The sequence below is a fragment of the Thalia democratica genome, chromosome 6 (genome assembly GCF_965202585.1).
Source record: "Thalia democratica chromosome 6, ktThaDemo2.hap1.1, whole genome shotgun sequence".
Classification (NCBI taxonomy): domain Eukaryota; kingdom Metazoa; phylum Chordata; class Thaliacea; order Salpida; family Salpidae; genus Thalia; species Thalia democratica.
The window spans coordinates 62212960-62285048 of NC_139170.1; the positions used below are offsets into that span (position 1 = coordinate 62212960).

The 72089-nt window shown below is 24.4% G+C and overlaps 1 protein-coding gene and 1 pseudogene across 1 annotated transcript; both read right to left on the reverse strand.

Moving 5' to 3' along the window:
- Window positions 1-16974: 16974 nt before the first annotated feature.
- On the reverse strand, window positions 16975-46591 carry LOC145839289 (uncharacterized; annotated as a pseudogene).
- Window positions 46592-53835: 7244 nt separating this feature from the next.
- Window positions 53836-56219, reverse strand: LOC145839290 (uncharacterized). Its single transcript, XM_082946886.1, has 3 exons — window positions 55722-56219; window positions 54811-55648; window positions 53836-53927 (listed from the first exon to the last, which is right to left on the reverse strand). The coding sequence occupies exons 1-3, from the start codon at window positions 56217-56219 to the stop codon at window positions 53836-53838; spliced, it is 1428 nt and encodes a 475-aa protein (XP_082803012.1).
- Between the last annotated feature and the right edge of the window lie 15870 nt (window positions 56220-72089).

The window sequence follows — 72089 nt, forward strand, 5'->3', positions numbered from 1 at the left end:
AAGATAAATTTAACCTAGTTTATACCTTACACCAGGTAATCATAAACAATGCTTCTTTGTATTTTACATTTCAGCTCTGGCTGCTGTACTTTATACAGTTCCTTATGATAAGTACGTATATGATAATTTCGCCCCGAAGCTTGAGTATACCATTTCCACATTCCGCACAACCATATAGTTTTACTCCTAATTGTATTCTAAAGTTTGTTACTAAATACCCTATTAGTGAAAACTTCTTTTTACAAATACTACATTCATGATCTTTTTCTTTTGTGTGAGTCAACGTGTGTCTTTTCAAATGATGTTTTAAATAATTTTCTTCCCACAATCATCACATTTGAAACATTTTGATCTAGTATGAATTAACATATGTCTCTTTGCATTGCCTTTTCTAGTAAAAATTTTATCACACAATTCACATTTAAATAATTTTTCTTTGTTGTGAGTAACTAAGTGAGGCTTTAGTTGACCTTTCTGTCAAAAATAACTTATGACAAACAAAACATTACAATTCTTTCTAACCAGTGTGTACTAGAATATGCTTTTTTTAAAACACTTATACATACATAACTTTTATCACAAACTCATCACTTAAACGGTTTTTCTCAAGTATGTATTTTTTTGTGAATTTTTAGTTCTGATTTCGTTTTAAAACTTCTTCACAAAAATGAAAACCTAAAGCTGTAGCAATAAAACTGCTTTTATTGTTTATAGAAGCATTCATTTAAAAAAACTGAAAAAAAAATCGTATAAAATTCTCTTTTAATTAACAATTGTAATTTTTTATCAACGAGTAAAACGATCTAAACTTAAAACATTTCTAATTAACTTTTTAATAGCATACGGTTCGAATAAAAAAAGAATATTTTAGTACCGTTCATGCTCATTGTCAAATTATAAAGTCCTTATAAATAAGTTTCTAATATTTAACATTTTAGAATTCAGCTAAATAGTTGGTTATTAATAAAAAATCAAAGATAATAATTTAAGTTTTGGAAAAACAATTATTATTTCTAAAGTAGCGTATACTTTGTTTCAATATAGTTGAAGTATTCCATATCATCATAATTATTTGTTCAATAAGTAAAGACGCATGGCTTATTATTTAATAGACGCAAATAAAACAAAAGAATAAATTCATGAAAGAAAAGAAAAGTAATCTTATTAGTTTGAAAAAAATACTATAAAATAGTATTAATAATTGTAAATTTAAAATTATAAAAACAAATCTTATTGTAACAAAAATATAAGTTAATTTTATTTAATCTGAAAAAGTAATTATAAAGAAAGAAAATAAAAACGATAATAAATTTCAATAACTTTTCAGTTACTGGTTTTATTTCGACGTTGTTTTTTAAAACTCCATTTGTTCTAAAGGTGAATAATGAAAATTAGCTTATAGAACTTTCAATTTGATTATTTATACTTTAAAAGTGTTGTTAGTTTTAATGAACATTTTTCACTATTTTTAACCACTATACTACAAAGATTAACAAAAGCAGATTGACAGAAATTTTTTTGAAATTCGTTCTACTTAGACTAGTTGGATTAATTAATAATTTCATAAGCTAACTATTAAATATGTAAATTTTTAAATAAGCTCCAGTTAATAAATTCTTGACTTTAAAATGTTTCAGGTTTAAAAAAAAAAGAATAATCTGTACTAACTGAAAAAATAGTTATGATGCTTTTGAACACTTATATCGAAACTAAGTTTACGTTGTTACAAGTAATATTATTTTAAAAAATTCTATATTTATATGTTTGATTTTTGATAAATAACCAAGCATTGAGCTGAATAATAAAAGGTTAAATAGTAAAAGCCTATTTAATACATGCTTTTTAATTTAGTAATTAGCATTGAAAACATATAAAAATATTGTTTTGAATTGTTATGTATATTAGTAATGGATACTGTAAACAAAGTTAATTAGAAATATTGAAACATTTTATGTTTGTATAGTCACTAGTGAACAATCTTTCTTGGTTCTTCACTATAAGTTATTTGTATACGTTATTAGTTTAGCTCGTTGTATTAGTTTAATAAAACATTATTATTATTAATTAAAAGTAAATTTTATAGGATTATACGTCAGTTTATTTTTAATATGAATGCTTGTACAAATATTGTAATAATGAGGTTATTTTCCGTGCTTAAAAAAGCTTCGTAACAACTACTTGTTTTTTCTATAGTTGATGTTATACTTAATGATGAAATGTACTTAACTAGTATGTAAAAAATGAAAGAATCTAGTTTGATTTAACAGAAAAAAAAAACCTTAAAGACAAACTTTGATCAGTAATTTACATTAAACCCTACATATTAATAATATGTTTTCCCTTTTAACAAATCTATTCTTTAGTTTTTATTTGTGATAACCAAATATTAAATCAAGCGTATTTACTAATTGAACATATAATTATGATGCTTTTGAACACTTATATCGAAACTAAGTTTACGTTATTACAAATAGTATTATTTTTTTAAATTCTATATTTTTATGTTTGATTTTGATAATTAACCAAGCATTGAGCTGAACAATAAAAGGTTAAATAGTAAAACCTTTTTAATACATGCTTTTTTAATTTAATAATTAGCATAAAATATAAATAATAGTATTGTTTTGATTTTTTATGTTTATTAGTAATGTATACTGTAAACAAAGTTAATAAGAAAATTTTTAAATACGTATAAAAACACCTTTAATAGGTTGATTTTAAAACTTTATATTTGTATGGTCATTAGTGAACAATCTTTCGTGGTTCTGCAAAAAAAGTTTTTTGTAAACGTTATTAGTTTAGCTCGTTATATTCGTTTTATAAAATATTATTATAATTAATTATAAGTAAATTTTATAGGATTATACGCCAGTTTTATTTTAAAATGAATGCTTGTACAAATAATAAAAGCAGTATTAGTGCTAAATCTCTAATTTGTCATTTTTGTGAAAAAATTTTAAAAAGAAATCACACTTAAAAATTCACGAAAGAATTCATACTGGAGAAAAAACCGTTTAAATGTGAAGTTTGTGATAAATGTTTTGCACAAAAACATAATCTTAAACAGCATATGCTAGTACATAGTGGTAAAAAAGGATTTCAATGTTTTGTTTGTCATAAAAAATTTTCACGGAAAAGTCATTTAAAACCTCATCTAGTTACTCACACTAAAGGTAAGCTTTTCAAATGTGATTTATGTGACAAAAGTTTCACTGAAAATAGCAGTGTAAAGACACATATGTTACTTCATACTGGATCAAAAGAATTTAAATGTAAAGTTTGCGACAAAAAGTTTTTCAGAAAAAGTTGTTTAAATCGTCATACGTTGACCCACACTAAAGAAAAAGTTCATGAATGTAGTATATGTAAGAAGATGTTTTCTCAGAAAAGTCATTTGGTCACACACTTTAAAATTCATCTCGGAGAAAAACCATATGGTTGTGCAGAATGTGGAAAATGGTATACTCAAGCTTCTAATCGAAATACTCATACACGAACTCATCATAGAAAGATGAATCATGATGAGCAATTAAAACTGAAAAGTAAAATCCAAAGAAGCATTGTTTATGACTACCTGGTGTGAGATATAAACTTGTGAAATTTATTTTATTATCATTCTTTGAGCATGTAGTTAACATACAGAGGATTTAATATTGTTTATATACATTTTTGACAAAGTTTTATGTCATAAGTATAAGTTTATAGTTTAGTTTTAATACCAATCGCGACTAACATATAAAAACTCATAATAAGTAATCAAGTACAAAGCATCAACAAAAACTGAATTATAAAATGCAAAGAAGTATTGTTCACGAATAGGTGGTCTAGTCGAATAACTTGTGCTCTACCTTTGACTGTATAACGTAAATGTATAATTATTGTTTTTAAATTACTTAAGTTTTTAATTGTATTTTTTATACTAGGTAATGCAAAACTTTGGAAGTTTTCTATAGTTTACTTTAAATAAGTTTAATTTTTTGTTTTTAAGTATAACTTGTGATGGAAATGTTAATAAGTTGTAAGTAGGTTTAATAAAATTATTGTCAAAATATTTTTCACGAAGTAAGTCTTATCCACTAAAACTTGTTAATATTATAATATACGCAAGAAGCAGTAAAAACCTTTTACTTTTTAAATTAAAGTTTAAAAAAAATATTTATTAAAATCAAAAGAAGCTAACTGAAGATAATTTTTTTTTATTAATAGTTAATTTTTTGTTTTTATTAAACACTCTAAAAATGAACTTTGAAATATACTGTAATTTTGTATTATAACTTTGAAAAAAATGCTTTATCACAAAACAATAAATTAAAAAAGGAATCAATTAGTTTTTTTTACCATAGCGTACTATTTCAAGTATGTTTTAATTATTTCATAAAAACAAAAATATAAGACTTTCATATTTAATTTAATTCTCATCCACATATTTCAAAACGAAAAGTAATAGCACACGCATTTGATATTTGAAAAAAAGTAAAAGTAATTAAAGTAAAGACAAAAACATTTGTTCAATATTTATTATAATATATTAGTCTGCAATACGATTTCTGATAAAAATCAGTTAAAATGTATTAAACATTGGTAAAAAGAAACATTTAAACTTAAATTTAATAATTTTTTTTATTGTTTTTCGATAAAAAACAAGAACATACTATATGTATAAAAAATATATAGTAAGTTAATATATGACCTTATGTGCTTTAAATAATGTTATTAGAAACTTCTAAACTAATGTAGGTACTAGTAGACGTTTTCTTTTTTCATAGATACATAGGTTAACAAAAATCAATACAATGCTATAATCCTATAATAAGATATAAAAGATCTTTAGTTGCTAAAAGATTATAAAAAAAGTGTTTGCATGATATCGTAAATAAGATTAAAACAAAATAAATGTTTTTTTATAAAAAAATGTTAACGTTAAAATTTATTAATTTGAGTACTAATTTTAGTCATAACTAAATTGTTATGGATTTTCTACAAAACTAATTGTAAGTTTTAAAAGAGATCATGCATATTAAAATTATTTATGTACCAACGTTAATTTATTTTTGTTAAACTTTTCATAAAGCTGATAAACTTACCTTCAATGTTAAACTTATGTAATAAAACGTTAATATAACTGCTATATTTTGCGACCCTTGCCAATTTTAACGAAATTTTACTATATTTTCCAAACTTTACTTAGTTTAGTTGTTTATGTTGTAGTTAAAATGTTTTTGCAATATTTTACAGTGTTTTTTCAAAATTGCCATATTTTGCAATAACTTTACAAAACTTTACAATATTTGTTAAATTTTTTTAAGTTTTGCCATTTTTACTACAGTTGTAAAAACTTGGCAAAGTAGCCAATTTTTGCATCGTTTTATCAATTTTGAAATTTTTTGCTATATTTGCCCTATTTTGCCACATTTTGCTATATTTTCCATATCTGCCAAATAATTATACTAGTAATAGTTACAATTCTAATAAATAATATTTATTACCTCTAAAATTTGAATGTTTGATGTTGATAATATAATCAAAATTAACTAGTTATAAGTTTACAGTTTTGTCTCTGATATGACAGTTTAAATTTAATATCTAAAGTAGGTGCTTTTTTGCAGAATTACATTAACTCTATTATTTATAAGTTTACTTTTAATTTTGTTGAAAAGTTCATTTTCATTAGCTCACCCACTAAATTATAAAAAAATTAAGTTTTTGCGAAAATGACTTTCACTAAAAAACAATTAAAATCAAATACAAATAAAAAAAAATTGAAAAATGCTGTTGAAAAAATATTGAACCAATACAAAATTGTTGAATTAAAAAACTTAAGCAAAAATTTTTATAATTAATAAACTTTTTGCAAAATAGTGAAAGGAAATGGTTGGGGTGGGTAAAACATTTAATTATTTTTAAAATTATTCACTTATTAATAAACTTTTTCAAAAGAACTTTTTAAATATAACCGGTCAAAGTCACAGAGTACAACAGGTTTATATAAAACGGAGCAAACTCAAATAGCAAAACAAAAATTAATTATTTAAAATTTTTCAGCTTAATCTTTAAAAGATTTCTTTTTTTTTTGAGGGAGATTTAAATTTTAAGCATAAAAAAAAATTATCACTTTTGTCAGAACTTTTATTCCTAGTTTTTAAAGATCTATTTTAGAAAAATGTTTAAATCACAAAACAAATATCTAAAGACTTTGGTATCTAACATACAAACAAAAATTATAATTTTAGTTTTCAGTTTTAATATTGGTTTTTTTATACTTTCCAACTTTAAATTGATAAGTCTCAAAAATAAATATGAACTTTTTAATTGAGTAAAAGAAACCTTGTAGCTAAAAAAAAATTTATTAAATAAGTTTAGCTAAAATATTCTAAAATAGATGTTAAAAAAACTTTATCTTAAAGTATAGCAAAAGTTAAGTTACTTTTAAACTTGATGGTAAATGCCAAAATTTTTAAAAACATCTTAATATCCATTAACTTCAAGATAAAACATAAAATCTTTGTTTTAAACATTATTTTGAACAACTTATGAGCTCTACTCAATAATGCCACAAACTCAGGGTACTCCGGAAAACTCAGGGCATTTTTTATTTTTTTTATAAATCTCAGGACAGTTTAAAAAAATAATAAATAAGATTTAGTATATTGAGTTTTAATATTTTGCGTTGTTAAAACAAATATTATTAAGTAACTTAATTTTTATTAGTATTAAAATTTTTTCAATATTATAAATATCTCAGGGTGACTCACGGCGGTTTTTCGACTCTAAGAGTGGCAACCTTATAAATTTTGAAATATATTACTTTTTTGATATTTAGAATTATTTGTTTGTTTAACCTGTATAGTTGAAGTAATTTTTTGTTGGAAATGTGATTTCTCTACCTTTGAAAGAGTTTATAATTTAGTTATATTTAAATTTTGTTTTACTTATGGTTTTAACTTTAGAGCCTTCATAAAATAATTACAAGTAAGTAAGCTAACATTTTGAGTCTTTTAACTTCCTCAAAATAATTTCTTATTTTAATCTTTTATTTACTTTTGGTTTTAGTTTTGACTTATTCTTTTAAAAGTTTTTATCTTCAATAAATTTTTTTGAGTTATTATTTTTTAAACAAGATTTCGTAGGTTGCATAAGCAATTGTATGTTTTTGTAATAGAAAAAGTCATTATCTAACAAAAATAGATTTAAAATAATCATTTTTTTTGCTCCACCTAAGAAAAATATTGAGCGACACTATTGGTTACTGGTCAGTGATATCTATTTATCATTCATAATATATTCAGTTTCACAGTATTTCATAATTTTACAGTTTAAATATGAATCAAGTGAATGTCGTGCATCAACAAATATCACCTGACAAGAATCCATATAAAAAGTATAAAACAAAAAAACGAAAAATCCAAAATTATTGTGAAAATCATCGTAAACAAAACTTCTGTTTTGTCTTCCAATGCAGAAAAATGTTCAGAAAAAAAACGAATTTGATCGGAAAAGGTTAAATTAATTTTGTTTATACTGTCAGTTTTATTATAAAGTAGCAACAATTAAAAAACAAAGTTATAAATTATCGATAAATAAAAATTATTCTAAATGAGTAAACTTAAACTTTAAACCATGCCTAAAATTATTCTAATAAGACTTTTAATTTCTTACTAAAAACAAATTTTGAAATTATTAAAAAAATAATTGTTTTTTTCTTTGTCGAGTAGGTAATCAATTTTTAAAAAGTACCTTTAACAAAAGGTCATTTAAAAAAATTGTTTTATTGATTTATAAAAAAAACTGAAAGGTAAATATTTTATGTATTATATTTATTTTTTAAATTTAACTGTTTTTAAGTTTTGATAAAAATCATAAGACCTACAATTGTTTTATACCAAACTAAAAATTTTGAAGAAGCTTGCTCAACTTAAAGAAAAACAGTTTATTTAATTAAATTTCGTCTACTTTTTTAGTTTTAAATTCACATCCATTGGAGAAAAATTGCGCTGACCTTGATTTATCTTATTGAGTGGGGTGATTATGATAAAACTTTTTACATGTACATGTCAAAATTATATCGAAAGTTTTTAAAATTTTTTTAAGTTTACTAAACTGATGGCAAAAAAAAAAACGTTTTACAACTCAAAAAAGTTTTATAAAACTACTAATTAAACGTTAAACATTTTAAACTAAAATTCATAAGAAATGTATTAAATAAAGATACAAAAAATAAATTAGTTCTACACTTTAAATGGTTTTAACATTATTGTTTAATAAATTACAAAATACTCATCTAAAACATTTAATACTGCCTTAAGAAAACCGTGAAATTTTCAAAGTTAGCTGTATCTAGAGACGTGGTTTAAAACAATAAATATGCTAGATCCTTAACCAGAGTTGTGAAAATGCTAATGGTTGTTATGCAAATTGAGCACTGAAACTTATAATCTTTTGAAAGTATAAGTTAGTAATTTTATGGTTAGTGAACTAAACAATAAATTTTCCTAAGTTAGGTCTTGACTTTTTAGTAACTAAATCTAAAAAATATTTTTTTTTCATTTTTGCAAGTTGAGTGTTGTCAAACTACGTGTAATTTTAACATTGTCAAATGTTGTTAAATACATCGAGATATTACAACATATTTTTTACAACTGAAACTTAAGAAAAAAAAAACAGGATTATTTGTACTTCTGTGTATAGAAAAAAACTACTTTTTTAAGAAATCAAGTTAAAAAAAAAGTCATATTTGTATGATCGTTTGAAGCAATGAAAGTTTACTCAGCTAACTTTTCCAAAAAGTATATCTATAACATAAAAATCGATAAAAACGAATTTAACATAACTAAGGCTAGTTCTTTCGATATTTTTAATGAGATGTACAAAATAATACATACACAGCTATCATATTTGCTTAAACTTTTTTATATGCTGATAATAGTGTTTGACATCTAAAATATTGTCTTATCAAAAAAAACTTTAGGATGCCTGAAATGTGAAAAGCACAAATCTTTGTCAATTTTGAAGATTAGCAAAATTTTGCTAAGCGAAGACTTAAAAAACGAGTTTCACTTCAAAGAAAAAACCAACAGCAGCAACGCAGCAGCAGTTTACTTCTTGTCGCGGCTTTACCACCTCCCACAGTTGTTGGAACTGTCGATGAGTTTTATAGAACACCGCTTCTCTTCAATCGCCCATTCGCGAGAATTTCGAGAACTGGACTTTCTGTCTGTCGTCAAAATTTTTTCCAGCGATCGCTTGAACATCGATTCGGAGCTGCAAGTGGCAAGCGCAGCAAACAGTTGGCTGTGTTACAAGCTCAGCAAAAGAATAAAATACGCAAAACGTCTTTTGTTCACAGTCCGTTGTTCCTTGTTATCCGTTCATGCGTTGAGCAGTTTTTTGAGTAAATATTTTTGCTTTGCTTTAAACGATGAGTGTGCTTCTACTATTAGCAAACTCATGACTGAAAAAAGCAGCTTGAAAAATTACTCGTCTACCAGCAGGTACTGCGACCGAAACGAATTTGACATTATTGTTGGTGTTGATGTCAAAGATCGTGTTTTCAGCGAAGTGCACAGGATCAATCCAACGAACTTGAACGAACCAACCGCCATGCCACAGATGAAAGAGGGTCGAAATAATTTCGAAGTGGTTTGCGTCGACCAAGAACTTTTTGTGTTTGGTGGCCACGATGAAGACGGCAAAACGGTTCTTGCAGTTGAAAGATTTTTGTTCAGAGGAGCGGGAAAGTGGGAAAAAGTGGGTGAAATGCCCGACGATCGCTTTGATTTCTGCGCCTGCGCTTTCATGGGCGACATTTACGTCGTCGGCGGGTGGCACAGAAGGAGGTGCTGGAAATTTTACACGAGGTACTTGAGGTGGAAGTGCGTTGCGCAGATGAGGCGAGCCAGGCCGCGCTCTGCGTGCTGCGCGTTCGAAGGAAAGGTGGTTGTGAGCGGCGGATGCAATGGTGCGCGGGAAGCGCATAGCTCCGTTGAGGTTTACGACCACGCGGCCGACGCCTGGTCGCCGATGCCTGGCATGGTCGAACCGAGGTGCGGTCACAAGTCTGTTGCAGCGAGGAACAAGCTGTTTGTGGTCGGAGGGCGGAGCAGCGAAGTGTTTGATTCAAACTGTGGCAAGTTTGTTTTGCTAAAAGCGCCACAAGAGAGGTTCAACAACTTGCTGCTGCCTTACGGAGCCGTATTGATTGGCAGCAAACTGATCGTGCTATGCAGTTGTTCGAGTAAATTGTTCTTTTATGACGTTGTAAATGAAAGATGGGCGTCGGAGTCGTGCGAACTGACAAAGTCGAGCTTGTTGTTCGGTTGCGCTAAAATTTCCCAGTTGAAGTGAACTTTGTGAGAAAGCACTTTTTTCAATTGTTTAGCAAAATGTCTATATTTAACTGTTATATACTACTTAAATGTACTAATCTAATAATGTGTACATTTTATAAGAAATTTTTATAATTAAAATTATTGATAGCTTTGTATGATGTCGTTTTATAAAACTTTTTTGCTAAAAACTTAAGACATGGTAAGATATGTTCCTACACTAATTTGTTATCGTTGTTTTATTTTACTAAGTTTATAAACGTATGTACTTTAGATTAAAAATAGTATCTTGACAAAGAGTTTTTTTTTTAATAAACCTTACTGACTTGTATTAAAAAAGATAAACTGTAATAACTTAATAACTTTAATGTCTGATGTGCTTTAAAAATAACAAATATACGAAATTTGTAATTTCCTTTTTCTTACTTCTACAAGCTTTTAGTTGGCATATTTATTTAAACTTTTTATTTTTATAAATTATAGCTACTTCAAGTAGCAAATATTATTCTGATTCGTTATTGCTATGCTGTGCAAAATACCTACACGTTAAAGTATATGTTCTAAGATTGCTTGAAATTGGGCACGCTATAAGGTTTACAGTTTTACAAATGTAACCTCTAAAAGGCACCCATACAAATTCTAGAACCAATAACAACAGTTAACTATAGCTTGTAAAAAGTTGTGAAACCGTTACTAAATCTAAAGACTACCAAAATAAATAATTAGGTTTGAAGTTAAAAGAATATCATGGGGTTGCTATACTCATTGAAATTGTCATGAAGGACACACTTCACGCAACTTAAGGGTTTATAAATAAAATTTTGTCATATTAAACATTTATATTAGTCGGATTAAATCTGGATACGAATAAAACTAAAGATTTAAAATTGTTAACTTAAAATTTGAATTTGAAGTTATTCTTATTAAATATTTATTACCTATAAAACGTAAGAAAAACTTTATTAGTGGATGAGCAAGATTGAACAGAATAGCCCAAACTTACTTAAAAAAAACTTAGCTACAGTTTTAGAAATATTAAAATTATTTTCTAAAAAAATAATTAAATATTAATTAAAGTAAACAAATTTAAAGTAACTTAATGCTTTTAAAGTTAAAAGTCATTATGAGGAACTAAGCTAAGGAAATAGTTTTATTATAAAAAAGGTTCTCCAAAATCATTTCTATGACCCGCCCTATCGTTAAAAACCCCAGTATATCTAAAGTAAATATTACATCTTCCTTAAACTGTACGTAAACTCTTCAGTCTTGAATAAAAAACCTAGATTATTTTTTGTAAGTTAATTGTCGCCTTTTTAGTAGTTGTTGCCCTGTTTCGATATAGAGTTAACGTTGAAGAAGTAATTGAAATTACTGTAGATTCGCTATATTTTTAAGGATAAATAGTAAATGTAGAAGTTTAATAAGTTATAAGTCTAAAAACTTTCAAACTTGATAGAATTTTTATCTCGATGAATTATAATATAGTAAGACGTATTTAGTAAAAAAATTGTGAAATTATACCAATACACAGAGACAAAAAAAAAAAACAAAAAATGTAAAGTATAGTAGTTTTCTGAATAAATGCATATAATCTCAATAAAGACAATTTTCAAATTGAGAGTTTTTATTCTACACAATGTTTCATGCGTAGTGCAATAATAACGAACTAAAACTCTCATCTTATAATTTTATGCAACGACTAATTTTAGCTATTTAGATTTGATTTCCTTGTTTTATATAAACTTTTTTTTTAAAATAACTGTGTTTTGCTTATTAATAAATAATCTCTTTTATTTAGTTTATTATCATTTACGGTGTTTTTGAACAGAAAAAAGTAATTTTTTTGTTATTGATAAACTACTTAAAATTTTAGTCTTATTTAGTCAGTTTGAATTATTATTTATTTATAAATAAGGCTAACATTATAACTTTTGTTTATTTAACTTAAAAAAATTGCATACTATAGATTATACAATAATATCAAGCAAAAATTTTAACCCTAGAACTTTTATTGGAAGAAAAAATTTAAAACTATAATGCTAATAAAAAAAAATATTAATTTAGCTTAAAACTTTTTTATTTCATCAGTAGTACATTAACTTATTTATCGTTAGTAATTTTAATACTAGTAAGGAGCTTTTTTAAACCTTAAGGTAAATATTGAAGTTGTAAAACTAGAAATTCTGTAAGTAAAAAAGTTAGTTTTACTAACTTTTATATATTCCAGTGTTTTTCTTTAAAATGGATACTAGTAAAACTAACACAAAAGCTTTTAATTGTGATGTTTGTAAAAAAAACCTTTAAATGAAAATCATACTTGAATGTCCATAAACGAATTCATACAGGTATCAGGCCATTTAAATGTGATGTTCGTGACAAGAATTTCATTCAGAAAAGTCATTTGACTCAACATATGTTAGTGCATACTGGTAAAAAGAACTTCAAATGTGATGTTTGTGACATAAAATTTGCACAAAAAAATGGTTTACTACAGCATAAGGTAGTACATAGTCGTACAAAAGAATTTCAGTGTTATGATTGTCACGAGTGTTTCTCACTAAAAAATAGTTTAAACCTCATCGACTTACTCACACTAAAGATAAACTATATAACTGCAATTTATGTGAAAAAACTTTTACGTTGAAAGGTAATATGAAGAAACACATGTTACTTCATACTGGAACAAAAAGTTTTCACTGTGAGATTTGTCAAAAATCATTTTTCCGAAATGGTAATTTGAAACGTCATACGTTGACCCACACGAAAGTAAAAGCACATGAATGTGATATTTGCAAGAAGAAATTTTTTGAGAAAAGTCATTAAGTCACACATTTTAGAATTCATTTAGGAGAAAAGCCTTATGGTTGTGCGGAATGTGGAAAATGGTTTACTGCTTGTTCTACACGAAATACGCATATACATACTTGTCATAAAGAACTGAGTAAGGAAGAACAATCAAAACTGAAGTGTAAAGTACAAAGAAGTATTGTTTATGATTATTTATTGTTAGATAAAAAACTAGTGAACTATATTTTAAATATAATGCTCGTTTTTGTATTTCCTTTTGAAGTATTTGAAGTTTAGTTGCTCATATATTATAATTTTACAAACTATTTATATCTATCTACAATAAACTTCTTCATTGTAAAATGTAGATATAATTCTTAAAAAAATTTGAGTATATTTTGTTTTTTTTTCTGTAAAAAAAATATGTAGTTAATAAAATTATTTTTCTTTTAATAAATTATATAAATTTCTAAGTTATCAGATATAACCTACGGTCCTTTTAGTGCCTAACACATTCTACATTGACTGCGAAACCGTTGTTTTTAATTTTTACCATCATTTTTTTCGTGCGACTTCGATTTTAGCTTCTTAGCATTTATTATTACTAGAACACTTCTACTCGTCTAAAGTGACTTTACTACGCGGTACCTTGCTCACTACTTCGTTAACAAACGTAGAAGACAGACTTTTTTGAACTAATTTTGACGTAATAGCTATGTATGACGTCAGCATGCCGGTGTTTGGCGGAAAAACAACTTGTTATCTTTTTTTGGTCACCATCTACTTAACGTAGAAGTAATAAATGAAAATAGCTATGTGTACAATGCCGGCTGTAACTAACTCTAACATGGAAACTGACAGCTAGCTGAAGTACGATATATTTAAGACGTAATTATTACTTATCGGCTTTCAGTTTATTTGGTAGGTATATTTAGAAACGTAAGTTTAAACTAAGTTAAAAATTTACAACTTTTCTTTAATCCTTATTCAGAAAACTACTAAATAAGCTTGTAGAAGGAGCGTACATGATAGTGAAAATAGAAATTTAAGGAGAGACGATGTTGTGCTCTTGGTAGACTTAGCCAATATTGGCAGAAATGGTTATTAAAAACAGTGCACACTTATCTTTTCTTTTTAAAAAGACTTTATTTTGAGTTAATCTAAATAATACTTTCAAAAAACTATCAATAATGATATTGATTTTTCATTGATCTTAATTTTCTTTTTTATGGTTTTAATAAAAACTGCTCAAATGTCGTTAAATTTATTGTGTGATATATGGTCGATGACGGAAAAATCTTTCTCCACACCAATCCATTGACTATAGTTGTGAGAGTTCACATTTTTCTTTCTTTGATATTTAGTGCTTAGTTAAACTGTAGACTTTTAACAGTAATTGAATGTTTGTTTCTGTTTCAGTTAGTATTAGTGTAATACAGATTATTTTTTTTTTAATAGTATGAAACTACGAACTATCTGTTTCTAATTAACCGTGTTTAAACCAGAGTGTTTCGTTAAATGCATGAAGCTTTTAAAAATTTTGCATAAAATACTGAAAGTATTTAATGATAATCATAAAATTTTTAACACTTTTGCATACTGTGCGAAAAAAATAGTTATGTAAGTTAAATATACTGATATCAAAGCAAGCTGTTTTTAATCATGGCTTACATTTATAAAACCTTAGTAGCTACAAAAAACCAAATGAAAATAAAAAGTTCGTTTTGTACCAAATAACAAAGCAATGACAAATATTTAACAATTTTTTTTGATTATTTCATGATTAATTTTTCAAACAAGGTAGTAAATAGTAAAAAGATGACTTTTTTATTAATTTTGACTACTTAGTGCTAATTTAATATGACGTAATTATTGTTTACTTTTGTTCAATTTAGTGCGAATCATAAAACTTTACATACCCAATCACTAAGGGATGTGACTTTTAATGATTCAGAACTAGTATTCAAAGTAGTCAAAGTCAAAGTTCTCAACTTAAATATAAGGAGAATAACCAATTATAAAGTTTATTAACAATACAATGTTTCACTCGCTTGAAACTAGTCAAACGAGATCATCAGTTAAATAAAATATGTAATTTTTTACATTAACATGCGGGAACACTAGGCTAAACTTAAAAAAATAACAATGGATTAAAACAAAAAACTAAATAAAATCTAAATAAAACTTATATTACTAATAAAGGAAAATCATAATGTTATTAGGTTAGTTTGTCTTGAATTTAAAAAATGCAAGTGACTTAATAGTGTTAAAATCTTAAAACTCAAATAAATAAATAAATAAGTACAATAACAATTAGCAGCCTTGCAAAATTTTTGAACAACTAACAAAGAAAACAACTCTTTAACTAAAGCATTGGGCTGAGTTTACTTGTTTAAAAAAAGTTTGACTATTGTTTTGTGACGGAATTATATATTAGTTTGAATATTTGCTTGTACAAGTTAAAATAGTGATGTACTTATCAAAATTTTCTTAAGTTTTAAAATAAAGATATAAAATGTACACATAAACATATTAGTTCGTTCATTTTATTTAAAGAAAAACTTAACTTTATTTTGTGTATAAGTTTAACCTTAATAAAACCAGAAGCATGATTCTACATCAATTAAAAAACAATTTTTGGAAAAAAATAGAACTTAATGTTTAAATAGGTAAAACTGTTATAAAATACACATATAGCTATATAAATTTGGAAATTATTTTGAAAAAGATGTGACAGAACACACAGAAGCTATAAAAACAAAGTTACAAAAAACATTGGGTTTACTATAAGAAACCAGCCACTTCTTAAATGAAAAAGCAGAAATTTAACATTTTATTCTTTTTTTACAGGCAATTTAAGATATGGCTCGTTGTGAAGAAGAAATTATAATTATATTTTTTTATCAAATTTTAAAACATTTTAATGAATTTCTTATTAGATAACGTACTGCAGACTAAAATTTTATAATTAATATTAAAGTGTGTTTTCGTGTTTACTTTAATCAATTTTACATTTTCAAATATCACATGCGTGTGCTTTTACTTTTCATTTTAAACTTTGTCAATGAAAATTACATTTCCCAATTGAAAGGTCATATATTTTTTGATTTTATGAAATAACTAAAACTTACTTGAAATAGTATGCTATTAAAAAAACTAATTGATTCTCGTTAATTTTTTTCATTTCCTAAAGTTGTAAAACTAAGCCTGATGTTGTTAAAAATACAAATTTGCAACATATTTTAGAGTTTATTTTACAAATAAAAGCTGAAAATACGTCTAATGTTTAGTAAAAAACAACATTAACTACTAGTAAAAAAAACATCATTAGGTGCTTAGATTTTAATAAAGATTTTTTTCAAATCCAATTTATAAAAAATAAAGTTTTTAATACTTTTTTTATATGTGTTCACATCCAAACAAATTTTCATGTTTCAAATTTATAAAACAACATGTCCATCACAAGTTATAATTAAACACTAAAAGTTAAACATTAATTCAAAGTTAATTATAGAAAAAATTTAAAGTTTTAATAGAAAAAAAAATAATTGAGTTTACATTAAAAAGTTAAAAGGTAATGCACTAGATATTTGACTAAACCAGTTAGTCATGAACAATACTTTTTTGAATTTTATAATTCAGTTTTAGTTCATGCTTTGTACTCGACTCATTATGAAGAATTTTTGTATACTGGTTGCGATTGGTACTACAAGTAAACTATTTTAAATTAAGAAAGAAAAAAAAATATTACTTATACTTTTGAAATAAAACCTTGTTAATAATGGATAAAAACTGTATTACATCCTTCGTAAAATTACGATATGCTCAAAAAAAGATAAAAACATATATTCCATTAGTTTACACCTCACACCAGGTAATCATAAACAATGCTTCTTTGTATTTTACACCAAAGTTGTGATTTTTGTTCTTTACTTAGATCTTTATGTTGAGTACGTATATGATAATTACGACCACAAGTTTGAGTATACCATTTTCCACATTCTGCACAACCATAAAGTTTCTCTCCTAAGTGAATTCTAAAGTGTTCAACTAAACTTCCTTTCAGTGAAAACTTCTTCTTGCAAATACTACATTCATGAGCTTTTACATTCGTGTGAGTCAATCTATGGGCTTTCAAACTGTATTTTCGTGAAAATTTTTTGTCACAAACTTCACATATAAAGTCTTTCAATCCAGTATGAATTCTCATGTGTGTCTTTACATTGCCTTTTTTAGTAAAACTTTTATCACACAATTCACATTTTAAAAGTTTTTCTTTTGTGTGAGTAACTAAGTGAGGCTTCAATTGACTTTTCTGCGAAAAGTTTTTATGACAAACAAAACATTGAAATTCTTTCTTACCACTATGTACTAACATATGTCGTCTTAAACTACTTTTTTGTGTAAAACTTTTATCACAAGCTCCACAATTAAACGGTTTTTCTCCAGTATGAATTCTTTCGTGAATTTTTAGCTGTGATTTGATTTTAAAACTTTTTTCACAAAAGTGACAAGTTAAAGCTTCAGCTATAATACTGCTTTTATTATTTGTAGAAGCATTCATGTTAACGGACATAAGCTCTGTTAAATTTTATTTCAATTAAAAATAATAATACTTTATAAAACGAATATAATGATCTAAACTAAAAATATATACAAAAAACTTTGTTTTTTGTAAAGTTTGTTTATTATATACTTTACGAACCTGTTTTTTATCATTATCGTATTAAAGGTAGTTTTATTTGTGTTTTTAAAGTTTGTTTAAGTAAATTTTTTTAAATAGCAAACATTACTAATGAACATAAAAATCTAAACAATATTCATTTTTTTGTTCATGCTCATTATACATTAAAAAAAACATATGATAAAAAAGTTTCTATTATTTAAACTTTTAGTGTTCATCTCAATGTTTGGCAATTAACTATATTTAAAGATAATAGTTCATAATTTGAAAAAACAAATGTTATTCGAATTATAGCGAAAGCTTAGTTTTAACATAATTGAAGTGTTCAAATGTATCATATTTTTTTGTTGAATTATTAATAAAAAAAGTAATACAGAGTCTTAATATATGTCGTGCTTCATGCGCAACGATGGCTAAACTAAGCACAATACAATATTACAAATATACATAATGTTCTTATAAAAAGAAAATCATAAAGTAGTTCTTAAATTCAAATAATGTCTTAAAGTTGGTGTGCCTTCGCACGGTCTTATGGCTTAATTGAGCACACTAGCAAAGATTGTTAAAGTTTGATGATGTGATTTGATAAACAATCGTCTAACGCCCCCTGGCGGTCATTTAAAAAACTGTAATGAAACTAATACTTTATTTAATATTATAAAGCAAGTGAATAAATATTGAATATTTTGTAACAATAAAAGCAATTTTCGTTATTCTCAAAACAAGTTTTTCCAAAACAATTTTTATAACTCACAAAACAATTTTCTTAAAACAATAAACAATATAGTTTAGTTAAAGGAGTTACATGTGTTTAAGTGCTTATAAAACGTAATTTCACTTGCATTTACTTGCAGTATCGGTTAGTGTTTGGTAAAGCTCGTAATGTTGTATTATAAAATATTCAAATTTAAGTTTGAAATGCTTCGTTTTCTTTAGTTTAAGATACTTCTTGTTACTTGTGTTCAATTGTAGCTTTAGTTAGTGTGTCGTGTGATTATTTTATATTTGTAAATAAACTTTTGTTGACTTTTAAGTATCTTAGATGTATTTATCTTATCTAACCATATCTATCTCCATTTAATTTCCCCTAACAAACTAGATTGGTTACATTAGACATCTCGTCGGGTTCTCCTATTGGGGTAAAACTACACTTATAATACTTATCTCCGAACTTAATTCTTTTGTGTTTGTTTAAGTTTAATTTACTTGAAAATTATTTTTGAAACAATTCTCATGGCCGAAACTTGCATTTGCCAAGTTGCATAAAATAATACAGCTTTTTCAGAATCAAATGCTAGTTAAACAAAAGCTAAAAACTTCATTTCTCTACAAAAAGTCAAATTAAATACGGCAACTACACTTGCTCAAAACATACGTTTACTAAACGCTTTTTTCATAAAACACATCATATATTGTAAAAATTTTTGAATCAAATACAACTTTTTCACTAAATGCTAATAATTTTATTTTTTTTTTACAAAAATATCAATGATTATGACATACTCGCTCATAATATAAAATAAATTTGACTATATACCTACCAAAACATTTTTTTCGCTTATAATTTATACCATGGTTTTTTAAATTATACCATTCTTTTATATGAGAGAGTTACTTTAAAAACAATGTAGTTTTGTTGTTGATACACTTTTGTCAAACAAGTTTTTTAAACTCTAATGACAATTATTTCCTTTCAGGTTATCGAAAGTACTTACTACTTTCCTATTAAATATATGTAGCATATTTATTTCATCTACAAGCGATTACGTGTAGTAGATAATTAACAATTGCTCAAATATTTGTTTTCTGTTTTTAGTTATTTAGGAAATGTTGTCTTGACTACAAGGAAACTTGACTAGTTAAGTGTATCATAAATTTTGTAAATTTCCAGTTTTTTTTTTTGTGAAGGTATAAGTTTATCGTCACACCAAACTCACAGTCAACTGAAACAATGATATTAATGTACTTTTCCGTTAATATTACAAGTTGTTCTATATTTACAATTGTTTCAATATGCTTTTAGTTATTCTTACTATGATGAGGAAAATATTTTAATCTTAAATTTTATGCTACATGTTTTGGTTTTAAGAAAAAAATAGAGAGATCTCAACTACTGGAGGAGAAATAATGAATTTATTCTTTTAAAAATTTATTTTACAAAATACGTTTTGGTCTAAGACCTCGTCAGTGCTTAACTTTTATGCCATAACTACAGAGTACATTTTATCAAAATAAGTAGCCTTAGCCATTAGTTTAATATTCAATCCGTTCATACACTTGAACGTTTTTGACTTGTCCATTGTTTACCAATTTCATTAGCATAGTAGACTGACTAAGGTGATATATACAATATCAGGTTTCAAATAAACATTTTGCTCATGACAATTTGATTATAAAATGTTTCGACTGGGTTTTAACAAAACAAAATAGTAAGAAAAAATTTTGTATTTATTCTTTCATATAACATCTTATTTTAGTTTTATAAAATGATAATAAAATTTTTAAACAATTTTTTTTACCTCGGCAGGCCGATCACTTTACTCACGGGCCAATCATTTTCAGCCGGATTTCATTGTAATAAAACAACTATTAGGAGTCGGTAACTTTCATTCTGCGGATAGGATTCGGCCTGCGGACCGTTCGATGCACTGCCCTAATATAAGCAACTATATGTTTATCATTATCATTTTGTTTATTATTTTAAGTTTTGGTTGTTCTTAGTCTTTTACGCTTACGTAATGCGTTTAACTTAAGAGCCTTACGTCAATAAGGTAAGGTTTTTATTATTTTTACTTTAGAGTTTTTTGAAGAATTATTCAAGTTTGTAGTAGAATTTTCTTGTGAGTCGTGAATTTCATACAACTTAAATTTATTTCAAAACCGTGAGAAAAAGAATTGATTTAATAGTAGACTTTTAATATATCTAGTCGTTAATACTGTAAGAAACAAATTATATATAACGGCTAAAGTTTAATACTTCGCCGTAGTCAAAAAAATGTTACGTAAAAAATATTCTTTAAATTTTTAATGAGATTATTGTGTATAAATATCTACAATTTATATATTTAATAATTAAGATGTTTTATTATATATCTAAAAAACTGAATATATATCAATAACAGTAGACGATAGAAAAAAAGTTTACAAAAATTCAGTATAATAAGAATTCTATAAATTTGTAAAATTTATAAACAATTTTGTGTAAAAAAATTTTTAGAAATCGATGTAGAAACTTATACTAATACACCATTCATAAAACAATATAAACAATTTTGTGTAAAAGAATATTTTAGTAGTTGATGTTGGAACTTATACTTATAAAATGATATTTTTGTTTAGACTAGAAAATATTTTTAATACACCATTTATAAAACAATTTAAACATTATTTATACACAAACTTACTTACAATGCCAACTAGATTTTATCTTATACCAAATAGTCATAAACGATACTTCTCCGTATTTTACACTTTAGTTTTGATTGTTGTTCCTTATCTAGTTCTTTATGACAATTACGTATATGATGATTTCTATTAGAAGGATGAGTATACCATTTTCCACATTCTGCGCAACCATAAGGTTTCTCACCTAAGTGAATTCTAAAATGATCAACTAAATGGCTTTTATGTAAAAACTTCTTCTTGCAAATATCACATTCATAAGCTTTTACTTTTGTGTGAGTTAACATATGAGTTTTCAAACTACCTTTTTGAGAACATTTCTTTTCACAAATTTCACAATGAAATTCTTTTATACCAGTATGAACTAACATATGATTCTTTACACTACCTTTCGTTGTAAAACGTTTGCCACATATTTCACATTTAAACAATTTTTCTTTAGTGTGAGTAATTAAATAAGGCTTTAAATGACTTTTCTGTGAAAAGTTTTATGACAAAGAAAACATTGAAAATCTTTTTTACCACTATGTACTAGCATATGTTGTTTCAAGTTGCTTTTTTGTGCAAAACTTTTATCACAAACTTCACAATTAAACGGTTTTTCTCCAGTATGAATTCTTTCGTGATCTATTAAGTGTGATTTCTTTTTAAAACTTTTTTCACAAATTTGACAACTTAAAGCTTTAGCAATAACACTGCTTTTATTATTTGTAGAAGCACTCATATTTGGAAAACTGAAAAAAATTGTATTAAATTCTCTTTTTATTAACAATTTTAATGTTTTATCAAACGAGTATAACATTCTAAACTAAAAACATATAAAACAATCTTTAGTGCTGAATCACGAAAGTTTGTTTATTATTGAATAAATAAACATAGATCAAAACTATTTTTTAGTAATATTCATGCTAACTGTCAAATTAATTATACATACATCAAATAAAATTCTACTATTTAACCTTTCAGTGTTCAGGTCAATGTTTGGTTATCAATAAAAATAATAGATAACAATTTGAAATATCAAAATCAAGTTTTATTTGTAAAATAGCGTATACTTAGTTTTGATATAATTTTAGTGTTCAAATGCAATATTTGGTAGTAACAAATAAAAAATAAACGACTAAATTTGTTGAAAGGAAAATTAACGTTTTTAATTTGAAATAAAAAGTATAAATATTTACTAATGAATAGTAATTAAAAATGGTAATTACAAATGTTAAGAGAAATATTTTAGTTAAAATTCACTAGAATTTTTACAAATTAGTTATATACACTTTTTCATTTAGTAAAACATTAAATATAGAAAAAAAATATTATAAATTTTTTTAAAAACGGAAAAAAATTAAGTAAGTTTTGAAAATTTTTTTATGTATTTTGAAGTTTTTGTCAAAATCTAGACTAATATTTTTTTTTTGAAAATAAGGATTTTTTTTAACAAAAGTAGATTATATATAAGTACTAAGTTTTATAATAAGAGCTGTAATTATTTTAAGTACTAAAGCTTTTTGTTTTGCCTTAAAATAAAATTCTTAGTTTTGTTACAAATATCAATTTAGAAAATACTATATTGACTTATTGCGTTTCGCATCACATAAATAATCATCTTTTTTGAAATCTAATATTGAAAAGTTAAACGCAAGTATTCTCCTACTTATAACTAATGATATTTTATGAGAAACTATATAAATGATTTTTAAAAAATGAATATTTTGAAATTAAAATAAGCTCTCTTGTAATTTTTTTTTGTTATATTTTATATTAAAATTACTCAACTAAGTTGTGCATCTGTCATTCATGGTTCAAAATTATTAGTTTCGCTATTTATCTTAATTTTTTACATCTCTAAGCAAAAAATAAACCTAAAACAGTGTTTTAGAAATGATTTGTACAATAAAACAACTATGTTTAACAATATATAGATTAGCTTTTTTTAAACAAGTTTATCTAGTTATTTGCTTTAACTAAAAGAATGCTTAATTTACTGGGATTAAAGAGCTTATAAAAATATTTAAACAAGTTTATTAAAGATATTTGTTTATAAAGTTGTACTTATACAATTATGAATTCGATAACGCTGTATATATATCATAAAAACTTTTCTTACAAATTTCACACTATAAATCCTTTTTACCCCTTTGCATTGGTTTTTGTTGGCTCAAGCAACTTTACAAGTGAAACTTTTGTTACAAAAATCATATTTATATGACTTTTTCCTTATTTGATTTTTTTGTCTTTATTTAAGTTAAGTTTACTTGAGGATTATTTCTAAAATAGTTGTCATAGTCGAATGTGCTTACCATATCAAGTTGCATAAGATACCACAGCTCTTTCTAAATCAATTACTAAAAAGCTAAAAAAATAAAGCTAATAAAAAATTAACGACTGCATTTAAACCTTCTGCTTGAAAAAAATACGTTTACTAAACGATTTTTTCATAAAACACAAAATTTATTGCAAACTTTTCTGAATCAAATAAGTATTTTTCAGTAAATGCTAATGGTTTAGTTTATGAGACAAAAAATTGAGTGATCATGACATACTCGCTCATAATACAAAATAATGTTTAAATATATTGTGACGTAATTATTATATGGTTAAATATTTAGAATTAATACTTCCTCATTTCATGTAAGTAGTTTATAATATGATTTTTTTTATTTTATTTTACTTTATTTTATTTAGTTTAGACTTAATAATTATAAATATTAGATAGTTCTAAAACAGACGAATTTGAAAATAAGTATTTTGTTTATTATTAACTATTAACATATAGCAATTGTTTTTATTTTTAATGGTCATATGTATATAACTACTTCAGCTTCCATTCTTTCTTTACAGTATTTTTTTTAGAACTTCGTTAAATTGTGTTAACCCTTTAAACACAGACATATGTGTTAGTGTAATAAATGAAGGATACTGTATAATTTGTTATCATTATATTTTCCAGTGAACTTGTTTCGCTAAGATCTTATGATAACAAACGCTTAAATTTTTGTTTTGAATATGTTTTTGTAAATTTTATAAATAGATTCTGTTAGTAGAAAAATAGTTTTAACAAGTATTTCTCAAGATTATGCGTGTTTAATTCAAGTATAAAAAAGTCTTACATACAAATTATCAATAAACATGAAATACATACTTAAACTAGTTCAGGAAAAAAAAAAAATAAATTTACAACTACTAGTCGTGTTCTTCCTTTTAAATTTAACTAAATTGATAATTAATCCACCTTAGGTTTAGATATACTACCGATCCTTAAATTGTATATAGCATTTTACTATATATATAAATAATTTTTTTTTTAATTAGAAAGTAAGTTCATAAACACCATAAAAAATAAGAACAGAAGGAGTTTAGAGAGGTTGATGGTATGTTCCTTGGTTATGAAACTATTATAAATGATTTTTTATTACTTAAAATTCCAAATTAATTAATTAAACCATCAAGCTTAACTCATTTTTTGAAAATGATTCAAAAACAAAACTTTTCTTAAAAAAACTGAAATTAAACATGATACAGTAAAAACTGTCAATATAAGGTTAAATTATTAAACAAAAACACTTTCACTTAAACACTTAAAAAAAAACTTATTATTTTATTTTATTAACGAGTAAAATTATAAAATTTTTAATTTTCAATGCAAACTAGTCTTTATTGATCCAGTTTTTGTTGTTTTTTTTTTTCAAAATGTTCTCTATGACTTTTATTTTTTAATAGGTAAAGTACCTTTAATTTACGTAGAACAGTTTACGATTATATATGTATAGTTTTATTGAGTACTTTCGTTTACTAGTACGCGATCAAAAAATTGGAGCAAAATATTTAATTAATTATACAATAAACAACAGTGTTTTTTCACCATTGTATCTTAGATGAAAACTTATACTACACACTATCCTCAAGATAAAATTTTCTTATTTTTGAAATAATTTTCAGAGTTTTTTACTTTTCAAATGTTATACACATTATGAGGTTGTAAAGATGTTAAAAACTTTTGTGCAAACATATATTAACATAATGTATGGTGAAACTTATAACATAATAAGAGCACACAAAATAGAAGGAAAATTTCAAAATTCAAAGATATCAAGAAGTTATTACTATTAATTACAGAAAAGAAAATAAAGTTGAATACAGAGTCATGAAACCAAGTAAATCGCCTTTCACTAAAAACTTAGAAATTAAAAAATAAAATCAATTCAACAATTCAAAATAATTCTAAACTTAAGCTATAAAAATATTACATAGCAAATTATAAGTTTGTCCGAAAAATTGATATTTAGCAATAACTACAGATTCATAAACTGTAACTGAAACTTTTTAATTAAAGCATTATAGAACCCTGTTATCTTTTATTCTAAAATAGACAAAGCAATGAATCTAATAATACATTGATGAAAAGCAATTTTCAAGTATAAAAACTATACGTTAGAAAAATTAATTCAGATCAACTATTTAAAGTTACTTAGGAATAACTTAATTGATCAAAAATGTGCTTATTTTATTTTTACTAAATGTATTTTAAAAATGCAAGCTTTTCACAGACAATGAATTTAGATTGTTGAGAGATGACGGGCTAGGGATAATAAGAAGTAAATAACCAAGATCAGCAGACTTTACTGCTAAATACCTATATAATAAGCATATTACCTTATAAAATAGTATCTAGTACATATAACGTCCATAGTACACAATCTTGTTGTATTTTGATAAAAATTTGGCATATTCTTATAATCTTACTGGTAATTTGGAATTCAAGTAAAAACAAATATTAACTGTACTAAAAAAATCATTAGTTAAAAACTAAATTATTTGAGCCCACTAAAACTAGTTACAATACTGATTTACCAAATACTATCTAAGCAAAGTAAACGTTCCTTAGCTATAGAAACACAATATTCGAAAAAGGAAAAAAATAAAATAAAAATAAATAATCATTAACGAGCCAAACAAAATTAGTTTATACAATAAAAAAAAGAAGTACAGTAGAACAATATAATTAAAATTATCTGTAGCAGTATCTGTTGTTTTATAACTTAATTTAAAGCTTAGGAATTGAGATTTGAAATAAAATAAACTTTTTTATGTAGCTTAAAAAATAAGAAAGTTATGCTATCACGGATTTGTATAAATATACAGCTTTATATATACATGACCATTGTTTTTAATTCCATGCTAAACTAGTCTTTTTCAAATTTATATATTTGGTTCAAAATTTGTATAATTAGAACTAAAAGCTTAATAAGTGTCCGCTGCATTTAAAACGTATATAAATTTTTAATACAAAAATGTTAAAAAGATGAATTTTTGGAGCTGAATGAACTATCAGCACTATGTGAATTAAGTCATAATCGTTGTTTAAAATTCATTACAACGCAAGAACATTAAGACAAATAAATAAAAGCAGGAGCGACTCGTGCAGTACTACTCGGGAGGGATACTCGAACAGGGTAAACTCAAGCAGGGTAAACTAAAGCAGAGGCAACTCGAGCAGGGGTAACTCGATCAAAGGCATATCGTAATATGGCGTAGAATCCTATAGATTTAAATAAGTAAAGCTTTTTGTAAACCAGGGGAATGTCTAGACTTTTTTCAATGGGGGTTCACAATTTTCTTTGTTCTTAATTTCCTGCTTAAGTACGCATTTCTTAGGTATGCACAGCCAGTTAAGTACGAAATATTTAGCTGAAAAGTCTGTGTTTAAAATTATTTTTCTGCTTAGAAAAAATAAAACATTTAAGTAGCAATGGAAAATTGTTATATGTTTTTTATTTGTTATACTGAATTAAATTTAGATAAATAAAAACTAAAAGAACCAGAAAAAATTATATCTATAATAAAAACATTTTTTTCAAGTAATTTAATCGATAAAAATTGAAATTTCACTGAAAAAATGATTAATTAATTAGGATAATGTCGCACCAATATCAAGCTGAAACCATAAAAAATTCGATGTTGTTTTTTACCATAATTATAGACTTAAAAATTATATTTTAAAAATACATGAATGAAACTTATTTATCATAAACCAAAAAAAAGTTATATATTTAATTGCTTTTATTTTCAAAACTAAGCAAATGAAACAATAACTTAAATACATTACAATACTATAAAATAAAATCAAAAAAGTGTTATAGTTTATAATAAATGAATTTAATTCTAACTATTTATTTATATAGCTTGTTTAAAACGAAGTATAATTTTAGATCAATCATATATGGCTTAAAATATTTATTTTAGGGCTAAAAATATGGTTTAAAACATCATTAAACACAATATAATTTCAGCTTGATATTGGTGCAATATCATCCTGTGTAAATACCAAAAGTTTTAAGATTTATACAACAAATTTAAAATATACTCTAAATTATATGGTTTGCCTGATGGTGCAGGAATTCTAATGATGATTTTGAAATCTCTTTGAAGGGAAAATTTAAAAAAATCAAGAACCAACTTTGTGGACAACAGATATACAAAAATAAAAAACTTTAAACAAAAATATCAAAATACCATTAAATGATAAAATAAAAAATTGTCAGGTGTTGTGGTTGTCTTTAGATGATTTTTAAAACTCTCTGAATTGAACTTTTAAATGTTTAAACCGAGTTGGTTGACAGATAAACAGAAAATATAAATTGTAAAGTATAAAAGCTTCAACCAACATTATTATATACAATTAACTAAGTAAAATAAAAGTTTAGTTTTATTGGATATTTTTCAAATTATTAAATATTGGACATTTTTCAACAAATTATACTTACTAGTTCAAAAACAAAACTTGATCAAAAGTTATTTACTAAAAGGGGCTGATCTAGTGTTTTTAAATATGTTTTCTTCTTTTTGTTCATAAGTGCTAGTGGTTTCGCTATTTATAAAGAACACTTTCCACCTCAGTCTGTTTATAAATTTTGATGCGGCGTCGTATAGTTTGACTGTGTACTCTTTTTTGTTGGCCAAAGGGATATCTTTTTTTATTATAGAAAATTCAAATAAAGTAATTTAATATAACTTATTTAGTATAATTTTATATATTTGGAATCTTACATTTTTGGTTTTTAAATTAATGGAAAACAAAAATAATTATTGAAATTTTCTTCTTTGGCCTATGGCCAAAGGTTTTAAAGTAAATTAGAGCTGTTTAATTGTTTTTTGATATTCTAACTAGATTAAGATAATTTTAATTAGGTAAGTTTATTTTTAAGTTTTTTTGACAATAAAATAAATAGCTTAAGACATTTAATTAATATTCTAATGTAAACTAAAGCAATATGCATTATTTATCTAATAAATTAAAAAATCCTAAAACTTTTTGTTTAAAAGTTTGTTTCAGAATTATAAGTTAAATTGCCATAAAATGTACAAAAGGTATTAATATAGTAAGCGAAGATTAAAAAATAACTATTATCGTTTTTTTTTACTTATTTAACTGTGTTAAAAACAGTTTTTGAACAACAAACTTAATGCTTAGGAGCAATTATTTTTGAAAGTTGAAAATGGATTAGAGATTTAATTTATTATATTTTTATTAAACAAATATTTACTTTAAAACGGTTTCATACGTCAATACAATTAATTATAAATAATTTTCATTCTAATCTTCATTCATAAAGTTTTAATGCTAAACTTAAAAAAATAACTAAATGTAAATATAAACTTTTTTTTTTACTTCCTATTTTAGATATACTTATTAATAGCTTGAATGAAACTAAGATTTTTTTGTTTAAATGTTTTGATTACAAAACCAAAAAACGAATAAAGCTTGAAAAGTTTGTAATTCAATTATTAGTTTACTTTAGTCGTTTAAAAATCTAACATAAAAGTTTCTAAACTATTTTTTTAAAAATATGTAAGAACATATATAATTGCCAAAGTTTTTTTTATTTGTATTCATCTTAAGTATGTACTGGTAGTTAGTTTGTTTTGTTTCATAATTTAGCTTTTGTTTTTAATTGCGTGCTGTTTTAAGTTTTTATATTTATTTCACGATATGATAAAAATATTCTAAACAAATATTTCCATTTATCGATGTTAGAAGGTATCTATAAAATTAATTATTTATAATTACAATTATTTTTGATTTAAGTGTTAAGTAAATTTCTACTTTAAACATATAAAAACTGTATAAACTTAAAAGGATATATTAAAGAACGAATCTTTATGTTATTTTATAAATTCGCACAAGCATGACTTTATTTGTGTTTAAAGATAAACTTTAACCAGTGTTCTTTTGCAGTACTATACAAGAGCAGTTTCAAAATAATTAGTCATTAAAAATTAAACTAAGTTTAAAATGTTACATATGAGTTAAATCATCTATTAAATAGAAAAATACTGGAAAATTTATAGTTTAATATTTTAAATAACGTTTTTTAATGACAGCTTATTTTTTTCTATTAAAAAGTTTATTTTTAGTTTTTTAAGCTTTTTAGAACTTTTTTTTACACAAGTTGTTTTGAATAGATAAACTCTAAAACTTTTATTTCAAAATATTTTTAATTTTTTTGGACATTGACCTTACTTATTTTTATTTTAATAAGTTTCATGCAACATATTTAACTTATTTTGAAAGTTTTAAATTTTGTATTTTTGGACTTTGACCTTAAATTATATGATAATAAACCAGCTTGTTGTATTAATAACAAATATTATGCTTTTATTTTGTGAAATTGTTGTTTGAATAAATCTAATTTTAAGATCTTAAAAAATATTGGTTTTAAATTAAGAAAACCAAGTCGTTAACTGCTAAAATTCTGGATTTTTAAACGTAAAAATAATAACAATTAAATTACAATTTTTTTAAATATTAAGTACTAAATACTAGAACTAATACGTTTTTTTCATAATGTTCAATAATTTCTTTGTGTGTTTAATTGTGTAGTTTAATGTGTAGTTTAATTGTCAACTTTATTTTAATTCTTCGTCTTAGGTAAAAAAAATTATTTTTTAAATTTTTTATAAAAACACCTAGCATTTTTAAAATGTAGCCTACTAGTTGTTTCTTAGTAAATACATGAGAAAAACTTGATTACAAATCGTTAATTAGATTGTTATCTTTTGGCAACTGTTTTTTTTTATGTTTTATTATTACGATTAACAACCGTAAGAAAAAAATACGTTGAAGCTATAGAATTGTCAAACTGTGTTAAAAACAGTTTTGAAATAACAAATTAAGCTGAAAAATGAAGACGAATTACAACTGTAAATAGAATTAGTTTTTTATAGTTTTTTATTAAATAAACGTTTACTTTAAAACGGTTTCATACGTCACTACAACTACTTTTAAATAATTTTTAATCTAATTTCATTAAAAACTTTTATGCTATAACAAACAAAATAACTTAGAATATCATAGTTAGATTCTTTTTTTACTTTCTAAAATATATTTACTTATTACTAATTGATCCAAATCAAAAGATTTTTTCTTTAAATCTTTTAATTAAAAAAAAACAGATAACAGCTATTAGTTGACAAATTTTCATAGTTATAAGTTTTTATATTTTTACAAATATCTAAGAATATTTAAAAATTTAAAGAACATCTTTAGTAGTATTTATTTTAAATATGTATTGGTAATTTATTTGTTTACTTTATATTGTAGATTCGTTTTTAATTAAGAGCTGCTTTCAGTTATTTTATTTTACAATGTTATAAAAATCTTCCGAGCAACTGTTTTCACTTTTCTATGTTACAAGGTATAAATATAACTAATTGTTTCTTACGATAGTTCTTTTTTATTCTAATAGATAATTAATTTTATAGTCAAATTATATAGTTCCTGAATAAATCTAAATGAATATATCATACAAAGAAGTTATGTATTATTTTATTGAAAACTTTCAACGTTTAATTTATGTATTAAGATAAACCTTAACCTGTGTTCTTTTGTAGTTGAAGACAATAGAAATTTCACAAAAAAAGTCTAAACAAATTAAAAACATACGTGTAAAATCATTTATTCAGCAAAATATATTAAAAGATCAATAATTTTTCTAAATAGTAGAAAAATATTTTATAAAATTATGTTAATAAAAAGCTTATTTTTTATACAAAAATATTTCTTTTATGTTAATTACTTATTTTTACTTTCTTAAGCTTCTTTAAAACTTTTTTTTTTAGTACAAGTTGTTTTTAAAAAAATAGTTTTATAGCTAGTTTTTTAATTAAATTTTTATGTATTTAAATTTAAATCTTATTTATTGCATAATTAATATGTTTCTTGAATTAGATTTAAGTTAGCTTAAAGTTTTAAATTTTGCACTTTGGACTTCAATCTTAGGCTATATGATAACAAACTAGCTTGCTGCATTAGTAAAAAATGTTTTGATTTGTTTCCTGGAATTAATGTTCGAATGATTTTAGTTTTACAAATACACAAAAACATCGGTTTTAAATTAAGAAAACTACTTCGTTTTACACTTAAACAATAAACTAAAATTAATAAAAGCTAAACCTCCAAAGGTATAAAAGCAATAAATAATAAATTGCAGTTTTTTTTTTAATTTAAAGTAATAAACTTTTAATAACTTCTTTTTTTTTTGAATAACTTTTAATAACTTCCTTAAAACTAATTTAGTTCTATTGTACAATTTATATTTATTCTTCGTCTTTAAGTTAAAGATATAGTTATTTACTAGAAAATTTTTAAGCAACACTTTATTTTTAAAACTTAAGGCTCACTAATTTATTTGTCGTTCTTACTTAATACATACTTAAAACTTGATTAAAATGCCTTATTTAAACTATTATTTTTCGTTACTGTTTTTTTTTAATTATATTTCACGATTAAGAACTGTAAGAAAATAAAATGAAAAAAGATGTTGAAATACCTTCATTTCTTAAAATTTATGAATAGTCATTATTTTTTTTTTAATGTTATAATACTAAAATACTTACTGAAAGAAACTCTTCAATAGATTATAAGCATTGTAATAGCAAATAAATATTTAATCGTAAAATTTGCTTACAACATTTACTAGTTTATATCATTACGTAAAAAAAAAAACTTTTCGGTTTAATTAGAAAGTTGACGAAATGTTTTCAAAAAATATTTGGAATTTTATTCAGTTCGGTAAAATTGTATGTAAAACTTTTGTTTTATCGAATATAAAAAAAAGACTTTATGAGTATTTACTATAATATACTAATTACTATAATACATGTATACTTTATATATAAGCTACATGGCCATTAAATTGTTTCAAACTAATTTATTTGTTCTTTAGACTTGATATATTTTAATTTTGTAATAATCAAAAAACAGTTGTAAGTTTGTATTTTTAAACTTTGTGCTTTATAAATTTTAAACTTTATTTTTAAACTTTAAAAACTACGATAAAATTAAAAGTTATTGTAAATTTTTGATGAAAAAATAAAACTAAAAAATAAAATAATGTTTTTCTACATAAAATTAACATTAAAGGTAAGTTTATCAGCATTATGAAAAGTTTAACAAAAATAAATTAACGTTGGTGCATAAATAATTTTGCAATGCTTTATCTCTTTTAAAGTTTTAACTTGTTTATATAATATCATAAATACTTAAGTTATGACTTAATTAGTATTCAAACAGGTATATTTTTTACGTTTATATTTACTTTATAAAAAGAATATTTATTTTATTTTAGCTTTATTTACGATACCTTGCAAACACACTTCACACAATCTTTTAGCAACTAAAGATCAATGTATAAATTATTAAACGATAAAAGCATTGTATTTTTTTTAATTACCTTAAAAATAGAATTTATAATATAGAAAACGTTTACTTATACCTATAGAAGTTTAAAAGCTCCAATATTATCTATTTTAAAGCATATAAAATTATAAACTAAATTATCAAGTTTTTTAAACTAAGTAGTTTTTTGTTTTTTATCAATTAGCAATAATAGATGAAAAATTATTTTCTTAAATTACAATTTCAAATGTTTACATCTGATCTTTTATCAAATGACGTACTGCAGACTAATAAACTTTCAATAATGTTAAATTGTGTTTTCGTGTTTACTTTTTTTTTTTTGTTATTTTTATAAATAATGTTTTTGTCAAATATCACATGCAAGTGCTTGTTTTTTTATTTTGAGTTTTGCGTATAATAATTTAGTTTTTATATGAATAAATCGTATACTTTTTGTTTTTTAAATTGATTAAAACATGTTTGAAGTAGTATGCTATATTAAAAAAAGTCGATTCTTGTTTACCATCTTCTTTTGTGAAAAACTATTTTCTTAACAAATATAAAAAGCTTACAAAGATGCTAATGTACAATAAAGGACAAAATATTAACTATTAGTAAAATATATAATAAAAGTTTTCAACATTGTTTTTCTGAATATATTCACATCCATACAATTATTCTTGGACAAGATTTACCTTGTAAAAAAAGTATTTGGGAAAGAAAAACTTTTATTTTATCATCAAAAACTACTTACAACTTATAAACAACTGCATTACATGCATTACTGAAACCTTACACTTATTTAAAGTAAAATATAGACATCTTTTAAAATTTTACATTACTTAATATTTACAATAAATATAAAAACTTAAATGATCCACAGTAATTGTACATTTATGTTATATAGTTAAGAAATAATGCACTAGATAGACAAGTTTCTCGACTAGACAAGTTAGTCAAGTAAAATACTTTTTAAATTTTACAATTCAATGCTAGTTAATACTTTATACTCATATCCTTAGGATAAGTTTTTATATGCTGGTTGCAATTGGTATTGTGAACTAACCATTTTAAATTAAGAAAATTAAAAAAAATCTTAATATTAAAACTAATACTTATGATATAAAACTTTGTCAACAATGGATAAAAACTGTATTACATCCTTAATAGAATAACTATGTGCTCATTGAAAGATAAAAACATAAATCCCACTAGTTTACACCTCACACCAGGTAATCATAAACAATGCTTCTTTGTATTTTACACTTCAATGCTAATTGTTGATCTTTACTTAATTCTTTATGAAGAGTTAATATATGTTGATTTCGATTAGAAGCTTGAGTATACCATTTTCCACAATCTGCACAACCATAAGGTTTTTCTCCTAAGTGAATTCTAAAGTGTTCAACTAAACTTCCTTTTCGTGAAAACTTTTTCTTACAAATACTACATTCATGAGCTTTTTCTTTTGTGTGAGTCAACGTGTGTCTTTTCAAATGATAATTGTGCATAAAAATTTTTTCACAATCTTCACATTCAAGACCTTTTGATCCAGTATGAATTAACATATGTCTTTTTACGCTATTTTTCGTAGTAAAACTTTTATCACACAATTCACATTTAAAAAGTTTTTCTTTAGTGTGAGTAACTAATTGAGGCTTTAAATAACTTTTCAGTGAAAAGTTTTTATGACAAACAAAACATTGAAATTCTTTCTTCCCACTATGTACTAACATGTGATTTTTCAAAGCATGTTTCATTCTAAAAAGTTTATCACAATTATCACATTTAAACGGCTTTATTCCTGTGTGAATACTTTTATGTCTATTCAAGCTTGATTTACTGGCGAAGTTTTTTTTACAAACATTACAAACAAAAGCTTTTGTAATCCTATTTTCAGTTTCAAGATTACTCATCCCACAAAAAAAAACTCAACTAATTCTCAAACATTAAAATTAGTTCCAAAGGTTTTAAAATAATCTTACAAACAAAGATTAAAAATCAGAGTACGTTTTTAACATATCTAACTAGTCTGTTTGTTTTTATTTAAAACTTTGGTTAGATAAACGTTTTATAATGATTTTCTAAAACTGGTAACATAATAAGTAAATAAAATTTTACTTCATAAAGATCTCTCAGAAATATTGACTTTAATTAACAATTTAAAACAAAATATTTATAATGTGTTTCATTCAGTCTAACAATTTAAACAGCTGTTGTAATAATAAAAACATATCTAATTACAAAAAATGACATTGACCAAAACAAGTCTTTATTTTTTTTGCTTAAAATACCTTTAAAATATTTGATTAAGAAAACTGGAAACTAATTCAATTAAACAATATAGAATTTTGAATATGATTCTAACAAACTAGTTAGTCAACTTAAGTTCATTAGTTTTAATTGATTATTTTAATAGATTCTAAATGATTAACCTGATTCTAAAACCAATAAAACTTATAAATAAAGCAAATGATACAATAACTTATAAACCTTTCTATACTGTAAAATAAAATTAATTAATTATTTTAGTTTATAACAAATGAATTTAATTCTAAATATGTATTTACATACATTGTTTTAAACGAAGAATAATTTTAGATCAATCATAAAAATTATCGTTCATAAAGATATTAAACACAATAAAATTTCAGCTTGATATTGGTGCGACATCATCCTAGGTAATTACTAAAAAATGTTTAGAATTTAGTTTAGACAACAAAATTAAAATATCTCTAAATTGTAATTAAATATTTGCCTGATGGTGCAGGAATTCTAATAATGATTTTGTAATTTCTCAGAGTTAAAAATTTCAATAAATCAAGAACCAACTTCGTGGCCAACAGGTATAAAAAAAAACAACTTAAATAAAAAATATCAAAATACAATTTAATGGTAAAAGAATAAATTGCAAGCAAAGTGTAGTGGTTTAAAGATCATCTGAAAATTCTCTAAACTGAACTTTTCAAGGTTTAAACCCAGTTGGTTGACACATAAACAAAACATTTAAATTTTAAAGTACAAAAGCTTAACACAACATTATTATACACAATAACTTGGTAAATTAAAACTTTAGTAATTGTAATGTACATTTTTTAAGTAAAATTGTACTTACTAGTTCAAAAACAATACTTTATCAAAATATATTTATACTAAGTAACAAATTATAGTGGAAAATAAGAGCATCTTAGTAAGAAGTTTCCTAGAAAAAAATGCTACTTTAAAGCTTTTACTTATTATGACGTCACAATTAAAATTTTATATAAATTTATTTCAGTTGGGAAAAAAGAAGCATCTTATTTTAAGGAAACTTTTTTATCTTTCAGTGTTATTAATTCAACATTTATAGTTCAAAGTATATCAAACAACCAAAGCAAAGTCAATAAACAACGTTTTTAGTGATATTTTAAGAATGTTTTTTTCTTTTTTCTTTTCTTTTTTTTCATGGGGTTCACAGGAAACAGGAAACCAGTCAAAACACGCCCCTGATATATATATAAACAAAGTTAAGAGAAACTCTTCTGATAGATACATAAACTTTATTTATTTACAAGTTAACAAAACTTATCACTACTAGTTTAGAACTTTTTAGATTTGAGACTATTTTTGATGGTTTAAATTTTCTTTGAAGATTTTTATTTTAAACTAAGTATCCGGATATTAAGAATCTTTATTTTATATCAACTCCATTGTTAAAGTAATGTTATAATAACTATAAATAATTATATAAACCAAATTTTATATTTGTTTAATAATTAATTTTTATCAAAAATGATTTGCGATTAAATATCGCTTAAAATAAACAACTCTAGACATTCAATATCACAATAAACAATGGTCACATTGTTTTTATAAATAAAAAACTTAAATAAAGTGTTTGTGTGTATACTTTAATTAGTATATTTAACGAAAATAATTTATATTAAAAAAACATATTAATCTTAAATTTTTAAGCTCTTTTTTAATTTAAATATTTTATTTTACTAAACATTACTGTAATTAACAAGTTCTAAATGTACTTATTTATTTTAAGATAAATAAATTAGGCGAATTGAAGTTTTGTTTTAGATTTATAACTTGCTTAAATAGTTATAAAGGTTTAGCTTAATGGTTTGTATTATATTATATTACTAAAAATTCTACATAAAATTTTTAAAGCAAAATTTTTTAGCTGGGGCTAATGATTAAATAGATTATCTTTGAAAAAAATGTTTTAATTTTATAATTTATTTTTTTTAACTTTTCCGGAATTGGTAAATCTGTATTTTCAATTAAGTTTTTCCTATCTATAACAGGTGTTAAGTAATAATAATTAAAACAGTAATAACATTAAGGCTTTAAGTAATAACTATTAAAAAGTAATTTTAATTGTTTTATTATAAACTAAAATAAATTTTAAAAACTGAAGAGAATATTTTCTTAATTAAAATAATTTTTCAAAACTCAACTTTACATAAATTTAAATACAATAATGTTATTTTATTTTCAATTTTGTCTTGAAATTTTAGTTTGATGTTTATACACGAAAAAGCAAATTTGGTCAAAGTGACCTTTTAATCAAAAATAAAAGATAAATTTTATAGAATTAAAAAACGGCTTAAAATGTTATTGGTAAAGTAACAAACTTGAAAACTATTGATAGAACCAAACATAATAAATAAAACTGCATACAACTACTTATAAAGATGTATAAACTTTGCTAACCTTTGAATATCACGCGTTAATCGTATAATAACAATGTACTTTTAATTATAAAACTTTTGACTTCGATAAATAACTTAAGTTTTATTTTAACATGAAAACTAATATTTCTTAATTAATATATTTTATTTATTTCATGTTAATATGGTCTACTTGATTACACATCAAGATTCAACAAAAAGTGAAACCAAATTTAATAAGTAGATTAATTTAGTTTTTTTTCAATAGAAAATAAAAGGTATACAACTCATTATGTAATATAAAATCTAATACTTAAATATTTTTTTTAGTTTTTGTGTCACTTTTTTCTATACTGGAAAAACGTTCAAAACAAGGTTATTCGGTTGTAAATATATTTTATATTTCTTTTTTTTTGTGGTATAAAAAATGTTTCCATTAAAAAATTAAACTTTTTATTAATTCCGTTTTAGCTAAAACAGTTTTTAAACTTTCGAGGCAGAACACGAAAGACAACAAGTATAATGGTAATTTATTAGAAAAAACTGTTTTTAAAATAAATTTCAAAACATAAATAAACAAAACTTGTTTTATAGTTTTTATCTAAAAAAGTTGATTGCTTGGTATAAATATAAATAAGTCAAAAGTTAACGACAACTAGCAACTGTCGTTTACAAAATTAAATTTAATTTTCTTGCACATACTATTTAAAATTTAAAAGTAATTTTTGAATAAACATTAGTTTACACTATAGTCGTTTGTGGTTTCAACTAAAAATATTTATAAAAAACATACTTAAAATTTATTTTAAGTCTTAAAACATAAACAACTAAATTCATATACGTTTTCGTTTATTATCTATTAAACTAAAATAAGTTTAACTTATATTTTTACTTCATAAGACGTTATTATATAAATAAACTCACATACTGTTACTTATTAATAGTATTTTAGTCATACGAATGTATTACACACAGTTGGCCCGCATCTCGAAATGGAAAAACATATATTTAAACTTCTTTTTTTTAATTTGAAATAGAAAACAAAGATTCTAGTAGTATCAGCCAATTTAGTATAACTATCTATAACAAACTAAATTTTTAATACATGCTAAAAGTTTTTGATTACAATTTTTTACTTTGAAGATAATAAAATTAATAATTACAACTAGATCTTCTTACATTTCTAAATCTCCAATCTAAAATTGCTAGTAGAGTTAGAAAAATGTAATATAAAAACAAAAAATTGTAAGTAGTATCTTTCTCTTTTACTACCTCTTTTATTTATAATTGTGATAAGTTTCTCCTAAAAATGTTGAAAATATAAAAAGAAAATCTATAGATAAAGATCTTTAGATAAAGAGTTTACACGACCAAAATTATAAGCAAACTAAATTTACTTTTATTAAAGCGTACCTTTAACTTTAATAAATTGTTCTTGTTACTGTTAAATGTGACCACAAAACTAAGCGGTCCAGTTTTAAATTTGATGCAATATAATGATTTCTTTAGTTTTCGTTTATCATTAAATTTATTTTAAGTATTCTAACTGTACTATGTAAATAACTTTCACTATGTCCAAAATACAGACTTATAATGATAAACATTGGTTTTAAAAAAACTAAAATACATTAAACAAAAGTAAAAATACATTATATTCAAAATAATCTATTTAAATTTTAAAGATTTTTTAAAGTCTTTGTGTAATAAAATAGCTTGCTACAATTTATACTGTATTTATAAATGTATTAAAGAATAAATTTAAGAATAAATTTACAAATAGTGCAATTTATAAGTTAAAAGAATTTTTTTATTAAAGCGGTTGAAAATTTTAATATATTAGTTTTAAATGTTTTTATGATTGTAATATGTCCATTTAGCGGAGATATTTTATTAATATAAATGTAAGAACCAAAGGTATGTAGTAATTAAGCATCAACTTTATTATAACTACACATAAAAATACTCTGATGTTATGGAACTAACAACTTTGGTGCGGTATTTAATATACCGTATAAATATATTTCTTAACAAAAAATACATGATGTATTATTCTTAAATAACTTTAAATAACTAATTTTTTTAGTAATATTAAAAGGTTGTAAAAATAAGCACGTTTTTAGACTTTGTCGTGAAATCAATTGTCGAAAAAAAAATTAGTTTAATAATAAAAAATAGTTTTGGTTCAAACAAAAAAATATTATTAAACAATTTTTTTTTTTTTAATTTAGTAAAAATTCTAAAAAACTAAATAAACGTGAAATAATTTTTTTATGGATATATACCATTTTTTAAACTTTTAAGTAATTTTTATTTAACAAATGCTCAAAAATTTTACAGTTCATGATTTACTATTTATGTTTTAAGTTTATTTCAAAGCGACTAAAAGTTATAAACTAAACTAAAAATAGCTAAAAAAAAACTTTAATAAACAATAGTTTTTGAAATATTTTAAGAGTTACTAACAGTTAAAGAAACTATATGAAATATTAATAACAAAATTATAATTAAGAAGGTTATGATTATTTAACAAAACCATTTAGTATTAAAATTTATGTTAAACTCACCATAGTTTCAATAGAAAAAAAGCTAGAATAGATTAAAATTATATACATTTATTTATACTTAGGTTTTGTTTTGCTAAGCAAAAAACTAGGCTTAAATTGAACTAACATTTAAGACTACTTATGTAAGTTCAAGTTTATTCTTTACAGACATTTAGATTATTTATAGTATCTAAAAAAATCAAGATCCTAAGTGATAAAGTTTTAACTTTAATATACTTTAAGTTAGATATCATTTTTGCGCATTTCTCATTAAATGTATGTAGCGGTAAGCATTTATAATTGACAAGTTAAAAAATAGATTATACTGAATGTTCAGTTGTTAATAAAATTTATGGTTAACATTATTTTGTATAAATATTCATATAAAGATAAAAAGTTCAGCAACGTATATGATAAAATATCTATGTTTTTTTATTTCTTCATTACTTAAACAAATGCTTTAAAATTTTCAGTGGTTATAAAAAATGATATTTACACAATTTATATTTATATTAAATCTCAACAGTTATTTCAAAACAATAAACATTTATTGCGTTTTTAATTTTGTAAAATTATAAAAGTTTAAAGAACTATAAACTTATCATGAAATTTTACATATTAAAAATTTGAAAAAGACTGTGCAAAAAAAATTACAACTCCTGGTCAATAAAATTGTTCTATCTACACAACCTTTTATTTTTTTGAATCTATTTTTGCAATTATTTTTATAAATTTAAAATGTCAAAAAATATATATTGTTATAAAATAACTCTTGTGATACTTACAAAATTTAATGTTCTTATAATTTTAAACAAACCAACCGTTGATTATTAGTTGATCTTAGTAAATTTAAAAACTAACTATTAGGTAATGTAAAGAACTTAACTATATCTGTGAAACTATTTAGTTTTTGTGATTTTGAGTCTTATTATATAACCCTATACATTTTCTATTATTGCATATGTTTCCTAGCATTGCATTTTTTATTATTAAGTTATATTTACGACAAGCCTGTACTTCTTCTCACAAAGCTAGTTTTAGTTCAAAACCATTAAACTTTTATATATAGCCACACGTGTTATAGCGTATTTGTGTGCTTGTTATATTTCTTTAAAGTTCAGAAACAGTTTAACATAGTGTCAATTAAATATTCAAATAAAAGTATGTTTTCTATTTTAAGTTTCAATCTTAAAATTACTATAATAAAAACTAGCTTTGTAAATTTACAAGTTTCAGTTGTTAAATTAGAACAGATATGTTTTAAAGTTGACAACAAGTACTGTAAAATTGAAAAAAATGAGTTTTTGATTTCAATGTGTTTTAACAATATTTTTCTTAATTTTTAACTCTTGTTTTTTATTTAGTTTTATTTAAAATTTGTTATCTATAAAGTTTACTATTCTAGAAAAAGGAATATTATATATTACATGTGATATTGTATGCATTTGAATTAAAAAAAACTTTTTACTAAATTATGGTCTATTATTTTTAAAGTTTCAAATTTCCTAAATTTACACATACATACATTAATTTTTAATTTTAAATTTTTCATCTTATTTGTTTCTTTGATTTAAAACATTTTTCAACTCGTTTAAAGCGAAAAATTAAAATTTGTATTTTTTTTCAAAGTAAGGATGTTACGTTTTAGTTTTATACGGAATTAAAGTAAACTGTATCCGGGGTCAGAATAAAAGCGAATTCACTACTATTTCAGACAGTTGTACAGTTTCAAATATCAAATTGCAAAAGCCATATTATAGCTCATAAACAACTGTCAATTTTAAAATATAAAGCAAACTATCGTTAACAATAAATTTATTGACATTTTCAATGCAATGAAAAAAACAACTCTTAAAAACGCAAACAAAAGTTTGAATATTAACACATAATTTTTAAAATAAGTTTTAAGTTAAAAAATAAAAGTTTATATCAATCTGAATTAAAAATTTTCTAAAATCTTTTTAGATATTTTATATTTAAAATTGACAACACTAATGCATTTACTTATAATTAAAACATTATAATTGCATTTAAAAGCCTAAATTAACTTATTTCAAAACAGTTTTTTTTTTGGTCTACTAGTATGTATCTAAATATCACGTACATTTCTTTGTCTGTTAATTTTTGTTTCAAAAAATAAATATTTGTAAACAATTTTTTTACCAATACTAATTTTTTGTTAATTTTTTTCAGACGGTTTCGCATTTAATTCGACAATACTAATGTAAGCTTTAATTTTATTACTGAGTTAAATATCATGAAGCCGTTTAAAAGCTTTGATGAATTTTTTTTTTCTACTAATAACAAAAATAGTATAAATATCAATGATTATAAAACGCTCCATTTTATAAGCACGATAGGATTCGCAAAAAAAATGCAACCGGTGCATTTTCAGTTGAGTTTTTATTTACATGTGGCAACTGCTACGATATCACGTCGTGCAAAACTTAAAACCATATAGAGAAATTTTTATTGATATTTTTTTTTTCATTTAAATATTAAGTTCAAAGAAAAAGTAATTCGAAAAATGTTGATTTATATAAAAATTACATAAGCACACAGTAAAACTAATAAAAAAACTCTTAAAAAATATATAGTTTTGTTTTCGTTTTTTAGAGTTGGGTAAGATCAATCCTGATTAAGAGTTTATAAAGAACACTTTTTAAAACTACTATTTAACCAATAATAATTTATACATAAGTGACAAAAGTTGCAAATATTTTTCAACTGTTATATACTAAGCATATTCATTTAAAACGACTAAAACTATTATGTTGTAAAAAAAAGATTGTAAAAAATAGGTTTAAATACACAAAAAACTTTACTGCAAATAGTCATAAACAATGATTTTCTGTATTTTACACTTCAGTTTGGATTGTTGCTTCTTATCAAGGTTCTTTTGACAAGTACGTAAGTGCTTACATCTCTCCAAACTAGTAGTATACCATTTTCAACATTCTGCACATCCATTAGGTTTCTCAACTAATTGAATTCTAAAATGCGTAACTGAACTTCTTTTAAAGTAAACTCTTTCTTGCAAATATCACATTCGTTAACCTTTCTTTTGTATCAGCCAACATATGACGTTTTAAATTACCTTTTTGAAAAAACTTTTTGTCAAAAACTTCACATTGAAACTATTTTATACCAGAATGAACTAACATATGTGTCTTCAAGCTATATATCATTGTAAATCTTTTGTCACATAACTAAAATTTAAACAGCTTTTCTTTAGTGTGAGTAACTAAGTGGGGTTTCAAATGACCTTTTCGTGATAAATATTTATGACATACATGACATTGAATATTTTTTATACCACTATGTACTAGCATATGTCTTTTTAAATTACTTTTTTGTGAAATTTTTTTATCACAAACTTCGTATTTGAAATCTTTTTTACCGCTATGCACTAACACATGTTGAGTTAAATAATATTTCTGAAAAAAAAACTTTTGTCACAAACATCAAATTTAAATGGCTTAATAGTGAATCTTTTTATGTAGGTTCAAGTTTATTTTTCTTGTGAAGGATTTTTCACAAACATCACAACTAAATGTATTTGTGTAAGTTAGAAACTCAAGATAGAAACTATAAAAGATAAGTAAGGTTGTAAATATTACCTATTATTAATATTACCTACTTTTACAATTTTAACCTTTAATTAAAATCCATAAAACTTTCTAATGTGTTTTAAATTTTTTTAGTAGGGATTAAAACATTAAACAACTTTTATTTAAACAAAAATAAAGCTTAGTTATTGGTTTTTTTTATCAGCATTAAAGTATTGATTCTCTAATTTCACCAAAACCTCTTTGAGTTTCGATTAATTTTTGATACAGTTTTATAATCTATAGTGTTAAATAAAATGATGTAGGACAAGCACTAGTTCAAAAAAGCACTAGTTATAAAAAAAAATTAAAATTGCAATTATTAAATACATACTTTTTACCCTTTAGTGTACATTTGTATTTTCGCACAAACTCTTTATGTTTTGTATTGTATATATATAAGTTAGATTACTATCGTAAGCCTTTTACCTTTTAAGAACAATCAATTTATTTCAAATTATTTTTAATCGCTATTCTTTTAATTTTAAAAATCTATACGAAAAATAATACTTACTAAAATTTGAAAAATTATTGCTTTTAAGCATCATTTAAACAAAATAACTATTTTTATATCAATTTACTAGTACCAATTTTTACATAATATATTTAAAATCTACAAAGAACAACTTAACGCAAAACAAAATAATTATCACTTAAAAACTAATTAAGTATAATCAAGTAATACTCTTTTACTGTAGCTTTAAGAATAATTTAAAAGTCTATCTAAGAAACAAATTAATTTGGTTTTTTGTTTCTTAGCGATTAATAAGATAGAAAAAAAAATATCAGAATGCCAAATAGTTTAAAAAATATGTTAAACTTTAATTTTTCCTTTTAATTTTCGATAAGTTTTGTTATTTACTATTTGTTAAACAACTTTAATGTTGCTATTTTGAATTACTAGTATTTAATCAGATTTTCATAATTCAGATTGATTTCAGTAATTTTTTATGTTAAAAAATAAAAGTTTGTTAAAAAACAAGTTAATAACGACAAGAACTATGAATGAAATATTTCATAGTTAACAATTTTTAAGCTAAAAACACTCATTTAACATTTTTGTTCTAGAATGTTTATAAAAATGATAGAACATATTTTTTTAGATAGCTAAACATAAAATCTATTAAACTTCAAGCCATCATTATTACTCTTAAACACACAGTAAAACGATTAATATTATTTTTTAAATAAAAAGATTTGGTCAAATAACTGGTGAAAATTTATTATTTAATTACTTGAAGTTTATATAGTTTCACACAAACGAATCATTAAATCGAAAATGATTTTGAAAATAGTAAAAGGGTATACTACACAGGCTTTAGCATTGAACTTATTAGTATTGTTGTGAACAAAACTATTACTTAAAGATTATAAAATTGACCAACTTTGTATTAGTGAATTTTAGTTATTAACTAGCTAGATGGAAGATCGATTTTTGTACTGAATTTCTGTAATGCACAATATTACGTCATACTATTTTTTTGCATAAATTTTGCATCTTTTTTTAGTACAGTGCTTTTTATTTTGAATTTAACTGGCTGATGATTAAAGCTTTATGAATAACTAAAACTTTTTAAAACATATGTACCAGTAGTTTTAAAATCGTACTTTTCCATTAAACTATATATATATAAAGTAAGGTTAATATTCAAACTTGAACACTTTCTACTGAGCCAACTTGAAGGGCTTTTAAATAATATATTGAAATGACGATTTTAAAAATACTGGAACACATGTATCGTAAAGACAAAAAAGATTGTTTTTAATCTTTTATATGTATATATATTCATAAGTAAATGCAAACGTCTCAACTAGTGATCAGAAGAAATTGTTCAAAATATTTGAGTTTATTGTTTTTTATCTTTGTAGAAATAGTTTTCATGACCATCAGCAAAAAATAACAATTAAAATATATAGCCTTTTTTTTTTATTTCAATAATTATAAAATTTTAAAGCTAGTATATTGATCACAAATATTATCTTTTTTTCAAATTCAAAATGAAATTTTTATAATTTTTTTTTGAAGATGCTTCATTTAAAATTTGAAATTTATAGAAGATCTTCAGGAAGAAAACTTATTTATAGTTTATAAAGATTTCATTCACAAATATATACTTATTTACATATAAATAAAAACGTAGCAAAAAAACTATTTAAACTTCAAATCAGTTTATCTAAAAAAAGTATTACAAGTTTAAGAAATGTTATTTTAAAACAACCTTTGCTTTACACTAGATAATCATAAACAATGCTTCTCTGTATTTTACACTTCAGTTCTGATTTTTGTTTTTTACTCAGTTCCTTATGATGAGAACTTATATGCTTGTCACGATTTGAGGCAGCAGTAAACCATTTTCCACATTCTGCACAACCATAAGGTTTTTCTCCTAAATGAATTCTAAAATGATCAACTAAATGACTTTTGCGTGAAAACTTCTTCTTGCAAATATTACATTCATAAGCTTTAACTTTTGTGTGAGACAACAAATGAGTTTTCAAATTACCTTTCTGAGAAAACCTTTTGTAACAAACTTCACACTGAAATTCTTTTTTACCAGTATGAATCAACATATGATTTTTTACGCTACATTTCACAGTAAAACGTTTGTCACATATATCACAGCTAAATAATTTTTCCTTTGTGTGAGTAACTAAGTGAGGCTTTAAATGACATTTCAGTGAAAAATTTATATGACAAACATGACATTGAAATTTTTTCTTGCCAGTATGTACTAGCATGTGTTTTGTCAAAATACTTTTCTGAGTAAAACTTTTGTCACAAACTTCACACTTATACGGTTTTTCTCCTGAATGAATCCTTTCATGTCTATTTAAGCTCGATTTACTTGTGAAGTTTTTCTCACAAACATTGCAAACATAAGCTTTTATATTATTTTTAAAATCATCCATATTCGAAATAAGCTTGAACTATACCCTAAAACATTTTATTCATCACTTTACACATGTTTCATATAGTACTATACAGACAACTTTAAATTCAAAAATATTTTTCTCGTTTTCTTACTTATTTAGAACATGTTCATAAAAATTCAGGTTTTGTTTTAATTCTATAACTCCACATAACTATGTTATAGTTTTGGCTAGTTACAACTTTTAAACTGCAATGCTGTAAGTATATGTTTAATATTGTTTTTAACTATCAAAACTTTTAATACTAATTTTCAATTCAGTTTAGTTTTACTTTAATGAAGTTAACTGTACATGTTTTTCAATTTTTTTATACAATCACAACTATAAAATAAACATGAATGATAATACAAATAGTCAAATTGACAGAATAACACTACTGAAAGACACAATAAATTCAAACCGTATGTTTTTAGTAATTGAGTTACTCACAAACTAGAAAAAAAATATTAATGTTTCTACCTTTTTCTAAAATAAAAGTTAAGTAGACTTTGAACAAGGTTTAAATTTCTGCATTTAGTGTTACCTATAATTATAAACTCACTATAATAAGTTAAATCTTCTACTCAAACTTTTGTCACAAACATCACACTTAAATGGCTCAATACCTGCATGAATTCGTTTATGTACGCTCAAGCTTGATTTTGTTGTAAAGGATTTTTTACAAACATTACAAACAAAAGCTGTTTTGCCAGTCTTACAAATATCCATGTTAAAAGTAATTTCTATTTACAAACTACTAATTGATAGAATCAACACTGTCTTAAGAAAATCAACCAAATATCTCTAATGGCGAAGTTCTCAAGAAGTCCTTAACTAGTACAAAAAACTTAGAAAATACAAATACAAGTTCATGAAGTTTGACATTGTGGAGTTTCATTCATTTATATCTGAAAAATTACTAAGTGATGCTTTAGATTTTTTCGGATATATTGCAGATTACATATCCTGCTTTAAATTTTGGGTGAATGAAAGCACATTAAGTCGATTACATATTGTTTGATTTATACATAAACTTTAAAACGAATATTTGTTGGATTAGTAGATTACGTTTATGTAAAAAAATAAACGTAAGTTACAGCTTAACTTTTATACATTTAAAATTTAACACAGTTTTAGCGTTTTTAAGTAATTCAAACTGTTTATACAACAACTGTTTATCAAACTTTAAACAAAAATAGTTTACTTAATGTGTATTTATAAGTGTTTCTAGTTTCTAAAAATGAACTTACAGTATTTTAACTTTTCTATTTAGTTTGAAATGCATAGTTTAAAAGAAACTACTAATAATGCATGTGTATTTAATTGTAAAATAAAAAATTTTAATTTAAATTACAGACAACTGTAATAAATATCGGATTCTACAGCTAATAAAGTAATTTTAAACAAAACGAGTAATTAGGTTTACTGTTATTAGTACTTTACGCCCAGAATATTTCAATTTAAGTAGGCAAAAATTGATATAAAGTTAAATATTGTTTTTTTAAATATAAAAATTTTTGCAATTTTCAGCATACAGGCTCGTGGTTCTCAATTGCAAACTCAAATCACTCTGAAAAGCTTCAACTTCAACAGAAGTCAAGAAAGGAACTCATATAACAATACTCATTTTTGGACTTATCGCATTTAATTTTACAGATAACATTTTATCTTAAATAATCCACAACATTTGATACTCAATGCATATTATCAAGGCTACTTTCAAAACAAGATTAATTATAATGAACTTTGTTTTGATAACCTTAAAATTGAATTTTAATTTTAATTTAAAAAGTCATTCTTGAGTATTTTTAATTGAGTAAATAAATTAAGTATGGCAAATTTATTTAAAATTACTGATACCAATGCTGCAGCAACTTTAAAACAAAGATCAAAGTAAGTAATGCTGACTAGTGAAGTTTGAATGTTTTGTAAGTGCAACCAAGCAGAACTTATAATTGATGTGTAAAAACTTAGCATTTACAGTCACTATTAATTTGTTTGGGTACTTTATACTTTGCTTAATTTGTAAGAAACTTTTGACAACTTACTTTTTTAAACAATTAAGCTTGTTTTTTTGTTTGTATAATGTTTAAAAAAGTTAAATAATATTTTAGCTTTTTTTAAATGTGAAATTGTTATACTGAACAATTGAAAGTTATCTTTATTATAAATACCTGACTGCTTGATATTTTTAGTATAAAATTGCATCAATTTCTTTATTTGTTTTTAAGAATGTTGTTGTGCTTACTATTAGTTACAATTTTATAACAATGAACAGTTAATGAAAACTTTTTTTGTTATTTTATAAGCCAAATTTGTTAGTTTTAGCTTTATTATTTTTATTTGAAAGAATTTAAACAATAAATATAATAAAACTCTTGATTTTTGTTTAAATACTTTTAAAAATTTATATAAGTTACTATTTTAATAGACAAAGATAATCAAAAATTAAACTTATTATATACAAAAAAAGATAAAATTTATCTTTGTAAATTTGTTATCTTTAAATAATTAACTGCAGTTAAAGTTAACTAACTCTCATTGAACAATTTTTTAATAAGACTGCAGTTTTTTATTATAAACTATTGCATTATCATATATTACTTAGTTATGATAGATATTTACTAGAAATTATTTTTTTCGTCAAGTTAGAATTTCTGTTCGTTAATAGCAGGGTTGCCACAGAGCCTGGAATCCTTGAAAAACCTGGATTTTTATAAACTGGAAAAACCTGAAATGTGAGATACTTTGAAATAAAAACTAGAATAATAAACAATTTTTAATTGTAAGGTTAAAAAAATTCGATTTTACACAATATATATCAATAAAAAAAAATTGTCTTCATAATTTTTTTTTATAAGAAAAACATTTAGAGCAGTGGTAGTTTAAACCTACTAAATGTTAATTTGAAAAAGTCTTTAACTTACAAACTGACCTTTGTTAGATTTCTTGTATGATTTTTTTTATGTTTTGAAAAAGCCTTAAATGTAAAACATACCACGACTTTCAATCAATAATTTTGATTGTTATAAATTTATGAAATGTTAGCCTTTATCGGGGTTTCCAAAAAACTGGAAACTTTGAAAAGCCTGGAATTTGACAATTTAGGCTAAAAAAACCAGAAATTTGAGAATCTTATAAAAAAATCTGGAATTTTAGAAATTACTAAAAAAAAAGTTTAAGAATTTAAACATGTTAAGTAGTAAAATGTCGACTTAAATCAATAAATATTTTGTACAAAGATAAAATTTTATCATCACCAAACTTTTTTTTTTAACACACTTTAAGTATCTTTAAGGCTTCTACTCTATGTTTTTATAGTATCTAAAATAAATTTTTAACTTAAACTTAACTTTTAACTAAAAATAGACCCAAAAATTTTTACTTTGAAAAACCTAGCGGAAATTTTGAAAACTTGTAGAAAATTTGCTAAAAACATTTGGCAACCCTGCTTCGTACAAAAGTTGTATAAATTTTTGTAGAGATTAATATTAAGCAACATTATTTTTTCTGCCTTTAGTTTAAAAATAACTCGAAGGATGTTTAGGCATAAAATTTTAAAATGTCAAACTTAATTTTTACGAAAAGGAACAAGATTTTATAACAAAAAAATATATCTAAATTGTAAAAACAACCTTAGTACCTTTGATTAAAATTTTAATTATGAATTTTAAAAACTTTAGTAATAGGACAGTATTATTAATTTGTTAATATAAGATTTTGGTTTTAAATGATTTTAGCTAAGCCTTATAGTTTGGTCCTGAAAGTAAGTAATGATTCTAAATAATATAATAAAACTGTAAAAATACATTTAAATTAAATATTTAGTTATTTTCTTTTCAACTATTAGAAAATATAACCTATGCTATGGTCTACATCAGGAGTAACCCCTATAAAAGAAATTAAAAAGGGTATGGCCCCCTTAAACAAGATTACTCAAAAAACTACAATTAAAAACACTTAAGACCTTTTTTTTTGCTTTTCATCAACGACTCAAAAATAACTAGTGAAGTTTCAAACTATGACCTCATGGCCTCTACGTGGCTCCTTTACTGCTCATGCCCCCCCCCCCCCACCGAGCCTTTGGCCTGTTTGGTGGTCATGGCCCGAAGGGATCCACTTGGCCAATTTTAGGAATCTCTGGTCTATATTGACTTTTTTACCATTTGTTATAACTTCAAATGTAAATTTTGTTCAAGTTTTATTTACTATATGTGTATAAAAAATATATACTAAATATAGTCAACAGTTATAAAACAAATATTTTAAAAACAACTATTTTTTTTAACCTTAAAGTTTTGATAAATAAACAGGAAAACTCTGAATTTAAAGTTAATCTAACCTTTTTTTTTATCTAGTTTTTATTGAAATATTTAAGACTTTAAGTGCATGTTTCACTTTTGTCATATTTATTTTAAATGTAAAAGTGTATCAATTAAAATAATTAATTATAGTTAGAAATTGAAAGAATTCAATTTCTTTTTTTTGTTGTTTACTTAAATTAACTTATAAGTTTTTACAATCTTCTCCACATTTAATCATGAATGATATTTTTATAGTAAGTCTTACTAATGTAGTTATGTTACTATTCTACTTATTATTTAATTTCATACATTCTCAAGTTTCGAGTTTCTAAACAGGATGCAAATTTAAACACAGATCTGCTTGTAATTACAGGCTGATTTTGAGAATTTTTTTTAAATTTTGAATGTACACATTTTTAAAGATTTTGTTTTAAAGTTAAATTTGAGGTTAAACCCGTGTTGCTTAGTATAACAACATTGAAAAAGGCTACTATGAGTGTGTTTTACAAATAATTTATTTTAGGACAAAAAGTTTGTATATATGTATATATAATGATTTATTATATATATTCAAAACTTTACTTAACATGTAGAAATTGTTTAAAATTCCAGGTTTTTTAGTAACTTTTGTTAAAAGTTTTATTTTTTTTTAAGTTCATGCTTTTCAACCTAAATTACCAAATTTCAGGATTCCAGGTTTAGTGACTATCCTGTATTGTATTAAGTCAGGGGTTACATAGTGTTTTTGACAAAGATTTTTTTTTTGATCAGACAACTCATGTTAATTAGAGCATATCTTACAGAGCTTGTTATTCCATGATTAGGCTCTGATAAATTTGCACTCATGTTTTCTTAAAGTTACTCCAAGATATTTTCTCAAATTTCAAAGTAAACATTTGTTGCGAAAATTGTAGTGCGGTGTGATTCTAGGATTGTAGGCGTAGCTGCTATATTTTCATAAGAAAATCGCCAAACAGAGATGTTAAAATGCTAAAAGTTACTATGGTAATTCAGCAATGAAGTGTTTTATTTTTGGTTTGTTTTAAGTTAGTAGTTTCACGCTTGAGTAAACAAAGCAGAGCTTTTTAACATGTCTGTCGCCAAACAATCACTAGAGCATGTCAAAAAAATTTTCAAGAGTTAGATGTAAAAAAGAATGTAAATTGAACAAAATAAACACAGTTTTCATGTTTTAAGTAAAATGTTTGTTAATAAACATTTTGTATAATTCAACGAAAACACCTAAACTAAAATTACGTCAAAGAAATTTTAAAAATTTATGGCTCCCCCTGACAAGTTTTCTCAAAAATTACCCTAAATAAGCCTAAATTTTTTTTATATTTTTTCTTCATAGACTTTAGAATATGTTGTCTAAGTTCAAAGTAATGGCCTTGTGGCTACCCTTTTATAGATTATAACCCCCTAAAGCTCTTAAAATTTCTTATAAGATCAAGAAAAAGTTTCAAAACCAACTTTGTCCTGGAAAAGACGTCAAAAGGTATCCGTGGTATAACTCGATAACTGAAAGGTCTTTTCGTGCACCAGGTCCTAGGATCAGATATTATGAGTGCTTTGTATAAGCTTAAGATATTTTTTTCTCTTAATTGTCAACTTCAAAATATCTATTGTAAATTTCAAGTTATAGCATTATGGATCTCCAACATCCTATACACCACTCTCCTCCTGGTTTATATATAAAATTCTGAATTGACCCCAAATTTTATTGTCATAACCTTGTATATGTTTATCTTTAAGTAGTTGTCTAATTAGTATACTTTATTTAAATTGCAATTATTTACAGTTTGTTTAACTTTAAGATTTTCATAGTATTTTCAAACCTTAATAATGTCTAAAAACCTCAAAAGAAATCGAGCTGAAGAAGCAAAAAGCTGCTTTGAAGAGCAAAGCAGAACGACAACAGGACTTAAACATGCCAGACAAAATATATTGCAGTCGCTAACAAATACTGTAAACCAAAACTTCCCTGAATTTGTTATGTTGAGCAAGAAAGCAACTTTTGAAAAACTAAACGAAAAGTTGTTTGATAAAATCAAAGACTTTGGGAAGCAAGGTTTTCTACTATTTTCATTAGTAATTTTTTATCCAAATTTTTTTTTAATGTTTAGTATTAACGATCTAATTGAAAACTTAATATTTTTATCGTAAAAAATTTGTTAATATTTTAATAATCTTAACACAACAGTTCTAGATTGTAACATTTTTAATTTTGCAAAATATGTCCCTTGTTTTGTTTAATTTTAAAGATAAATTATTTTAACAATGATTAGTGCATTATAAAAAATTATAAAACTAAACTAGAGTTTCCAAAATCATTTTCATTTAATGCCTCTAACAGTAACAAATTAAGAAATAATAGCTCTTTTACCAGTTTAATATTATTTTATTTTTCGTCCCCTAAACCAGTGGTCTTCAAGCTAAAAAAATTTGTGCACACTAAACTGCTTTAAATTATTTATGTGTACCTCTAAATTACCCCGCTAGTGATAAGAACATGTAAATGACTTAAACTTTTTTATAAGGACTCTGCACCAATTTCTGCGCTTTGTTTTTAAAACATAGCTCATTTATTCATGAAAAACTCCCACAAATTATGCACTTCTTTATGTTTCCAATATCATAAGTTATTTTATAAACCTTTAACCACCAGTAACTTAAATATTAATCAAGTAAAAACATTTCATCAACTCAACAGTACTTGGTCATTTAAGTATGCATAATTAACTAACAAATACGTATTTAAGTTTTTTTTTTGTTTTTTTATATTATTTTTATTTTTTGTGATTTTTTTACGCTTTTTGTTTATATAAAATAAACAAAAAGCGTAAAAAAAGCACAAAAAAGCAATAAAAACTGTGAGTTCATTGAAAGCTGTATTTTCTGGTCATCACTTGTTTTATGAGCCCATTGTTCTGGTTTGTTTTATGCGGCCACTGTTCTGGTTTGCTTATGCGGCCACTGTTCTGGTTTGTTTATCAGATGCAGCTCTGGTTTGATGCTTCTCATTCTGTTTACTTAACGTTATGTGTTGTAGTTTTACATTTTAAATAACTTCATTTTAAAAAGTAAATTAATGTTAAAGTTTCAAAATGAAATCAATATTACAACTTAAGTACTTGTAAGGAAAAAAGTATTAGTAAAATCAATGATTTCATAAAATTTTAGATATTTTATACAGAGGTTTTTCAATAAATATTAAAGATTTGAATTTTCTGATCAATTTGCTTTCTAATACAATACACCAGGACTTTGTACTTTACAATTACACTGAGTGTGAATCTATTAAAACATTAAGAAAATTCCTTAGTACATATTTACAAAATAGTGTTATTATACTCTATTATATAACTTTTTAGTACTACATATCTTGTACAGAAATCTAAGACAAAATTCATTCAAAAACATCTTTATTAAAGCAACAAACAAGTAAAATCGATTTCGGCTAACGCTTTTCAATTACTTTTGTTAGCAACTAATTTTAAGATTAAATTTTGAGTATATAAATAGTTAGAGGTTACATCAGAAAAATCAATTAACACTAATTAGCATAATTGAGCAAAATTAATTAGACATTCACAATTCATAAATGCATATATAAAACAGTTTATCAGTAATTTAACTAAGATAAGCAACATTAAAAATAAAATAAAAATAAGCGACAAAATTCAAATAAAATCTATAACAACTTATAAAGATTAGATTTATAAACGTATTGTTGCTTACACAATTTAGGTTTACATGTTTTTATAAACAGAGATTCTAAAACACTTAGGTGATAATCGTTACGAGCTTTACTTAAAATTGAAAAGTTACTATCACTATAGTTCTTTGCGCAATCTGAATTGTTTAATAAGTGTTCAGCTATCGCTGATGATCTATTAGATGGTTTTTTTATACCAGTGTCCATCCATCTTCTGAGGGAATTAAAAACGTGTTGGTCCCTTCTAATATGGAATCTTTGAGACGTTCTGCCAATGTACTCACTGTCACAGTGGCACTTGTACATATAAATTATTTTGCTTTTTTCCTGATCGGCAGTACGGTCTTTACAAATTCCATTTAAGGGCTTTCTTGTAGCATGACTGATTCTTAGTTGTACAGAGTTAAAAGTGGAGTTTACAGTGTATTTTACAGTCTTTTCTAGAGCAGTTGCTACTTTACCGAGATATGGCAATTTCAAATATACAGGGCATTTTCTAGGACCAAATTTAACCGGTTTTTCAAATTTTGAGATTGTATTGTTAATTGTCTTTCTGACTATATGCGATGGATAGGGTAGAGCTTCAAAAATATTTTTTATTTTATCTAATTCCTCTTCAAACAACTTTTTCGAGCAAATCTTGTGTGCTCTGAATACCAAACAAGAAATTAAACCGAATTTTTGAGATAAAGGGCAGAATGACTGAAATGGAATATATTGACCAGCAAATGTTGGTTTTCTGTAAACAGTGGTAAGCAACTCGGAAGATGTACGCAACAGATGTACATCCAAGAAAGGTAAACAATTGTCTTTTTCTTTTTCAATAGTAAATTTTAAATTTGGGTGTAAATTCGAAATTTTGCTAAATAATTCCTCAATGTTATATTCATCATTGTAAGACACAAAAATGTCATCAACATACCTAATATAGTTTATTGGTTTTTGATACTTGGAAAAGAGCAATGTTTCAAAGTATCCCACAAAAATGTTGGCTAAAATAGGGCCAAGTGGACTACCCATCGCCACTCCATCTATCTGTTTATAAATATAAGAATTAAATCTGAATTCAACATTTTTTTACTGCCATGTTTAACATACTAAGACAAACATCTTTTGGAATAGAAGGAGCTGTAAGACCAGAATTGTAAAGTTCATTTAGACATATATTTATAGTTTCATCCACTGGGACATTAGTAAAGAGGCTTTTTATGTCAAAAGAACACATGTTACTTGGTAAAAAAGCATTTTTTCTTATGACTTCAACGAATGAGAAAGAGTCTTTTATACAAAAAGTGGAATACTTACTGGAAACTGGTTCGAGGATTTTGATTAGAAGCTTTGAAATTTTATATTGTGCAGAACTACTCATATCTAAAATAGGTCTTGTTGGAACACCGTCTTTGTGAGTTTTAGGTAGTCCGTACAGTTTCGGACACTGAGAACCTGAAGGTCTAATAGACTCATACAAATCCTTAGAAATATAACCTTTGGCGTACCAACTTCTGAGCTTAAGTTGAAAAGCTCGTTCTATTTTAACAGTTGAATCAAATCTTTCAAAAGGACCTAGTTTAATAAATTTATCTTTATCTTCTAAAATATCATACATTTTCTTTAAATAATCCTCTCTATTTCAAAATCCTCGAACCAGTTTCCAGTAAGTATTCCACTTTTTGTATAAAAGACTTTTTCTCATTCGTTGAAGTCATAAGAAAAAATGCTTTTTTACCAAGTAACATGTGTTCTTTTGACATAAAAAGCCTCTTTACTAATGTCCCAGTGGATGAAACTATAAATATATGTCTAAATGAACTTTACAATTCTGGTCTTACAGCTCCTTCTATTCCAAAAGATGTTTGTCTTAGTATGTTAAACATGGCAGTAAAAAAATGTTGAATTCAGATTTAATTCTTATATTTATAAACAGATAGATGGAGTGGCGATGGGTAGTCCACTTGGCCCTATTTTAGCCAACATTTTTGTGGGATACTTTGAAACATTGCTCTTTTCCAAGTATCAAAAACCAATAAACTATATTAGGTATGTTGATGACATTTTTGTGTCTTACAATGATGAATATAACATTGAGGAATTATTTAGCAAAATTTCGAATTTACACCCAAGTTTAAAATTTACTATTGAAAAAGAAAAAGACAATTGTTTACCTTTCTTGGATGTACATCTGTTGCGTACATCTTCCGAGTTGCTTACCACTGTTTACAGAAAACCAACATTTGCTGGTCAATATATTCCATTTCAGTCATTCTGCCCTTTATCTCAAAAATTCGGTTTAATTTCTTGTTTGGTATTCAGAGCACACAAGATTTGCTCGAAAAAGTTGTTTGAAGAGGAATTAGATAAAATAAAAAATATTTTTGAAGCTCTACCCTATCCATCGCATATAGTCAGAAAGACAATTAACAATACAATCTCAAAATTTGAAAAACCGGTTAAATTTGGTCCTAGAAAATGCCCTGTATATTTGAAATTGCCATATCTCGGTAAAGTAGCAACTGCTCTAGAAAAGACTGTAAAATACACTGTAAACTCCACTTTTAACTCTGTACAACTAAGAATCAGTCATGCTACAAGAAAGCCCTTAAATGGAATTTGTAAAGACCGTACTGCCGATCAGGAAAAAAGCAAAATAATTTATATGTACAAGTGCCACTGTGACAGTGAGTACATTGGCAGAACGTCTCAAAGATTCCATATTAGAAGGGACCAACACGTTTTTAATTCCCTCAGAAGATGGATGGACACTGGTATAAAAAAACCATCTAATAGATCATCAGCGATAGCTGAACACTTATTAAACAATTCAGATTGCGCAAAGAACTATAGTGATAGTAACTTTTCAATTTTAAGTAAAGCTCGTAACGATTATCACCTAAGTGTTTTAGAATCTCTGTTTATAAAAACATGTAAACCTAAATTGTGTAAGCAACAATACGTTTATAAATCTAATCTTTATAAGTTGTTATAGATTTTATTTGAATTTTGTCGCTTATTTTTATTTTATTTTTAATGTTGCTTATCTTAGTTAAATTACTGATAAACTGTTTTATATATGCATTTATGAATTGTGAATGTCTAATTAATTTTGCTCAATTATGCTAATTAGTGTTAATTGATTTTTCTGATGTAACCTCTAACTATTTATATACTCAAAATTTAATCTTAAAATTAGTTGCTAACAAAAGTAATTGAAAAGCGTTAGCCGAAATCGATTTTACTTGTTTGTTGCTTTAATAAAGATGTTTTTGAATGAATTTTGTCTTAGATTTCTGTACAATATACTTTATTAAATTTGAACTTACAAATTAAATTAATTTTCTGATCATTTTGACTTCTTATACAAGAAACTAGATAGTAACCAGGAGATATGAAAAAAACTAGCTGGATATTTTTAAAAACCCTTTAGAATAACCTCAGTTTTCAGTAAAATAACCTAGCTTGCCTGTGTTAGTAGAAAATTTTAAACCAGCCTGAGTTTTCCTGGGAATTTGAAAAGTTTTATACTGTACAAAGTACTTTAAGTATCATTACTATGCTGCGGTATTATTACTATGTTATTACTAAAAACCACCGACGTTCAAAGTACACCCGATTTTTTTTTTATTTATTAGTTTATTTTATACATTTTTTGCATTTTTTTTTTATTTATATGTTATTTTTTATTCACTATCACTGTTACCTTTAATCGATACCTACCGCTTACCCTCGATCGGTAAGAGGTTCTCGAACTTGACTGGGTTGATTTTGAACAAGGGTGGATTTTGAACGTGTCCCGTGTGTTGCAACCATGTGTAACTAGACACTAAATATTTTTTACTTTATAGTTATATTCATCTTAGTGCATTTAAATTTAGTTGTAAAGTTAGTTTTAAAATATAGATATTTAGAAAAAAACTAAAAATATATTTAGAATTTTTAAAATAATTGAACAACAATAATTAGTTATTAAAACTAACTAACATTTTAGATATTCTTTAGGTTTTATGGTTCCCCTCTTGTTTGTGGCTGATTAATATAAGGTATTCACCTCACCAATGATTGAATGTTTTTAAAAGAACTTACTTTTGTTTTATTTTACTTAGAACTTGTTTGCTTATTTTAGAGAAAAATTGTTCAACTAAATTGATTACAGCCTTGAGAATACTAAAATGGTCAATTAGCGAAATAGCTAATAAATTAATTACAAAACAAAATCGTCAGGACTGAATATCAATACAATGCTTAAATTATCATTGACGTAAACAAACAAAATAAACTTTACTTTTGTTAAACACCCTAAAAGTTTCATGCATCCCTAGTTTAGTTTCGTGCACCCTAAAGTTTTCGTGTATCCTAAGAAAGTTTTTGTTTACACTAGTTTGCACCTTGAAGACCACTGCCCTAAACAGTCAGTGCCGCTTGATATTAAAAATTGACCAGAAGCTCTGATATCATCCACTTTGGTAAAGCATTGATAAGCTTGCAATTTAATTAAAAAGTTGCCAACTATTATCTAATAATAGCTTATTTTATTATAAATTGTAATTTTTGCAGGAAACTTTGCTGTGAACGAGAAAAATCTTTTGCCTGTAGTGAAACTTAAAAATGTTTTAGTCGGCAAAGTTGAAGATAATGAACTGAACAAAATTATGATTTCAAAAACAGATATTCGAAACTGTTTAGTCATGTATAGCGCATCCAATATTTTCAAGCTATCAAGTTCATCTAAAGTCTCCATGAATCTTATTGAGCGCCATTTTCTGCTGATCGCCGATTCCCTCAACTTTTCTGAACTGGACTTTATCTTGCTTGTAAAAATACTTTCAAGCAATGAATTAGACATTGACTCGGAGCTGCAAGTATTCAATGCAGCGGATAGCTGGTTGTTTCAAGACATATCTGGACGTATCAAGTATGCAAAAAAGCTTTTGTCTAAGGTTCGAATTCCGCTTCTATCGGTTCAAGCATTAAAAAATATTCTGGATAAAAAATCATCATTTAGCATTAGTAATGAATGTAAAAACATGATTAAAGATGTTTTAGTCAACAAACAACAATTACAACCGTTCAGTTACAATGTTGCAAGTAGGTACTGCAACCAAAGTAATTTTAACATAGTAGTCTGTGGAGATGGAAATTTTGATCTACACGAATATTCTAATGATGTTAACTTCTTTGATGCAAAAAGTCTTCGTGTAGTAAAAATTTTTCCACAGTTGAAGAGTTTCAATTGTGGAGCAGTTCGTATCAAAGGTGAAATTTATGTGTTTGGTGGCATTGATCGTGATGATAACATCATTAAGTCGATTGTAAAATTTTCACCTGTTACTAACACTTGGGAATATGTAGCTGATATGTTAGATGATCTTAAGTATTTTTCTGCCTGTTCTTTAATGGATAGTGTTTATTTCATGGGCGGTCGTATAGAAAAATCACACGATGGGTATGATACAACCGCTTGTTTCAAGTTCAACACAAAAAGTCTCGAGTGGAAAGGAATATCAAGGATGAGCAGTGTGCGAAGGCTTTCAGATTGCTCGGTATTCGAAGGAAGGATTGTCTTGTCTGGTGGATATTATAGTGGTAGATCGAGTGTTGAAGCATACGACCATGTCGGAGATGTCTGGGAAAATATGCCAAATATGATTACTGGAAGATTCTGTCACAAATCGGTTGCAGTGAAGAACAAATTGTTTGTTATTGGTGGACATAATACAGACAAATGTGAAGTTTTTAATTCAACTACTAACAAGTTTACTTTGATAAAACAACCTACACAAGCTTATACATTTAGGTTATGCCAACCTTCTGGAGTGATTACAATTGGCAGAAAGATTTTTGTGTTTGGCAAAAACAATAATATATATAATTTCATGATATATGATGTTGAAAACAATGAATGGTCAGTAAAAAAATGTGAAGCAACGAGAGATATAGGAAATTTTTATTGTCTTAAAATACCTGTGTAATCGTTTTTGAGAAATATTGATAAAACTCAGTAAAAAATAAATAAAATTTGTTTTTGTTTTCATTGCTCTAAATTACTAAACACCTAATGTTTGCATGTATTACAAGTACTAAGTAGAATTTATGTAAAGTAATAAGCTTTCTTGCAATTACTTATAAAAGCTTTATTTTAAGAAGTTTTAAGATAAAATTTAAGATGGAATAGTTAAATTTTAATGGCATCACATGTTAATTCTTTTTATTCTGGAAATTTAAAAAGTTTAAAAAGTTGTTTAAAAAGTTTTGTTCCATCAAGACCTGAGAAAAAGTCTTTTAAACAGATTTTCAGAAGTTTATTAAAGTAAGCAACTAACCTAGCTTAACAATCTTTAAACGATTCAAAAAAAAATAAAAATAAAAAAGAGCTATGGTTTATGGTAAAACAAATTAACTAATTTTTAAATTCTCATTTATTTTACATTAAACTTAAGACTAATCTTTTACTGTTAGATAAATTAACACAGGTAATTATAATCTTAAATTGTTATAAATTAAAAACGAAGTACAATTGCAAAAAAAGTCTGTATTTATTGTACAATAATTAAAAATATTCTAAGTTTTCAAATTGTCGTGAAAAATATTTTTAGTCTTAGAAGCCATCAATTATGCTTTTGCATGAACAAGTTACCCTCTTCTGAATATAACCTTATGGAAAAAAACAAAGGTGTAGTGTAAAGATATTGATATAAAGAAACTAAATATTTTTTTTTTAAAGTTATAATCAGCTAGGTATAAAAATACTAAAATAGTGTCTAATCAATAAGTAAACTGTAAACATTTTAAAATCAAAATTTTCTCAGCAACTTAGTATCAAACTAGCTATTACAATTAGAAGGACCTGAAACGAGTTAAGTGGATTCAATGATCTACCGTAACTTTAGAATCCGGTTAATTTTTAAATCAATAGTAGTTTATCAAAACCGAATTTACTCACAAGCTATGATCCGGCCGGTATGGGATCCAAATTATCAACAAAAGTTTTGCACATGAAAGTTATATGAAACAGCATATGCTTGTGCATAGTGGTAAGAAAGAATTTCAATGTTTTGTTTGTCATAAAAATTTTTTGTGGAAAAGTCAATTGAAGCCTCACTTAGTTACTCACACTAAAGAAAAACAGTTTAAATGTGAATTGTGTGATAAAAGATATACTACAAAAAGTCGTGTAAAGACACATATGTCAATTCACACAGGTGGGAAAGATTTTAAATGTGAAGTTTGTGACAAAAAATTTTCTCAAAAAGGTAGTTTAAGAAATCATAAGTTGATTCACACCAAAGTAAAAGCTCATAAATGTAAAATTTTCAGAAAGAAATTTTCTGAGAAATGAAGTTTAGTCAGACACTTTAGAATTCACTTAGGAGCAAACCTTATGGATGTGCAGAATGTGGAAAATGGTTTACTGATAGTTCTAATCGATGTAAGCATATACGTACTTATCATAAGGATTTAAGTGTAGAACAACAATCCAAATTGAAGTGTAAAATACAAAGAAGCATTGTATATGATTATTTGCCAGAAAGTTAGACTTTGTGTATTGTATATTATTTTCTGTAATCCTTAATTACAACATTATAGTTTTTAATTACTTGGACTTATACAGTCGAAAAATATTTGGAAGTACCGTCAAAACCATGAAATATTTTATAAGTAGTAAAAAGTATTATTAATAAAGGAATGATTTTTATCGACTCTAACAAATGTCAACAAGTTAACTTTTTATTTAACTTATTGCATATGTATGTAATTATAGATTAAATAAATATATATTAAAAAACGTTTCTATATACAGACTTAAACGAAACTAATTTTATGCTAATACTAGCTTTAAGAAAAATGAAAATAATACGCAGTTTAATTTATTTAATAAATAAAGTATTTATGACTATGAAAACTAAATTATATTTTCGTTAGAATACTTGATTTTGCTAAAGAATACAGCTAGATTGCAAAAAAATGTGTGACTTAATTATACTTGCCGTGAGCATTTTAACTAATTTAGAGTTAATAAAAAATAGTTGAATAAAAAGGTTATGCACAAAAAACTGTTAACACGACTGTTTAAAACTGTTTACTTGAAAAAGACTAAAAGCATGATAATAATTAAATATAATTATGAAAGATCTAAAAGAATTATTTCTAAGCTTTTCAAAACACTATATTATCCGGCTAATATTCTATACAATATAATATATCAATAAAAATATTTATGTCAGCCCTATTAAGGTATTCTTATAACTAAAATCAATAATCTAATAATAAGTAGACTAGAATCTAGTAAATACAGACATATTAGTTTGTATCTACTATAATTTAAAGTTTTTAACGATAGTTGTAAACTTTTTATTATTTTAAAATACTAAGCTTATTTGTTGAAATTTATTTATTCGTCATATGGATAAAAGGTTTTAATAAAAACAATCAGATTGCTGTATTGCTTTTAGCTCTTTTTTAATTTAAAAATAGTTTTTTTCAAATTGTAAATAAGGCAAATTAAATGCGATGTTTTAATATTTTGGTGTTGCAATACTTTTATGTGATTATGATTAACAACTGTAAACTTTGATCTTAAAAACAAACTTTTTACTAATTGTATTTAATAAAACTTTTTTTCTTTTGGTGCAATTCGAATATTGTACCATCATATTTTTCTATAAAACTAAGTTCATTAAAATACATAAAATTTATCTAAGTACAGTAAACCTGTGATTTTAACACACACATTAATATCCCCTATATATCCGCAAAGCAATTAAGTTTTTAATGGTTTACTCGATTTGCTATGAAAACATGATTAAAAATTAAAATTCATTTAAATTTGTAGTTTTTGTTATTAAAAACGCTTATTGAAGTACAACATAAAAAATTTAACAAACAATTTTAATCTATTATTTTCAGATTATTCAAAAAGAAGTTAACTACTTATAGGTAAAGTTTTTTTTAAATTTTCCGTTGACGGTTGACATCTTATAAGACATAAAATTATAAGACGGTCAAAACTCAAACTGCCAACAATGTACCAACTGATTACCTTTTGTTTCTGAAAAATTACGTTTTTTGTTTATAACTTTAATTGCATCAATACCTTTTTTTAGTTAAGCGTTACACAATAAAGTTATTTTTATCTTTTCAGTAGCTAGTGAACTGTGAGAAGAACAGATAACTTTCACAAATATTTAGTATAAGTTTTATATGTCATAACTATTTAACTTAAATATAAAATTTTTATTCTAATAATTTTTGTTTTTAATAAACTTCACCCCTTCGAGATAACAAAACAGTTTTCTAAAATAGAATAAGTTTTCAAGTAGTTGAATGATTCTATATCAAACAAGCAATATAAAAAAAGGTATTTTAAACTTTTTAAACAAGCTTTATTATAATAAAAAGTGAAAATAAACTTTTAATTAATTCGTAACTGAAATAACAAAATTAATACTATTCCGTTAAGTGATTTTCTGATGGAATGAGTAATTCTTAAATTAACTGCCCCAAAAGTGTTATCTACGGTTTTTAAAAAGCGGTTTCCATATTTAGGAAAGGAAGCTAAGCTTTTTGAAAACCAAGTTTTAGAAACCGTAGATAACACTTTTGGGGCAGTTAATTTAAGAATTACTCATTCCACCAGAAAACCACTTAACGGAATTGTTAAAGATCTCAATCCTGATCCAGAAAAATGCAATATAATCTATAAATATAAATGCCACTGTGATAGTGAGTATATTGAGAGAACTTCGCAACGATTTCACATAAGAAGGGACCAACACGTGACCAACGGTCTTGAAAAACTGGATGATATATGGGACTAATAAGCCAATAAAATTCAATCGGCAATAGGTGAATATTTGTTAAATAATTTAGAATGCGCAAAAAACTATAACGATAATATGTTTTCAATTGTTTGTAAAGGACGTAACATGTACCATATAGGTGTTTTAGAGTCTATATTTATTAAAACTAATAGGTCAAGTTTATGCAAACAAAAATTTGTTTATAACTCTAATTTGTTTAAATTATTGTAAATTCGCTACTAAGTTTTGTTTTTGTTTTTTAATTTTATTTTAAGAAAGTTTAAATAAGTAGGTTTCCTCTTATTAAAATTGCTATTAATACTTTCAATTTCTAGTACTTAAGTTTTATACTTTAAATTTTGTTAAACAACTTTATATTAGCATCGCATAGTATATGTAATTTTATTTATCTAACATGACGCATAATCTTACAATTTTATAATTTTACTATTTAAGAAAAATATATTTAGTTATCTACAAAAACTATTCAAAAGGGTAGATTAAAAAATTTTTAGTTAACAAAATATAAAATATACTGCAAAATGAATTGTTGTCTAAAATTTTTATATAAAGTTAGAACTTAATTAAATTTATTTAATAGAAGTACGATCAAAAAATGTTCAGAGTATATATTTATTGTTATTTTTATTTTTAATTTTTAGATATTAATTTCTATAAAACTCATAGGTAAACTAAAGAAAAACTCCAATTTAAATGAATTTAAACTTTTAAATTTTTTTAGTTTATCTTAATTTAACTTAAAATTCAGTTCAAAGTATTTTGTATTGAAAAGTTATTTGAATAATGTCTGGATAAAATATTAGAAACTTTAATTTAAAAATATTAAAAAAAAAAATTAAACCAAGATGATGATTCAATTATTAGAAATTACATTTCTAATATTTTATTTTTTATTTTTATTATGTTATATAAGTAAAGTTTTTGAATAATTTAATTGCAAAAATTAAAACAAAATTTACAGGTATAAACTAATTGCTCTATAGTTAATATTTTGAGCTATACATTGTTCATACTTATATAAATATCAATTTCACCGAGGCTTTTATCTGACTAACTATTTTTGGTAAAAGTTTAAAAACTATCTACAATTGAACGAGGAAAAAAAAATTAAAGAAAGTTTCGGTAGGATTGAACTTAAACTAACTAGAAAAAAATTAAATTATTAACACTTGAGGATTTATTACAAACCAACACTAACTTAATTTCAGTTCTGATGTTTGACTTATCTTACTTTTTAGACATACTCATCGTGGGGGTCTCAGTAAGGAAAGACAACAAAAATTCAAAATTTTATAAATCTAAAACAAAAGTATGGTTTAGTTTACTTGGTGAAGTGTTAAATTTATCTGTACGTTACATCTCATAAACACGAATTTAAAATGTTGGTATATAAATATAATTGTTTTCTAGTAATATTTTATTTTCTATAATGTAAACTTTTGAGATCTGAAAAGTAAAGTACTTTGTATGGTTCTAGTAATAAATGTAAATAAGAAAAAATAGTGTTGAAACAATTTAATGAAGAGGTTTGATAATGAAGTTTTTTTTTTAATTATGTAAAACATTTATACTATAACCGGCTGAAATTGCCTGGCTGAATTAGGTTTTAAGACTAATGATTATGTTCATTCAGTTAATTCAGTGGCAAACTGTTTGGCTGAAGGCAGTGTTAAATATTTTATCTCCGCTTATGAGAGAATGGAAGAGGTTTTGAATTAGTTAAACTAATTATAAGGACTCTGTCTTTCTATCTAATTGTTTAATGTAAAAAGTATTTTACTTTCTAAAATACTTAAAATATCAAAAAAAGGTATTTTGTATACATCAATTTTTATTTATTTTACTTTAAAAATGTAAAATCTTTAATTCTATTATTTGCAGCAATTTTCATTTGACATTTTTTTGTAAATAACAACAGTACTTGTAAGAAAAAGCGTCTTTACGTTCAAAATTTAATAAATGAAAATTATATTGTTATAACTTTGAAACTTTGTCCTCTGATAAAAAAAAACTGTTAGTTTGCTGTTGAAAAATCACTTAAAAATATAAAAAAACTTTAAAAAGTTAAGCTCAATTTATTTCTTTTATAGTTTTTAGAAATATATAGTTTAAATGTGGATACTACAACAATTAAATCGAAAGCTTTTATTTGTAATATTTGTAAAAAATCTTTTACAAGGAAATCAAACATGAACGTACATAAAATGATTCATGCAGGTATAAAATCATTTAAGTGTGATCTTTGTGACCAGAGTTTCACTCAGAACCATCATTTGAAACAGCATATGTTAGTACATAGTGGTAAGAAAGAGTTTCAATGTCATGTTTGTCATAAAAATTTTTCCAAAAATGTCATTTAAAGCCTCACTTAGCTACTCACACTAAAAATAAACTTTTTAAATGTGACCAATGTGAAAAAATTTTACCCGAAAAGCACATGTTAAGACACATATGTTAGTACACACTGGAATAAAAGAACATCAATGTAAAGTTTGTGGGAAAAAGTTTTCTCAAAAAGGTAGTTTGAAACTTCATACGTTGACTCATACTAAAGAAAAAGCTCATGAATGTGACATATGCAGAAAAAAGTTTACTCATAAAAGAAGCTTAGTTGATCACTTTAGGATTCATTTAGGAGAAAAACCTTATGGCTGTGCAGAATGTGGAAAATGGTTTACCAAAGCTTCAGGCCGATCTAAGCATATACGTAATTGTCACAAGGAACTAAGCAAAGAACAACAATCAGAACTGAAATGTAAAATACAAAGAAGTACTGTCTACGATTACCTAGTGTAGAGTTTACTGTATCTTAACTGTATTTTATAGCAATTATATTTTTGTTATGAGGTTTATTATTAATTTGGTGTTAAAAAATTTCAAATGTATAAGCTCAACTTTTTAAATGAGTATCTGAACTAAGTTTCTTCAGTGTGTTAATCAAACAATTTTATAATAATTAGGTTTTAATTTATGACTAAAATAATTTTATAACATTTTAGTTGTTTAAAAACTTTTAAGTGAAAAAATATAGAGCTAAGTGTTGATCGTGTTTTATAAAAAAAACTTAGTTCTCAGACTATTTCTAAAAGATGTTGTTTATCTTTTTAATCCTTTTAGTTTTTAAACTACTTAAACAAAAATCCCACAAAGTTTTAGTAAAAGATAAATGATTATGTAAAAAAAAATAAGCTAAGTTAAAAAAACTACTAATTTAAAATAACAGTATAATTTTTGTAATAATAACGACAAAATAAAATTAAAAACTCAGATTTTCTTATTAGCTTAAAACTATAACATGCATTTTAAATTTTCATAAAGTCAGTTATTTAATTATAATCAAATTACTTTAAATAAAACTCTAAAAATTAGTTTCTTTGTGTTAGAATCCAAAAAAAAATCATATATTCGCAATAAATCTAACTATTAGTGCAAATATTAGGACAAATTTCTATTACTTACATACATAAAGACCTTACTAATACTTACAAGTTTTTCACAATCAATATAAAAAAAGTTTTGTTTTATGCAGTAAATCGTTTGTTAGTTTACTTAAGTAAGAATTCTAAATTATGTTTTATTTAGTTATTGTACCCTAAAAAATCAAAATGTATTAATAGTTGATATTAATGAATAATAAATCTTCGTTTATTTAATTATCTTATTAACAATAAAAGATCTAACTATAATTATAAACACACTAAAATGAATGTTAAATATTTTTTTAATAAGTAATAGTCAAGCTTATAAAGCTGGATTAATTTTAAAAATAAAATCGAAATAATAACCTGAATTTATTAAAAGTTCAGAGTCGATAAACAAAATAAACCAAAAAAGGTTATAAGAATAAATTTAATTGAAACGAAGTTACTAAAAACTGACTTTTTTTAGCCCATAAATTTAAATACAACAAACTTAACGCTGAATCTCTCTGGCTTAGTAATCGCTAACAACAGCTATAAAAGATTTAGCATTAAATGTCGTAGAAACAGAAATAAACTTGACTTAATTTGTTATTGTATTTTAGCCGCTTAATAAGAAATTTAAATTAGCCACTGTAAGTTTATGCGGACAATTAAACAATGTTTATTTATTTAGTATGTTAAATAAAAATAGTTTGAATATATGGTAAGTTCAATTATTAAACTTAATAAATTTTTAAACTTAACTCTAATTTAGTTTTATTAAACATGTTAAAATAGAGTAAGTTTATTAAAAATTGAAATTTTTAGGTGAAATTATAGTAGTTATATATATATTTTATTAAAAATACATTTTCGGTATATAAGTTTATTTTGCTTAGTACATTTAACATTTGCTGCAGTAATTTTGAATTAACAAACAGTTCTACTCTAACAAAACTTAAAACAACTTTATTTAGCTTATAAACACCGTAGCTAGTTTAAAATTGAATTATAAGAAATCATTTGTCAATCATTTCTGGTTAAATAAATTTGATCTAAGAGGCAAAATTATAGAAAATAATGTATTTAAACTGTACAAAACTATAAAACTACTTAAAGTTATTAATAAATCAACCTCATTTAGACTTTTTTAAATTTAACAATTTTTACTTATGTATATGTGATTACATACAACTTTAACTTACTAAGTTCTAATGACTTAAAGCAAAATTTATATTTTCGAAAGAAATAACATATTATCGTGCTAGTAAACGGTTTAAATAGTTAAGTAGTTAAAGTAAGCTAGAAACTTAAAAATAACTTTTAAATATTTTGCAATAGAAAAAAAAATCTAAACTGTAAGTTTTACAACTGTAAATTATTATTTAGAAACATAAAATTACTTGTTAGAAAAATAGTTAATTATTAGATAACAAACGTTTATTAATTTTTTATTAAAAAAAAATCTTAGTATTTAACTTCAATTTCTGCAATTGAACTTTTATGACCTTTAAAAACAACGACTGTTTCTTGAATAACTTCACTGGTTGCATTGATAAAACATCTCTTTAAAAAAAGATTAAGAATATTGACAAACGTATTTTACATCTTGACACCTTAAAACTAAAAATTGACTTAAACAATTCTCACTATTTATAAATAGTTTAAAATTTCGAGTTGCAAAATTGAAGCTTTTCTAAATTTTTGTATTCTGTCATTTTTAGCTAAAAAAACAGCTATAGAATATTTACCTTGAACTAAAGCTAGATTAAATAAGCTCAAAGCATATTGTTTCTTATTTTACTTTATAAAAGCTGTTTTAAAGAGAATTTAAACTATTCATAAGTTTTAGTTTGTCAGCAATTTATCATTTCATCATTATTTTATAGCATGAGCTTTAGAACATCGTCCAAAAAATCAATAAAACTTTTAATTTGTGTTAATAAAGTTGTACACTATTTGCTATAAGTAATTATTAATAAATAAGAACGAAATTCTAGAGAAAGAAAAAGCAGAAAGAAAAGCAGAAATTCTAGAGAAATATAAAACTAAGATTGGTTTTAATAATTTTGTTTATTTTTTACTGTAAATTATTTAACTTGAAGAGGTCGCAATTTTTGTCACTGAAACCTGGTTAGGATCAAAATAATTAATTAGCACATCTTTATTTAAAAATTTACTTTATAAATACTAGTTATACAAAATTGTAAAAGCTTACTACAGTTAAAACCTTTTGTTTTTAATAGTCAAAGAAAAAGAAAACGTCTCCTTATACTTTCATAAGTTTAAGTTAAGATATTATTATCTAATTTGAGTCAAACTAAGTTATAAATTATCTTATTTTTTTTATTTAAGTAGTAATTTTTTTATTGTTTGTTAATGACTAAAAAAACAAATAGAAAGCTTCTTTTATCTTAGACAAATTAAATTATATCTTTTTATCAATTTTCAATACATTTTAATAGATTTTAAATTAGATAACGTACTGCAGACCAATATATAATAATTTATATTGAATAGTGTTTTCGTGTTTACTTTGATCGATTTTTACTTTTATCAAATATAACATGCGTGCGTTTTTTTCGTTTTTAACTTTGTCTGTGAGATTTAAAGCTTTATACTGATAAGTCTTATATATACTTTTTTATATTTTAACTAAAACATACTTGAAATAGTATGTTATTAAAATAAAATAATCCATACTCGTTCACTTTTTTCAAAGTTATAAAACTAAGCCTGATGTGATTTATAATACAAATTTGCAACATTTTTTATAGTTTATTTCACAATTAAAAAGCTTACAATAAATTTAGTGTTGATTAAAAAAACAAAACAACAACTACTAGTAAAAAAAAAATTCATTAGGTTGCTAAGATTTTAATAAGAATTTTTTTCAAACTTATGTTTATTATTAATATAGTTTTTAATACTTTTTCTTGTATGTGTTGACATCCAAAAAATTTTTCTTATATTAAACAACATTTCAATCACAACATATAATTTAATACTAAAAACTAATTTCAAGTAAATTATAGAAAGCATTGAAAGTTTTGCATTACTTAATATGAAAATTATAAATAAAATAAAAAAGGTTATTGAGTTTACATTATAAAATTAAGATGTAATGCACTAGATATTTGACTAAACCAGTTAGTCATGAACAATACTTTTTCGAATTTTATAATTATGTTTTAGTTGATGCTTTGTACTCGACTCATTATGAAGAATTTTATATACTGGTTGCGGTTGATATTACAAGTAAACCATTTTAAACTAAAAAAATAAAAAAGATTACTTATACTTTTTAAATAAAACCATGTCAACAACTGATAAAACTGTATTCATCCCCTTCGTAAAATTACGATATGCTCAAAAAAAGATAAAAACATATATTCCACTAGTTTATACCTCACACCAGGTAATCATAAACAATGCTTCTTTGTATTTTACACCAAAGTTGTGATTTTTGTTCTTTACTTAGATCTTCATGATGAGTACGTATATGATAATCACGACCACAAGTTTGAGTATACCATTTTCCACATTTTGCACAACCATAAGGTTTCTCTCCTAAGTGAATTCTAAAGTGTTCAACTAAACTTCCTTTCAGTGAAAACTTCTTCTTGCAAATACTACATTCATGAGCTTTTACATTCGTGTGAGTCAATCTATGGGCTTTCAAACTGTATTTTCGTGAAAATTTTTTGTCACAAACTTCACATATAAAGTCTTTCAATCCAGTATAAATTCTCATGTGTGTCTTTACATTGCCTTTATTAGTAATTGTTTTATCACACAATTCACATTTAAACAATTTTTTTTTTAGTGTGAGTAACTAAGTGAGGCTTTAACTGACTTTTCTGTGAAAAGTTTTTATGACAAACAAAACATTTAAATTCTTTCTTACCACTATGTACTAACATATGTCGTCTTAAACTACCTTTTTGTGTAAAACTTTTATCACAAGCTTCACAATTAAACGGTTTTTCTCCAGTATGAATTCTTTCGTGAATTTTTGGCTGTGATTTTATTTTAAAACTTTTTTCACAGCTATAATACTGCTTTTATTATTTGTACAAGCATTCATGTTAACGGACATAAGCTCTGTTTAATTTTACTTCAATTAAAAATAATAATATTTTATAAAATGAATATAACGATCTAAACTAAAAATATATTCATAAAACTTGTAGCGCAGAACCACGAAGGTTTGTTTATTATATACTTTACAAGCCTTTTTTTTATCATTATCGTATTAAAGAT

Coding starts and splice junctions, on each gene's coding strand:
- LOC145839290 (XM_082946886.1), bottom strand. CDS start 56,219: ATGTATGATATTTTAGAAGATAAAGATAAATTTATTAAACTAGGTCCT. Junction 55,649..55,721: donor CTCCTTCTATTCCAAAAGAT/GTTTGTCTTAGT, acceptor ATTTATAAACAG/ATAGATGGAGTGGCGATGGG. Junction 53,928..54,810: donor CAGAAGATGGATGGACACTG/GTATAAAAAAAC, acceptor CATAACGTTAAG/TAAACAGAATGAGAAGCATC.